A 67,714-nucleotide genomic window follows, 5' to 3' on the forward strand; every position below is an offset into this window, starting at 1 on the left:
AAAAAGACAATAAAAACTTAAAAGTCCGATACATATAATTCCTATTTGCATGAAAACTATTATTCATTTCATCATCAGCCACATTTTTACTTTGACACAAAAATGAAAACATCAAAGCCTTCAAAGGAAAAATAAGAGTAAAGTTCAATAAACAGTTAGAGCTAAACTTCCAGTCTATAGCTCAGAAGATTATAATCAAGAAAAAATAATTAAGGATAACTTTCCGACATCTTAAAAACTGTTTATGCATTTTGAATTCAATTTTGATATTTGGCCCAATTAAAAAAATATTACAAAATACGATGAAAAACCTATATACAAAAATCAAATAACAACAAGTCAGAGCATGTCTCTTTTCTTATACTATATCCTTCACACTAAATAGTTTATAAAAACAGAAAATTCTACTAATACAACAAATTCAGTTAGATTATATAATAAGAACTATCCGCGTGTAGCGCAGAAAATAACCTAGTAATCAATTAGAAGAAGAAGATATTATATTTGAAAGATACCAAGAAAAATTAAATTTAGTTTTTGTTTTTCTTCGAAGACGTATATAGAGAGGAGACAATAAGAGTTAGCGAGTTTGATTAATTAAAATTTGATTATCTTCAAAATCGCAAATTTCATGAATTATAAAACTAGCAAGGTCAGCTTGAGGCAATTGAATATTTATCATAGAAAAAAATAATTGTAAAGCTTGGATTATATAGTGTCGAATACTCTTTGTTCTTTTTTTTTCTTTTGTGCACTTCGAATATCTTTGTTTTAAATTCGGAAATTAAATAATAAACCAATCGGTGTTCGAATGAATTAAAGTCGATCAAGTTCAGATGGATAATAACCGAATTGGTTTGGTTCAGAAATCCAATTTTTAAATTTTTTTCAGATTTTATAGACAAACTGACCTAACCCGAACCGACCTATAACGATAATAACCGAATTGGTTATAGTATAATCTGTCGCAGCCTAAAGTCCCTATCAGAGGCGAGAACGAAGAAAAACCCTAACCTACACGAAGCGTTCTTCCTTCTACAAGATTCACTCACTGCTGAGAAGAATCGAGCTCTAGAAGAGATTCCGTAGCTCTTCACCATAAGTTTCCTCCTCTCTCTCTCTCTCTCTCTCTCTCTCTCTCTCTCTCTCTCTCTCTCTCTCTCTCTCTCTCTCTCTCTCTCTCTCTCTCTCTCTCTCTCTCTCTCTCTCTCTCTCTGCTTCGTTTCGCGGCGTTTCAAAGTTTGATTTCGGTTAATTCGACAGTTAGGTAAAGGATTTGCAGCCGTCGTTCCTCAAGTCTGTGATCGAGAACAAAGAAAAACCCTAATCATCTACACAATGCTTCACTCTTCTGCAAAGAAGATTCGAGTTGTTTCCGTAAGTTACATTCTCTCTCTCTCTCTCTCTCTCTCTCTCTCTCTCTCTCTCTCTCTCTCCTCTCTCTCTCTCTCTCTCTCTCTCTCTCTCTCTCTCTCTCTCTCTCTCTCTCTCTCTCTCTATGCTCCATTTCGTCGCGGTTATCTATTCTATTAATTCTCCGGCATGACCAGTTGATAAAAGTTGTGTCCACTTTTTAAATTTCATAACTGTCCATTAAATATCAATAATAAATGATAATTATGCATTTTATAAAAATATTGTAAACCACTAATTCAGTTCCATATTATGCGGGACTCACTTCCTCTCAAACTGTCGACTAATTTTAATTTCAGAGAGTACAATTTTTTTTTTGACAGTACAATTTCATATAACTAATAATTTGTGCAAGTATAATACAACACACAAACTTGCATAGGTTTAATCACAAAACAGACATATTTGTAGGTTCAGAAACGTAGGCATAGTGATCAATTGCTCGGCCATGGAGCCGAGAGTTACCGTGGTGATTTGTCAAATTCGATGAATAAATTGGTTTTCTAAAAATAATCCATTTTTCTAGGTTTTGAATGGAATTTATATACCAGATCTACAAAATTGAATGAAAGATCTGAAAGAAAAACACAATATTGCAGCTTATAATGATACTTTTATATGACGACTATGGAAATGTTTTTGCAGAAACCTACAAGTTATCATAAAGAAGACGACGATGTATTTACAATAAACCATTCATTAAAGAAATTATTTAGAAAAAAAAATAAAAGTGTTGTAGTTGTTTCGAACACGTGACGTGCTCTAAAAGTGGAAGCACCTCTATGCACAAAGCTGGTAAATGATCAGTATTTACACTGTCAACATCTTTATATATGACATCTGCCCTCCAAAAAACAAGTTTGTTTTTTTTATTTTATTTTTTTTTTGAAAAATTTAAGTTTTATATTTAAGTTTTTTTCTAATTATATCTATGTTTAATATTAATTTAAATTGATAAAATAGTCTCTTAAATAAATGAAATACATAGTTAAATATAATATTTATCAATAGGTTATATTCTTATTTTAATAAAATAAACTATATTTTGATTTGTCCTTTCAAAGAGCGGGTATATATTTTGTTTTATTTTTTGGAAAAATTTAACTTTTATATTTGTGTTTAATAATAATTTAATTAATATAATTTTGAAAAAAAATCGATTTGCGAATGTGGGTTATGAGTATTTTATTCGGGGTGGGAGCAGGTTGGTAAATTTTGGATTGTGGGTATCCGCTAACCCGAAAAGTAGTTAAAAATGAAAATAAAAATAAAAGTAAACACTTTTTTTAAAATATGGTAATTTAACAAGAACAATATAAAAATTTTAAAATATATAAATTTTATTATAAATATATTTTTATATTTTTTATAATAATTAAATTTTTTTAAAAAAATTAAAAATTATAACCCGCGGATAACCGCAAAATTAAATGGGGCGGGTGTCGGTACAAATTATTTGTATGTGGGTTGTGCGGGTTATATTTTCGACCAAATAAAATTGAAACCCGCGGGTTTGCGGGTTCGACCGGCAACCAAGCCATAACCGAACGTATACCGGATCAATTTTTAAATTATTATTATTTAATAAAATATATTTTAATTAACATTTTCATACAAATATGATTAGAAAAAATATAAATATAATCAAAAAGAAACACAAATATGAGAATTAAATTAAAACAAAAAGTATACCCACCCTTTAAAGAGCGGATCAAAATCTAGTTAGGTTTAAATCTCGTATAAATAATCCCAAGGTAGTGCAATAGAATGTTGTATGATCTGCTTTTGGTGACCAAACCGAGTACGGAGACTGATAATTTACACATGTCATTATTTTAAAGTTTATAACAAAGGCCCATTTGAAGTCAGATCTTGTGATCGATCATAACAAAGATTCTTGTAATCCCGGGCGGGCCATTTAATAAACAAAGCTAATTATAATAATAGAGGCCTGTGGCCCATCTTAAGCGCGACCCGAGCGCTCGATATAAAAAGCGTGACGAGTCTGCAATTCTCTCTCAGCTTTTTTTTTTTTTTTTTTTTTTGGTGCCGTGCCGTGAGTGTTTCGTTTCTTTTGATACACGATTGAAGCCTAATAAAAACCCCCCTCTCGACTGCGACTGCGATGGTGTGGTGTAACCATTGTGGGAAGGAAGTTGCCGGATTACGCCCAGAAGGCGGTGCTTTGTAAGTGTTTTTCGATTTGAAGGTTTTCTTCTAGTTCCGAGTTAGTTATGATTGATTGGTGATGAGCTTCTCGTGTTTATGGTTGTTGATGATTGATTGTAGGGCATGTAATAAATGTGGGAGGATATTGGAAAACTTCTATTTTTCTGATGAAGTTACTTTCATTAAGAATGCCGCTGGACAGGTACCCCCCTTAAACCCTAAACCCTCCCCGCTGCTTCTTCTGAAGAAAGAGTGGTTGTCAGATCTCTTCTTGTTATGGCGACATATATCTTTTTATTCGACCATTTGGTTTCTAATTACTACACATTAATTTTTATATATCTGGTGGCTGCTGCTGCTGCAGAGCCAAGCGTCAGGTAACATAGTGAGTAGTGTTTCGAGTGGGATTACAAGCTCACGTGAAAGGAGAAATAGAATTGGTATTTTGTCTTTTCTTTTTCTTTCTGATCTTACCATTTGCATTGTGCTCATAAATTTTGAAAAAGTCATTGCATAATTGTTAGATTCTTTTACCTTTGTGCCACAATTTGATCCTTTTTTTTTGGGGGGTTGTGGGCAGCTAGAGATGAGTTAATGAATTTGAGAGATGCCTTGCAAATTGGTGATGACAGTGATGTTGTGGTTAACATGGCTTTCCGATTATTTGGGGTCGGTTTTTTTTTTTTTTTTTTTACATATCTTCTTCTTATGTCTCTTCTTGTCACCGTCTAACTTTATTTAAATCTATTTTCTCAAGGTCGCAGCTGACCAAAACTTCACCAAAGGGCGCAGAAGTGAACTAGTACTCTCTTCCTGTCTCTACTTGGCTTGCAGGTTGCTTTTGGGAATCTTTGTAATCCTCTTTTCTCTCTCCTAATAATCACTTATGTTTCGATTATTCACCAAAACTTTTACGTTTCTTCTGTAGGCAACAAAAGAAGTTAGCATTTCTTCTTATTGATTTTTCGAGCTACCTTCGAGTTTCCGTGTAAGTTGAGAGGAACTGTTTTCATTCCCCTACTTACCTGTTTAGTCTACTACAGAGTCGACTAAGGTTTCATTTGTCTATAGTTACGAGTTAGGTTCTGTCTACTTGCAACTCTGTGAACTGCTCTTCTTGGTGGAAAACAACAACTATGAGGAGCTTGTTGATCCTTCAATCTTCATTCCTCGATTCACAAAAAGTAATTATGTCTTCTTTTATTTATTTATTTACTAGTTTGGTGTGAACATCAGTCAAATACAAACAACAGTTTGTATCAAACACTTGTTTCATCATTGCACACACTTTTGTAGGCTTATTAAAAGGTGAACATGACAACGATAAAACAAGAAAAAAAGTCATAAAAACGGCTACCAACATTATAGCTAGTATGAAGAGAGATTGGATGCAGGTGTGTGACTCGACTCCTCCTCTTTTTTTTTTTTTAATTTTACAGTTACCTTACTACGTACATGTTCTTTGTCTTGTGTTAATTGTTGACCATCTAATCTATTGGGGCTGGCTTGCAGACCGGCCGCAAACCAAGTGGAATATGTGGAGCAGCAATTTACATAGCTGCCCTTTCTCGTGGTATCAAGTGCTCGACCACCGATATTGTAAGAATATCTGATTCAGCGATGATATTTGTTATAAAGATTAAAGCAGAGCAATGATGTTTCGATTTTGATATGTGTGTTTCTCAGGCACACATTGTGCATATGTGTGGAGCAACAATAACTAAAAGATTGAATGAGTTTGCTAACACCGAAGCTGCAAGTTTAACTGTGAGTTTTTTTCATTTATTTCGCTAATTAGATGTTGTCATTATGCATTTTTTTTTCCGCTCATATTGTACTTGTTGATTTTTTTTTTTTTTCAATTGTTGTACATGCTTGGCATAGGTTAAGGAGCTCAAAAAAAGCGAAAAACCTTTTACGCCAAGACCAAATTCCGACAAGGAAGTAGTGAACTGTAAACATAAGGATTCAAAAAGTTTTGGTTATGGATTATGCAAGGACTGTCACGAAAAGGTAAAGTCTCCAGACTTGTCTCCTTCCATTTTCTTTTAAGCATAAGCAACTGGTGACACATGGCTCCTGAGAGTTGACAATCAGATGCTTTTCTTTTCCAAATTTTTTTCCGGCAGTTCATGAAAGTTTCTGGTGGAGTTGTTGGTGGGTCGGATCCTCCTGCTTTCCAGCGAGCAGAGAAAGAGAGAATGGCAAAAGCAGCTAGAGAGGAAAACGAGGGAGGAGGCATTGGTATATATAGCTTAACCAACTATCGAAAATAGATTTTTTTTTTTTTTCTTTGTTGGCTAATTGTTTGAGAGCTCTTGAGAATTTTGTGTTGCCGTGTCTGTCTCTCTCAGAGAAAATTGAAGAAGAACCATATTGGAATGCTGAAGCTTCGGATGAGTCAGACAATCTTTCTGACCTCGATGGTGATCCTGTGGTGGGTGGGCAATAATTTTATTTCCTTTGTGTTGTATTAGATTCTAAGTAGAATGTTTTAAGCTCTGAAGATGGAACATGAAATTGAAAACTTCTCTTCAGTCTATTTTCCTTGCAACAGTTTTCACTTCACATTTGATGGTTGGTCACAGGTGGATGGCTGTATTCTTGACGAGGACGAAAAGGTAGCCATTAAAAAATCATGGGAGTTTCTTAACAGAGACTGGCTTAAGGTGATAGAGGATATACTCATTTATCTTCTCTTTGTATTTCCTTACTAAATTATTTAGAATCTTACCAAATTTTAATTGTTTTGTAGGAGCAAGCGGATAAGGAAGCAGCTCTGAAGACTGCTAGTGAAGCTTTCAACGCGAGCAATGCTAATTGCCCTGAATACGCAAGAAATCTTGTTGAAGCTTCTAAAGCATCTGTGACTAATTCTAGAAAGGTGACTAACTTTGCAGTAGTAGTGTGTTTATGCATGCAAATGCTTATAGTATCAAAGTACGAATAATAATATGCACAATGACCACTAATGACCCCGAATATGGTTTATCGGTTAAACTCTTGTTCTCTATTCTTTTAGGAAAAGCGGCAAAAACGTGCAGAGGAAGCAAAGAACGCGCCTCCCGCATCACACCTTTGGAAGCTGTTACCAGAGCGCTTGGTAGAAAGGTAACAAAATATATAGCTTTTGAAGAAAAAGAACGTTTGGAATTTTCTCGTGTTTCTGATTTTGAGTCTCGATCTCTTAATTACAGAATATCAGTTTCAACTACGATCTTTTGGAAGAGCTCTTAGATACTTCCGTAAGTTTTATTATTATCTTCTCTTCTTGTTTCTTTAGTTCCCATCACTTTCAGGTTTATACAATTTTTTCTTGTTTCAGTCAGGTGAGAAGTCCCACAAGAAATCAAGAACCGAAACACTTATAGAGAAGAAGAAGAAGGAAGTTGAAATTGAAGAGGAGGAAGAAGAAGAAGCTGAAGAAGATGAAGAACAACCATACGAAATGAACACAGATGAGAAATTCTATGAAGACCAAGTGGAAGAGGAAGAGGATGAGGATGGTTATGATTTTGGATTGTATTAATATATTGAGAATTTGCACTCTCTACCCACCACTTTTTTCGTAATTAGGTAAATACACAAAGGTACTGTGTTGCACTATTTAACAATATTTTAATATATTACTGCCCCTCTCTTTCTTTCTCTCTCTTCTTCTCCTTGCGCTTCAACCTCTCTTTCTCCTAACCACGTCTCCCTTTAACCACCTCCTCTGCATAGATTCAAAGCCTATAAAAAATGGATTTCAGGAAAAAAATGATAAGGAGAGAAAGAGTCCAAACGTAAAATGAGATGTTTATCTAATCTCTCTCTATCTCCCAATCCCAAAATCCCTTCCTCCCTCTCACGATGCCGCCACACCCGTCCATGAGCACCACCGACACCCACCCCTAGATCCCCCAACAACCCAGCTCCAACTACTGTCCATGGCTCCCGCAGCGCGTCCTTTCCCACCCCCGCGCCGTCATCTCAGCTCCCCTCTCCTCCTCTGCCGCCGTCTCAGTCGCCGCCTCCGCTCCCACCACCCAGCTCTCAAAGTTCCCTCCTCTCCAGACCTCCAAGTCCGACTCCTCCGACTTCTCCGGCCCGCTTCATTTCCAAGATCCGTCAACGTCTCTGTCGTGTTACCTATATAATTTAAATCTTTGTCCATGGATTTATTAATCCATAGGGGGGTTAGGGTTTAATTTTGATGAAAATAGAAGATTTGAGAAGAGAAGAAGAAATATGGGTAAACTCATGATCGCAGAAGAGAAGAAGAGGGAGAGATGAAAGAGAGATATATTGTTGGAGAAAGAAGAGAAGGGCTTTTAGGTAATTATATATATAAAAACTAGTGGTTGGCCGGTGCTACGCGTCGGGATTCGGATAAAAATTCAAATTGGTTGTTTAGATATTTTAATCCATTTTGTTGAATGTTTCGAATTTAATTTTAATTTTACAAATTTACTGTTCTTGTTTTTAGAGTTTATCCAATTGGATTGTAATTTTAAAATTTCAGGAATGAGACTTTGTAGAGATTGAAAACGTGAATGTTGAAGCTACAATTATAAAGTTTAAAGTAATTATTTGTAGAGTTTAACCAAACAATGTTTTTCTATATCAATTGATTTATAGGATTGATTTTCCTATTTTATTAGAATTTTTGCTATAGCGTATTTTCTTAGATTTATAGGATATATTTTCTTACACTATCAGGAGAAGCTTAAATTCTATTAATGAAAATCTGAAAGTAAAACATTTAAACTTCAGCTTAAATATAAAATGAAAACAAAATAACAATACCACGAACCTTATTTTTACACATTACCAAACCACAACACATAATCATCATCATGCAGTTCCATGACGGTAAAGTTTCCTACACTATCAGGAGAAGCTTAAATTCCATTAATGAAAATCTGAAAGTAAAACATTTAAACTTCAGCTTAAATATAAAATGAAAACAAAATAACAATACCACGAACCTTATTTCTACACATTACAAAACCGCAACACATAATCATCATCATGCAGTTCCATGATGGTAAAGCTTTAGAAAGTAACGGCGGTCACATACATATGTTCTATATATTACAGACTTTATTTGACTTTTCATTTATTTTACTTTTAACTTTATTTATGCATACGATGAGATAACATCATCAATAATCCATGTATCTAGACTCGTCCAGCTGACTCGGCTGCTCCGTCGTGGTACCGTCCAGCTCAAGGAAAAACTCCAAGCTTGATATCTGCTGCAAAAGATCGTAACCAGATTCAACCCCGTAACTCGGATTCTGAAACTCGTAACCACTCCCGAACCCAAAGCAACTCAACCGACGAACTCGGGTGAGACAACTCGCTCTGAGAGTGTACACAGAGCTTCTTCGCCGGAGGCAGATCGTCTGATGTCAGCGGAGAAGGATGAAGGAGATCTGGGAAGTTGAGCTTGGCTTTGTCGCGGCGGATACGCTTAGCCGCCACGTCATAAGCCATGGCGGCTTCCTCCGCCGTGTTGAACGTCCCGAGCCAGACTCTGGTGCCTTTACTGGATATCGTATCTCTGACGACTATTTCCTCTATGGACGCTTGCGTATCCCTCCGTAAACTTTCTTCCTCTTTCTTTTCTCCGTAGGTGGCTCCCTCTTCTATTTCTCCACCGCCTCCGCTTTCAACGCCATTTCTATAGTTTAAAGGTGCAAAATTACATACAGCCATTGTAACTAAATAATTATTTTAAAGAATTTCTAATCATCGTTACTCATGCAAACAGCAAAATAATCTCTAATTTAATTTGCTTGACGTTTTGAGATCGGAAATTACTTGTTTAATTGTTTTCAAATATGGGTAGAAGGTCTGATATTTATAGTTGGAGATTCAGGCGGTTATAGTGAAAACGAAGAGGCAAATAGCAATCTTAAAGAAAGGGGTTGATTACTCAAGGGAAAAACTCAGAATTAATGCCAGATTAAAGTAGTTGTGAGGAAAGAAAGAAGTTGTGTTCTCTGCTCGACACGTGTCGCGATTTGGGCATAGGAAGGGTAACGTGGCTGATTGTGGAGAGTTTCATGTCAACTTTATTAGTATAGATATCTATTCTGACACACTGAGTTATACTGTATATGGTATATTGCTAATATCACGTTTTTTATGGGTTTCTAGCATATTAACTCTAATATATTATCTAACTATATTATATTTTTATTCATTTTTGTTTTGCCGGACTGGTTAAACAAATTTATGTGCATCAGTGTATTAGAACAGAGTTATTGAAGTTAGTAACTCTTACAACAAAATCAATAACTAGAAACCACATTACAAAGTGGATTTATTATTTTTCTTATTAAAATCAATTCTTGCCTTACTCCACCCGTAAAACCTTTAAAACAGAGTTGCATGTTCCGAGTAAAAACCTTAAAGACCAAAAAGTTAGAGAGTGCTTTGAGCTAAAATTTCAGGATGCCTTCGGCGGGCTATCCGGCTTGCTCCGATGTACAGTTATTAGGCGCTAGTATATTTAAATAGTAACAAATGGTTTACGGCTAATCAATTAAATAATCACACAAAGGCCTTGTAAAAAGGTCAAATTGCATAGCATTAAACCATATTAAATATGAAACTGTGTCGTTTTTCAATTTGTTAGTGAGCAGCATGCTTACTTGGCAATTGGCATTACCTCAACTGAATTAGAGGTACAATCAAAATGGGCTCTCTGGAATATTTGTCGGGTATTAGTATGAAGAAAAACGTGACTAACGAAATCAAATATAACCGACAAAAAAAGAAGAAAGCAAACATAATCAAAGCTTTTGATTAATTAAATTATGCATAGTCAATAGTCAGAAGTATAAGTTAACTTGTCTTTTGTTGTATTTTTAAGTTTATAACTCCTTCCAATTTTAAAAATAAGATTTTTTTCAAGTTTGCACATATATTAAGAATATAATAAATATTTATAATTAAATTTATATTTGCATTTGTTATAAAAAATTTAGTAACTATAGACTAATAACCTTTATTCGATTAAAAAATTGTAATTAATATTAAAAATAAAATAAAATATATATATAAATAAAATATATATATATATATATATATATATATATATATATATAAGTAACTTTAAAATATAAAAAAATAAATTTCTAAAACAAGGATTTCTTAAATTTAAACTTTTAAAAATGGGATTTTTTTATTAAACTATGTTTGTATTGATTCAAACGTTGCATCCGAATCCAAATATTAGCAGAATGGAATAGAAACTTAACCAAACTAAAATATGATTAACCAAAACGTTCTTGAGAACGAGGATTCCAAATGAACTATCAAAAGATTGGGCCTCGAAAGGGCATATTAAGAGCAAAGTGGAAAGCCCAACTCAAAAGTGGCTAGCAGTAAATTCTTGGCGCAAGCTTAGGCAATCATAAATCATGCATGCATCAACTACAAACGCAGAATTTCTTCTCATATTTCAACGAAACAACTCCTAAAAGTGAAAAGAGCCTTAAAATCAGCATTAACGAAAGAAAACAAGAGCAGCTCCTAAAAGTTAGCATAACTTTCGCAGTTATTTTCTGAGTCTAGTTATAAATGCTTTGACTTTCAGTGAGCAGAAACTGGTTCATTTAAGTTTCTTGTCTACACACTATCTAACTGATGAGTAGAGAAGTTTCATGAAACCAGTGTCTGTTTAAGGATCTGCAATAGTACATTGATTGTTTCAAGGTTTAACATTCAAATCCTCAAAACTTGACAGATTCTCAAGAATCAGATGCTTTGGTGGATATAAGACGGCCTGCAAAACTTTTCTTTTCCGGTTAAGTAATTTTTATTTACAAAAATAAATAATAACATAAGCACCAACATACATATAGAAATTGATAATAACTGAATTTGAAGATGATTATTTTAAATTTTTATTTACTAATAAATTATTTATTTATTACTGTTATTTTAATAATCAAGAAAATGTGATAACTAGCTAATTTTTTAATTCGCAAATTGCATTGGAGAACACATTGATTTCTTCAACAGTTTGATGATACCAATTAGTCTTTTATCAAAATATCGTACGAAATAAGAACGAAATAATCTTCAGATCTTAAATAAACATTAGTCCATAATTTATATTGATATTGACAACTTACAAAACTTTATTTTATTATTTGGTCAACAATAAAAAAAATTAAATGCTGTCTGGTAAGAAAGAGTTAATATTGATATTGACAACTTACAAAACTTTATTTTATTATTTGGTCAACAATAAAAAAAATTAAATGCTGTCTGGTAAGAAAGAGTTAAAGAATCTAGTCAAAGGGGAAGGGAGGAAAATTACAGTTAACACTAAAAAAGGGTATGAAATTGAAAGATCTCGAAACTAGGGAGTCAAATTAAGAAGAAGAAAATAGTTGAGGAGGGGGGGGGGGGGGGGGGGGTGAGAATTGAGAGAAGATTACAAAATCGTTTACTAATTAAAACGTCTGTCTGGTCTTCGCCACCAAAAAGTCTTCTCTTCTCGTTTCTTTTCTCAGTAGAGGAAAATGGATTCTCGAAATCTTCTTCTCGCGTTATCGCTGTCTCTTATCCTGATTTTCCCTCCAATTTCGTCTGCTTCCATCAGATTCCTCCCTCGATGGAGTAGTAATAACAGGTATGGTCGTCTCTCTCTCAGATGATGATGTTCTTTCGCATTGGTTTGACTGATGAAGATTTGTTTTTTTTTTTTATTATTGGTTGGGATGGGGCAGAGAAGGGTCAGTGATTAAGCAGAAGACAAGTGGTTCGTCTCTAGTTATTGATCCAAGTCGTGTCACTCAGCTCTCTTGGACTCCTAGGTTGGTTCCTTTGTTTGTTTGTTGCCTTTTGCTAATTAAAAAAAAAGAACTTTGATGATTTATAAGTATGTGATTGGCTTCTGCAGGGTGTTTTTGTACAAGGGACTTCTTACTGATGAGGAATGTGATCATTTCATCAATTTGGTACTATCATTTTCTTGTTTGTTTTTGTTTGTTTGTTTGAACTTAGTGATGATAATTGAATGTTATAGGACTGAATTCAGATAATATGTTTTTTTTTTTTAAAAGGCGAAAGGGAAGCTTGAGAAGTCAATGGTTGCTGATAATGATTCAGGTGAGAGCGTGGAAAGTGAAGTGCGCACTAGTTCTGGAATGTTTCTTTCCAAAAGACAGGTGAAGCTTCTCTTCTGTATAGGTTGTTATATAAATCTGGTTTTGTTTCGTCCAATCAGTTGAATTTGCCATGTTTTTCTTCTTGAGGTTTAATCTTTACTTTTGTATGCAATTGTATTTGGCTAAGCTTACTTCACCTACTAGACAGAGACTAGTTCTCTGTTATTAATACCACCAAGTAACCCTATCTAGGATGGCCTTCTTCTATGGTTGTTCTATAGGTTTTCTGTGATTCTTTGACCCTTGAGCTTGAAAGCATGATTGAGTAATGTTTTGTGTCGGTGCAGGATGATGTAGTTGCTAATGTCGAGGCAAAACTTGCCGCGTGGACCTTTCTTCCCGAGGGTATTTATTGTCTGAGGCATATGAATACTTTTCTTACTTTTATCTTTACTTGTGCAAAACACTCATCTCTTCTTTTTTTACCTATCAGAAAATGGAGAATCTATGCAAATATTGCACTACGAGAATGGTCAGAAATATGAACCGCATTTTGACTACTTTCACGACCAAGTAAACCTACAGCTTGGTGGTCATCGGATCGCCACTGTACTGATGTACTTGTCCAACGTCGAAAAGGGTGGAGAAACTGTGTTTCCCATGTGGAAGGTAAATAATTCACATATATATCCCACTTCCCATTCCCTAAACCTAAGGATTTGGATTTCATTTCTTGAGTGGCCTCTCTCTGTTCATTCATTTCTTAAAGGGCGCAACAGCTCAACCCAAAGACGATAGCTGGACCCAATGTGCCAAACAAGGTTATGCAGGTAGTAGAAACACACATACATATGTATTCTTCAACATGCAATTTTGCTTTAAGTATGATTCTATCTTTCCAAGTGGTATATATTGCACAATCTGAGTGTGTGTATCTTTGCAGTGAAACCGAGGAAAGGGGACGCATTGCTATTCTTCAATCTCCATCCAAATGCAACCACAGATCCGAGCAGCTTACATGGAAGCTGTCCAGTGGTTGAGGGAGAGAAATGGTCAGCAACCAGATGGATTCATGTCAAGTCATTCGAAAGACCTGTTTCCAGGACAACTGGGTGTGTGGACGAGAACGAGAGCTGCGAGAAATGGGCAAAGGCAGGGGAATGTCAGAAGAATCCAACGTACATGATGGGTTCAGAAACAGACCAAGGTTACTGCAGAAAGAGCTGCAAAGCCTGCTCATCTTAACAACAACCAAGTAAAAAAATCAAAGGTCTTATTAAAGGATTGAAAAATTTTAGTGTGTAGAGAAACCTTTTGGTCTATATAAGGAAAAATGTTTGAACAAATACTAAAAAATGAATAATTCTGATGCTATGTTCTTAATAAGCAGCTTCTTGTTTCATGTTTATTTTGTTTTCTATCTTCAACCTCAAGCAAGGAATACATGATAACTGATTGTGTATTAATAATATACATGATGTTAGTGTACATGGGATGATAGTTGTGTAAACTACGTCATGCACTTAGAAACTCTTATATTTCTAATGAAGTGTAACAATCATGCAATTACCGTTAACTAGGAGCCTCCAAGCATGAGATCCTCACCTTCTATTTCTCTCTCTCTCTCTCTAAAACCCATGTCTCAGAGCTTTTGCATTGCATCATTCTATTTCCATAAAGCCTTTCTTGTGGTACTTTTAGTCACTTCTCACCATCTTCTTCTTCTCCTCTCTTGTGTCTGAGAATAACCCACAAGAATGGGAAGGCCTCCATGTTGTGACAAATCCAATGTGAAGAAAGGTCTCTGGACTGCAGAAGAAGATGCTAAGATCCTCGCTTATGTTGCAATCCATGGTGTAGGAAACTGGAGTTTGATCCCCAAAAAAGCAGGTCTTGTTCATAAGTCTCTTTTACCAATTTTCATTGTACAAGTCTGAGTTTATTTTTTTTGTCTTTGGTGCAGGTCTGAATCGATGTGGAAAAAGCTGTAGATTGAGATGGACTAATTACTTAAGACCTGACCTTAAACATGACAGCTTCTCTCCACAAGAAGAAGAGCTCATCATTCAGTGTCACAGAATCATTGGCAGCAGGTAAAGAAAGATACCTAATTGCTAACTACCTTCTTTTAAAAATGACAAAAAAAAAAAATTTGTGATGCTCTCAGGTGGTCTTCGATTGCGAGAAAGCTTCCAGGAAGAACAGACAATGACGTGAAGAACCACTGGAACACGAAGCTGAAGAAGAGGCTGGTGAAGATGGGGATAGATCCTGTGACTCATAAACCTGTTTCTCAGGTCCTGACAGAATTCAGAAACATTAGCGGCCATGGAAACTCATCCGAACCTTTTCTCAGAAACTTCAAAACAGAACCGTCTAACAACAACTCTATACTCACACAATCCAACTCAGCCTGGGAAATCATCAGGAACAACACAACAAGCCATGAGAGCTATCACAACTCTCCTATGATCTTTACTAATCCCACTTCTTCATCTGAATTCCAAACAACAACCGCGTTCCATTTCTCTAACCATCCACTCAATGGAACCACATCTTCATGCTCTTCCTCGTCGTCATCTGCTAGTATCACGCAGCCAAACCAAGGGGCACAAGTATTCTGCTGGAGCGATTACCTTCTCTCTGATCCTGTTTTGCCTCTGAGTTCTCAGACACAAGTAGTGGGATCCTCAGCTACTAGCAACCTCACTTTTGAATGCAGCTCCCAGAAGACTGCTTCCAAGGCCTCTGGAACATGCCATTCCGCGAGCTCGTTTGTGGATGAGATATTGGATAAGGACCAAGAAATGCTGTCACAGTTTCCTCAACTCTTGAATGACTTCGATTACTAGATCCTTCCTTTTGTTGCTGTTACTTCTCTTGTAGCCTAAAGTGTTATGATGTTTCATGTTCAAGAACTGTATCACCGTTTTTTTTTTTTTTTAATAAGCTGTCTCTTCTCTTTATCAAGCTTCTTGGGATCCAATTATGTTTCGGTCTCTAAAACAAAAACATACTTGATCAAAAAAAAAAAACAAACCTTCTGGCTGGTAAAGAGTGTTTGATTTATGCCTATCCTCCCCTCTCTTTGCTAAGCGAGCTCTTGACATAACTTGCAAGCTCTCCAAAGTCGAAACCTTTTAGAGCTATGGCGGTCGTGTTATCTTCTCCCATAGTCTCTCCACTAAGAATCAACATCGACATGAGTAAGAATCTGGGTGTCTCGTACTCTTCTTTCCCCACCAGTGTTTCTACTCCACTGCGCACTCGGAAACCCGTCGTCGTCACCGTCGTGGTCTCTAGCCGTAAAAGTGTGAAAGTTTGCATCTTTCGATAACATATAGATTTCTTTGTTCAACACCTTTTTTCTCAGTTCATGTCTTGTGGGGTTTGTCTTGAATACTAGATATAGGAACTGGTTTGGCAAGCGAGGATAAGAAACTGTTGCTGGAACGATATGGTTATGATGCTAATGAGTTTGCCTCCTCTCAATCTAAGGTTCATTGCTCTCATCTCTCATGTGTTGTTCTTTAGTTGTGGAAAGTTGCTGACTTTCTGTTGGGTACACGTTTGTAGAAGACGAGAAGGAAAGAGGAGGAAAGGAACAGTCAAAAAGAGGAAGAAGTTGCTGTGCAGCCAAGAACAACTCATAGGTTACTTCAGGTGTGCATTTTACTTGTTTCTTGGTGCTTTTAAAGCATCTTTTTGTGTTGTTTGATTGCCTCAAATGTGTGGAGTTGTTTTTTTTAGGTGCTTGCAGGAACGGCCAAACGAAAGAAGTTGCTTTCTCTTAAGGGGATGGATGTTAGACCTATGATGGAAGTTGTCAAAGGGGCAGCTTTTGGGATTCTCCAGGTAAAGTAATGGGAGCTTCTTATCATATCACCTGAGACTAGAGAACATTCCAAGACTGATTCTTTACTCTTTGCTGTATAGGCAGCTGGTGGTTGTCCGACGTCTCTCCGTCCTGGGAGGTGGTTGGATTTGTACAGTGGTACAGGATCCGTTGGAATCGAAGCAATCAGCCGAGGATGTTCTGAGGTAAAAGCAAAAGAAAAAATAAATAATAATGGCAGAAGTTGTTTTGCGTAACAACTTGGTTTGGTTTTTCTACAGGCACACTTTGTTGAGATGGATCCTTGGGTTGTTTCAAATGTTCTACAACCGAACTTGGAACACACTGGGTTTGTTGAAGCTTCGGTTATACACACTGCTCGTGTCGAAAACTTCTTGGAACGTGCAGATAAATTACTAGGCATGTCTTGTCTTGTCTAGCCTTGAATTACATTTTGCAAAACTTCAGCCTTTTTCTTTTTAATAGTGTTGTTTGTTGCTATCAGGTAAGGATGGAGCATTTGATTATATCAGCGTTACACCACCGTACATGGAGGTTGATTATGAGGTTCTGATGGATCAGATTTCTAAGTCGGCAGCAATTGGCGAGAATACATTTATTGTGAGTAGTACCCTTTCCTTCTTAAACCATCTTATAAGCATTTCTGATGTTCACATGATGGGCGTATTCTGATCCTAGGTGGTTGAGTATCCTTCACGAACCACAATGCTTGATTCATGCGGATGCCTTGAAAAGGTTAACCATTTCCCTTGCTGGTTTTGTAATGAAATGGGGTTGAATGAGTGTTGATTAGAGTAATGTCATACAGATGACTGATCGGAGGTTTGGCCGGACACATCTAGCTATATATGGACCAAAATGGGCTCAAAAGCCAAGAAAATCTTGAATCCAAAGTGAATCTCAGCAGTCACATTTTGCCATTTTGTCGTTTAAAGGCGTTGAACAGAGGCTGGGATTGAAGAGCTATAGCTTGTTCCAACCTTCGATTACTAGAGTAAGTTGTTTTAGATCCATAATAAATAAATATATGCATCTCAAGCTCTTTGATTTGTACCATTTGCTTCTGCCATATGATATAAGATAATTTCATTTCATTTTCTTCCTGTCACAGTTTTTTTACCGTCTCAGGTTATATTCTTTGCAGGTGTTTTTTTTTGTACATTGATCGCCATTTTGTTTGTCCTAAGATGGAAACAAGTTGCAGTGTTATGATAGTTATGAAACCGGTAATGGTGTGTATGTCGCCCTATGTGTTTGTGAAGCAGAAATTATAGTTGAACACACTTTGATAAATGATGTCAGTTAGAATTTTCTCATTTTCCCATTACATATGGCTTCTTTTGATACCCAGTCTGAGAGAGCAGTTTACTTTGCTATACACATGATTTCTTAAGTATGTATGATTTATATCAATAACCATCCTAAGCATTTCTTCTAACTTAAATAAAACTTTTATGAAAGTGACGCAACTGAGGTATGTTCCGAATCCTTCTTTCTAATTTATTCTACTTCGGTTAAAAAAAAAAACTCTACCATTGAGCATGTTACTTGAAATCTCGAGAGTGAAATATTGAGATGTCTTTGGTCACAAAATCCCTGTAAGAATCAACAATAGAAGGACACCGTTCTGATCCCTAACAGATATATAGTAAGAAAATTGTGGGGCCAGGTCTGTTTAAACTTTGGCTTTACTATGTAACAAGGCAAGCTACTCTATCCCACCAAGGCGCCAAAAGGAAGTTAGCTTGTGACATGAAAACAAACTGACTCAATCTTCCCTAGCTGTCAATCAGATATGGATTCTCTTCTTTTCAGTCTGGATATGTTTCTCTATCTCTTTTTTTTTTTGTAATTTCATTTGCTTTGAGGTATTGTATTTTTTTTTGTGCACCTTTGAGGTATTGTATATAGTAAGTACCTTTATAAGATGAAGAAGATCACCACTAATTGGCTTCTTGGTAAGGAGATAATACTTAACAAGGAAGAAAGTTTTAGCTTTAGCTTCTTTTTTCACAAGTTTTTTTTTTAACTTCTGCTTTGTTACATTCTTAATTGATTATCTTATTTCTTAAATAAAGGAAACATCCAAAGGATTTAAGATAGTGGTAAGGAAAAAAAAAAGCTAGTGGTAAGGAAAGGAAACTAGTAGGCTTGCTAATACTCAGTCGCAAAAGGTAACACAATCCTATGCTTTTGTAATTGCTTAAAATATATGTTTAGAGAGAAGGTTGTGAGGTCCCCAATGTTTGCTGCATGAAAACTCACAAATCAAAGCAAAGAAAAAAAAAGTTACTTAACAGGGCCCATATGTTACGTAAAGATATGTTTTTTCATAGCTTTCTCTTCCTCGTGCTTGCTTTCTTTTTTTTTCTCTCTACGTGGACACCTACGTATGTATTATGTATGCTGCTGCTTTGTGTGTTTCATCTTTAAATAAGACCAATCACGGATTTGTCTTCCAAAGGTATATAGAAACAACTTATAAGCTTTGTTTGTTAGCTTCCCATTTCGCTTTCCCCCCTTCTTTTAGCCTCTTCTGTCCAAAGATCTCTTCCTCTATTTATGTGACAGTCACTTCACCAACTTCATGGATGTTCTGCTCAGTTTATTCTTTGGTATGGTTGGTCAGTTTTTCATGTTGAACAGGAAGCTGTAGGGACATTATTAGGTTGGTTGGAGTATGGGTGGAAATGGGTTTAGAGCTGTTGTGTCTCTTAGTATTATTGTGTTTCTTCTTGTCGGTATCTTAGCAAGCTCTGCAACAAGTGTTCCATCAACAGATAAGGTCAAGAATTTGCGGTTTAGAAGCAAGGATACGAATCTGTTTCCCGAGAGCAAGCGCAAAGTTCCAAATGGACCTGATCCTATCCACAACAGGTTCTCACTCATCTTCTCTCCAACTTCAATCTTTTGTTTGCTTCTTTGAGTTTGCTATTAGAGATCAAGTCTTTTGACAATCTTCTAGTATTAGTTTTTGCTCAATTCAAGATTGTTTGGAATGTAACTTTACACAGATACCAATGATCACTCGTTTCTAGAAAGATTATTAGTAGCCTGCAGAATTATTGTTCTTTCCTTCTTTTCAGTGTCTAATGTTATCATGTTTTAGTAAAAGCATTCTTCTTTCTCTAATTTCTATTGCATTATGAGAACTAAAGGCACTTCTAAAGAACTTGACCACTTTAGTTAAAGTACTGCTGCAGCAAAACTCAACTTTACTGAGCTTTTGTTTCAAAACTATATCTTCAGGAAAGCAAGAACTTCAAGACTGCCACCAAGAGTTTGATTTAGCTCTCCAATACATACGACGTATATGCTGTAAACTCATAGCTTGTGAACCCTTGCTCTGCTTTTGCTAAAGATGAATCCTCTTCTTGCTGAGGAAGCATTATGGAATGTGAAGTATTGCTCTCTTTTTCTTTTTGGGAACATTATGTCTGAAGATTGAATACTTTTAGAAGTGAAGATTGAGGCTGATATTTTTTTTTTTTTTCAGAGCTTTGTAGGTTTTTGTAATAACACTTTGTATTAATTATAGGCTCATGTCTTTATCCAACTCTCTTGTTTTCCTCTTTACCTGTTCTTTTTAAATTTATGAAGGTTAAAGTTTGCTTCTGTGTTTCATCTGCTAAAGCAAACATTAACTAAAGTTGCTCTGTTTTCAAGAACTTATTTTCCCTCCTTAAATTACTGATTTATATTTAATATTATATGCCTTGTAAATATTATCTTTCGCCACTATAACAACAGAAATATTCCATGATGTTTGCTTCTTAATAAAAAAAAGCATGTCCTTGTACAACTTTAGAATCACATCTATTTTCATTTTTTGGGTTCTTCTGAACTTTGGGAATCTGACAAAGGGGAATACAAAAGGAGTGAGCACAGTTGCAAAACCTCTTTCTCTTTCTTGCATTCTTTACCTTCTTTTCTTTCTCTGAGATTGATTTTGACTGTATCGAGAAGCAGACCCTAAAGTAAGATTCTGCTGATAAAAACACTCTTTATCCTGATCTGCATGGGACACAGATTCCTCCTCTCTTTGTTCTTAAAAGAAAACACAAGTGAAAATTTGTTTTTGTCACTCTTAAACCTCTGTTTTTAAATTCTTTTATCAGTTACTCTTCAGAATCTAGTTCTTGATCAGTTAAACACCAAAGCAACATAACATTTCTTAAGACTTTGACAGAAGAACATAGCATATACACAAGTTTTTTTTTGTTTTTTTACAATAAACATAGTCTACACATACATTTTTCATCTAAATTAGCAGTGGAAAGTAGTACAACAAATAATAATAATAATAATACCTCAAAGATAATGAGATCCACTAAACCCTGGCCATCACAGGTTACTTCACACAGTCTAGTTCTCTTGTGTGTCAAAAATCAAAGGGAAGTCATCATCATGTTCTGTGAACGAGTAGCCTTGTTTCTCAGCCAAAGCTTTCAGCGACCGATACGCCTGAAACATAGACCATCTCTCTTTAGGCCTTGGAGCCACACAGTGACAAGCAACCTCAACAAACTTCAAGATCTCTTCATCATTCCCTTTCCCTCTAATGTCCTCATCGAACGCATCACCCATTCTTCCAGAGCTTTCAAGCAGTTTCACCCAATCAACCAAACTCCCTTTGAAGCCTTCACCACCTCCAAGAGCTTTCACCCCTGTAGCCAACTCCAAGAGGACAACACCGAGTCCATACACATCACCTTTTAACGAACCTACCATCGTGGTGGAATACTCAGGAGCCACATAACCAAACTCTCCTAACTCACCAGTCATGAATCTGCTCTCGTTGTTGTTGTTGTTCATAAGCCTTGCAAGCCCTGAATCTACTATCCTCGCGTCGAAATCTTCATCGACGAGAATCACACTCGAGCAAACGTTGTGGTGAAGTATAGGAGGGCGACATCCATGGTGAAGCCAAGCTAAACCCCTCGCAGCACCTAAACCGATCCTAAACCGAGTAGACCAATCTAACTCAAACGCACCAGACTCCAACAGCCTCTTCAGCGTCCCGTTGGACATGTACTTGTAAACAAGAAACTTCTCATCTTCCACAACGCAGAAACCAAGAAGCGGCGCTACGTTAGGGTGACGCAGCAGCTCCCACAGCCGATTCATCTCGTGCCTAAACTCCCTCTCCTCGAGCTTACACCCCCTCAGATGCTTCACCGCGAGCGCCGAGCCGTCGGGGAGAAGCGCCTTGTACGTCGTCCCCGTTCTAGTTTTAACGATCACGTTCTCAGAGCTGAAGTGATTAGTCGCAGACATCAAGTCACCGAGTTTAACCTTAACCAAAGGCTTCTGAAACAGAGAGACCTGAACGAGCTTATGGATTCTAAGCCTCTGCGCCAAACTACTAACTCTTTCTTCTTCCGTTAAACTGCTTGTATGATAATAGTAATAATACCACCAAACAACAATCGATACAGCAGCGCCGAACACACCAGCTGCGATTATAATAGCGAGATTCTTCTTGCTTAACCCTCCATCACAGGTGGTGGAAGAAGACAAAGGACGACCGCAGAGACCTTTGTTCCCGTTGAAATCATCAGAGGAGTAACTCGGCGAGGTGAAGAAAGAAGGAATGCGACCTGTGAGCTTATTGTTGGAAACAGAGAAGGTGACTAGTCTACCTAGAGAGGATAACTGAACCGGGATTTGACCGGATAACCGGTTATCAGAGAGAACCAAAGAGTTCACGAACCTACACTCAGCTAACTCGGGAGGAATCTCGCCGTTTAGTTGATTGTTGGACAAATCGAGAGAGACCAAGAACGGTAGCCAAGAACAGAGGCGGCGAGGGATGGAACCGGTTAACCGGTTGCCGGAGAGGTCTAGCTTCTGTAAGCTCCTGCAGAATTGAAGAGAGTCGGGGATTTGACCGGAGAGAGACATGTCTCTGAGCTCGAGGTTGAGGACTCTGTTTTCTTGGTTGTTCCAGCAGGAGACGCCGGCGAAGCTGCAGAGGAATCCGACGGTGGTGTTCGCGAAGTTCCATGATTTGAGAAAGCCGTGAGGGTCGGTGAGAGAGGTGTGGATTCCTCGTAGGCATCTTATGTCGTCTTCGTCGGATGTCAGAGCAGGGGAGTAGCAGAGGAAGATGATGAGCAGAGGAAGGAGGTTTCTTGGTTTTGAGCTGATCGACTCCATGGACGAATGGTTTCAGAGGTTTTTTTTTCTTCTGGGGGGTTTGGATTAAAAGTAAAGTTTTTTTTTTGTTTGTTTAAGAGAGAGACAAAGGCTGCAAGTCAGACGTGTTGAACGGTCGTCGCGACTGATGCAGAGTAGTCGTCTACATTGATGTCTTTTTTATTTATTTTTCTTTGTTCATCTTAATTACATGACTTGAAAATTTAATTGGAATTGTTTTTCCTCTTTCTTTTTTTTTTCTGAAGTTGAATTGTCCCGTGGATTGTACATTAGACATGTTTATAGCATCAAAGTATAGTATAACACATGATCTCTAATTACCAATTCTAACATTTCAGTGATTGCAAAACTTTCTTGTCTCACTTGCTTTGATTAGAATTTCAGGTGATGTATTTTTTGGTCTTAGGGCATGATTAAAATCTAGTGTTATCAAATGAATGATTTAAATCAAGGTTTTTAAATGTGTTATTCTAACTTTTAAGGATTCTAAAATTCGTTGTATTTTAAATTAATTTCAAATCATTTATTGGTGGAGTCTAATAAAAACCCAAAGTCCACTGAGTCTATTTTAGAATGCACCAACTTAAACTATTTTTAAATTTCAAATTTAATGAATTGTAATTTTTTATAATTCATTTTAGATCATCGATTGAATAACACCACCTTAAATTCTAAACGATTTCACTGATAAAACAAAACTTCAGAAATCTTGTATATATCTTCTAGATTCTTAAAATCATTAAACTACAATATTATGATACTTTTTAAGTATAAAGAACTTTTACAAAGTTAATAATATCTTGACTTTACGCTATTCCATAAGGTTATCAATCAAAACCTAAATTGTGAAATGATTAAAAAACACAAAAACACAGGTTTACATTTTTGCTGATATAAATATAAAGAGAACTTTTACTAAGTGGAAAAATGAGTTTTAGTAGATTATGGTGGAAAAAAATTATAAATCAACACTTTCATATTACTAAACTATATGTTAATATCATTTTAATTTTTAAAATAAATAGCAATAATCTTTTATGATATATAGTTATGTTAAAAATTTATATTATAATTTGTTTTATAATATTATGAAATATCAATCTACTATTAAATATCATATTAAAAGATAAGCTAAATATTTATAATAAGAGCTAAAGTAGTTTTAATAAATATTAGTTATTTTTCTTATAAAAGGTGAATACCGTAGAAAATATTTTGATCAATTAAATATTTATCCATCGTTCCGTAAATTTTGAATTTTTTTACAGTTTTATTAATTTTTTCTCTAGCTTAATTATTTTTTTCTGCGATTCCGTTCCGTGATTAAACGATGGTTAGCTTTAATACTACATGTTACCATAGTCTTTCTCGTTGCAACTCTTCTCAAAATCTCAAAAGGGGTTATACTCAAGGGGGTGTATTGAACCAAGAATTTTAGGAGATTGTAAGATTTGATTAAAATCCCCGGTTATTCAAGTAGTGATTTTGATTTTTCTTTTTAAATCCTCTGTTATTCAACATGGAGTTTGTGTAAAGTTATTAAATATCATTTGAAATCTCCTGTTATTCAATTAACAACTTATAAAAACTATCCCAGATCTAGTGTTATTAAAAGCTAAACAGTATTTAGAGAAAACAAATTGTAAAGAGGATTTGAGAATACTTTACGTCATTTTCTAGTCAGAAACAACACCCATAGAATAACATATCTACAGATGTTATTTGAGAGAACTGAAAGAAAAAAAAAGCATTGCCTTGCCGTAAAAAAAACTCCTTCATCTCTTGCATCACGCATATTGTCGAGTAAGCCACCGTGGAGAATGGGATGAAGAGAGTGATGGTGAGTTCGTGGATCTCATCTGTTTTATCACTTATGTGAAGCTTTCACCATGGTTTTGCTGTAGAATTGTTGATCGGTTCGAGCTGCCACACAATGAATCGCTTTGAGCTACTTTCTTCTCAACTCAGAAGCTCATTGATAAGAACCAGGTCTTGCGAGTTTGGTCTTTATCTTTCTCTCGTAACTCTCTCGTTTTTGCCTCTCAATGTAATATAGATGGATTTGACAAGTTGAATTAGTGATAAATTGATGAACTTTATGGTTCTCCAATTTCATTGCCTCTCACATCTATTTTTTAATCGCTTGTATCCTAATGTGGTAGTGAGGGTTAGTATAGAAACCTTGTAGTTGATTAGGATTCATTCGAAGGTTGAACTAAGGTGTAAATTGTGTATGTTTTATGCATAAGCTAAGTTGTTTTATTTTTTTTGTTGTTGTTCAGAAATCTGAATCGGAAGAAAACGATAGAATTCTTGGTGTACTTTTCGAGCCATCGATAGCTCACTTGACACAGAAAGTTCTTAAGCTTTTGGCTGTTTCTACTCCACTCATATTACTCGGAACTGACCCTGCTTTTGCGTTTTTTTCAAATTCCATAGTCATTGGTTACTTCTCTTGGAGACTTCGGAGACAACATAACTTAGGTTTTGCTTCGGTTAGATCCTTTCGCATTGAACCGAGAACTATGTGTTCTTCAGTACCAGTCCTTTTAATATATTTACGTTTTGCTCTGTTTATGTTTCTCGCTGCAGGCCTTCTTGCTTATCTTTTCTCTGAACCTGGAGACAAGACTTTCTTAAGTGCGGTAAGACCTTGAGCTTGAGATTTTATTTTATGCATTACAAACTCCATGTTATTAGACAGGTTATTGACTGTTAAAAGGTTTCATGAGTTTGTTTAGACTCTTTTAGCAGCAAGGAATAACGCTGCTACTGTTTTCGCTGAGACTTTGGTACTCTTGGGTATGCTTTCTCTCTCAAACAGAGGCGTTACGTCATGTCTGAAACAAATAATTGTGGTGATTTTGCATGTTAATGACGATAACATGGCGGTGGATGTATCCACAGTAATGCCAGGATAGAAGCCATCATTGCACATAAATTTGCTGGTTCCTTTGCCTTGTCGAAGAGAAGGCATTCACTGGCCTCTCCATCTCCAAAATATTGCGGCTAGTAACTATTGTTTTCTTTTGACTCCTTTAGTAGATTAAAATTTGACATGTTTTTAATATATTCAACTATACATTAGTGTCCATGTTCGTAATATATTTCAATATATGTTAATGGCCAAGTTTGATTCTTTATGCATATATTCATAGTGATTAGGTAGATAAACACGTAAGAAAAAAAGTATTGATCAGACCAAAACTAGTATTTGTTGTTTCAAATCACCTAAATAACTTTAAAATCTATACAAGATATCTTATCAAATCACCTAAAGATTTTTATTTATATTTTTAAATTTCATCAAAATCATCCAAATAACTTCAAAACTCACCTAAATCCCACTAAAATTAAAACACCCTAAAACTCTAAACCTTTGGTTCCCCCCCCCCCCCCCCCCTCAATTTTCTTTCTCAAGTTTTTGAAGGCCCATTCTCATATAAATAACCCAGCCCAATAAACCAGCCCGAATTGATTTTCCGTTTTGGCACGGTTCGTAGATCGCAAAGGGTGAAACTGTAATTTAACCAGAAAGCATGTCAGTTCCTAACCGACCGGTGAAAGAAGAAACATTTATTTTTGATTTCCCTTTTGTGGGTTGCTGTGTCTGTCTACCGAGTTTCTTTCTCTTCGGCGGGAGAAAATTGAGACCGATATATAATACTACGACCATGGAAGAGTTACATGTAAACAAAACTCTTTGTATGCTTCCTTTCTCGATTTATATGATGTAACGATCTGGGCTTCGCTTCATTTTTTGTGTGTGTGTGTGTGTGGCAGAAAACGACAACAGGCTTGAAGAAAGCTTACGCGGAGATAATCCTAAACACGGCGAAGGAATCGGCGGCTAGGGTTATGCTTTCCGACAGAAAATCAGCTCGGTTTCACCACGATCTCTCCGAGACTAAAGAGGAAGCTCTTCGTTTGCTTGTCCGATTGAAACATATGATTGATGCTAAGGTTATCTATCTTTCTGCTCCAACAAGAAACAATCTTTAACATTGTTTAGAGAGATGAAGAAGATGTTAGCTTAGGTTGCCTTTGCTGTTGCTATTCACTGACTTAAAAAGCTCTTTTATCAACAGACGATTGAAGCAGATGTTATATCATCAAACCAGCAACGGAAAATTGATGTGCTTGAAGCTCAGCTTCACGAGGCTGAAGATATTATTACTGACCTTAGGTCTGAGGTTAGATGGGTGAGAGATAGATTGGAGAAAGCTAAGGCTTTTGAGTCTCAGGAACTGGACCTTGTGAACATGGAAGAAGAAGAAGAAGAAGAAGAAGAAGAAGAAGAAGACACGGTTTCTGTTCACAAGGCTGTTGTTGAAAGTTTGAATCCTGATCAAGAGCATGATGTTGACTGTGAAAATGATGAAAAGCAGTTTGACGGGTTAAGTGTGGTTAATACTTTACACGCTTGTGAGCCGCAGGAGCTGAATGTTGTGAGCGAGGAAGAAGTAGAAACGGTTTCTGTTCATGAGATTGATCCAGAGGTTGTGCTTGAAAGTGTGAAACCTGATCAGGTGGATCGTGGCTCATATGAAAATGATGAGAGTTCGGAGAAAGCAAAGGCTTCTGAGTCGCAGGAAAGGAACCTTGTGAACATGGAAGAAGAAAGGGTTTCTGCTCACAAGGTTGAACCAGAGGTTGTTGTTGAAAGTGTGAATACTGATCATAGCTCAGCACATGATGTTGAATGTGAAAATGATATAAATTTGGAGAAAGCAAAGGCTTCTGAGTCTCAGGAGCAGAACATTGTGAACAAGGAAGAAGAATCGGTTTCTGCTCACAAGGTTGTTGTTGAAAGCTTGAAACCTAATCAAGAGGTTGCAGATACGTGCTTCTCTCATGAAAATGATTTTGACGGGTTAAGTGTTGTTGTTGATACTATGATGGGAAACGATGTATGTGAGTCAGAGTTGGATGGTGATATCAGAATCAAAAAGCTTGAGCTGTCTAGGAATGGTTGTACACAGAGGATCCATGCTTTGGAAAGGGTAGTTCTCGAGAGGCAGTCATCTTCTTCCGCAGATGAAGAAGGCACAACTGAGAAGGACAGTGAAGAGAACTTGAGCTCTTCTGGAAAAGCTGGCACTTTGGAAAACAAAAGATGTCTTGTTCTTGCTCTTAGAGCTAGTAGTGCAGAGGTGGTAACAATGCCATCATTAGGATTCAAGAAAACCAGCAAGGCGCGCAAATTAAGAGGAAGGAGAAAGAGAAGGTTTGGCAAACCAAAAGCCAAATCGGTTAGGTCTCAAAGTCAGCTTATAAAACCTTGTCAGTCTCAGTCTAATGTTACCTCTTCCAAGACATCAACTTCAGATGGCGAAGATTCCATTGAGAGTGAGGAGGTGGATGACCTTAAAACCTGTAAAGAGTTGAAAGAACAGTTGCAGCTAAAACGTACTCTAGAGAGTGGTGATATCAGTATAGACCGTAAAGGAAAAAAGAGCAAGAATATGCATGTGACTGGTAATTTTGTGGAGGCATGTCAAGAATCTAATTTAGTCTCCATTAATGTTGAGGATGCTGATTTAACGGAAAGCGAGACTAAGATAAAGCCACTTCCTCGTTGGAGATCAAGAAAAGAAGATGCGTTAGTAGATGTTTTGATAAGTTGTGAAGGTGAAGAAGATAGTGTGATTCTATCTACCAAGACGGCTTCTAGTTTGGTCAATCTGCGTTCTGACTCGAAAGTTAGTTCAGTAGTATCAGATCAAATCAGTGAGTCTCCTCCAAGAGCAAATGTAAATCGGCTTCTGAAGTACACATTCCAAAGGAAACGAAAGAGAGGATCTGCAAATATAAACGACGATAGTAATAACCTTCCATGGAAACAACATCAAGAAAACAAAGCTCAAGACCAAATTGAATCTACTTTGAGTAAATGAACCATCTATAGGAAACCCACAACTAGCTGAGGTTGCCACACATGTGAGTAGTTTCATAGTTTCATGCTTATGTATTGGTGTAGCATTCAATTTTGTTTTTACATTCTTATTAGTTGAGAGTCTTGAGACACAATATGCATCTTTTTTATGATATAACGACATTCCTTTCAACTGTGAAACTGCATCTGCCACGAGTCTAGCATCTGGCTTTGTGTTCAGTTAGTGATGCTTACTTTTGTCATGTGCAGCTTAACTCCTTGTCTGAGAGGTGATGATGGTAGACTGGCTAAATTCTTTGTGCAAGTGGAAACACCTGAGAACATATAGATAAATATCAACTAAAATGCTTAAGCTGAGAAGTATGTACTTAATCTCTCTTGACACCTTATGGATTATATTTTTGACTTTTCAGCTTATTGTGACAACAACCCAATGTTCTCGAGTCACTGGAACTTGGAGAGTGTTCTTTTTTTTACTCAGGGAACCAAAGTTAATATTACTCTTTAACCATAGTAAACTCATTATGAGGGGGTTTTGAGATCTAGTGAGACGAGGGAGAAGGAACAAACATGTGAATTTTGAAAGTAGATCAAACTTAAAATATTTAAAATGTCAAATATGGCAAGGATGAAAGTTGACTGAAACTACATAAGCGTGGCCCTCTTCATGATCTCATTCATCTTAACCTTTTTAACCCCGTTTGTATAAACAATGGTTTTCAATGTAGATTCATTGTTTTTTTTTAATAGAAATTGAATCTTCATTGGAATATTAAACTTTTTTGTTGATTGATAAGTTGATTTTCTTGAGTTTAACACACTAACATTCTAGCTTTTAGAATGGATCTAGTTTTAAACAATCTCTATAAATAACTTGAACTAAAAGCTATCCTGTGCACTTGTACTTATATACGAATATTTTGTTTTGGGGATTAGAACATTTTGCAAAACAGAGAGCGCATGTGTTTGGGAAAGACGAGCAACCTTGGGGCCACACAAGTGTGAAAGAATTAACAAGACAGAGCAGCAGCAGGCGTGTAATGTGTTTTAATTATTGTTTTTGTTACTCATATTGCTATTCAATTTTTTTCTGGTATATTATTCTTAATTCAATATCACTAAAATACATGTATATTGTTTACATAATCCCCATTTTTCTGTGAAAACTGTTCCACTCTCTCCACCTATCTGCTTAGCATGCGGTTCCCCATTGAACATAACTTTGCGTAGCTAACACTTCTCTGGATTTTTTTCTGTTCACTAGAAAATTATATTGTTTGTTTTTTTACATATACATGTTCATTTAAAGCTATATTGCATGTATTACAAATGTGGTTAAACTAATTATTTAAATGTTAACAACTATCATAATTGTAAGAAAAAAAATCCATAATCTGAAACATCTTCTTTTGATGTATGGAATAAATCTGCAAAAAAAAGTTGCAAATAGTGGAAGTTGAAAATGATTGTTTTAAGGAAAAATGGTCCCCAAGGAGAAAAAGAAAAAGGGAAACAAGAAAATCAGAAAAGCCTGAGAAGAATGTAATAATAAGATGTCTGGAATAAAAAGAGTAGATATGAAGGAAGAGGGGGGGCATGCCTGTTCTTGTCTCCTCCTTCATCCCCTTCTCCTGTCTTTTCATTTTGTTCTTTCTGTTCGCCATTTGGTCTTCCACAACCGGACCCACCAACTTCTTGTTCAGGAATCTTGAAAATTTCTTATAAAGAATCTCAACTTCACCGAGCCAAAGGAAGAAAGAAACAGAGCAGAGCAAGAAAGAGAGAGAGATAACAATGGAGATGAAGAGAGACCTTAGAGTGGAGGAAGAAAACATGTGTACATCGTTGTTGACCGCTTTTGTTGTTCTTTCAATGGCTTGTCTAAAACATTTCTACTCAGTATCTTATTTGATCGAGCAATGGCGTTCTTTAGTCTTTCTTATACTCAACGTCGTTCTCTTAGCCGTTTACTTCACATCAACTCGTCCTATTCCCGGTGAGACTCAAGATTTCAAGACTCGTTGTGGAAGTAGAATGAGGATGGTGCGACGTAAGAAGAGTAGGAAGACAAGGATGGTGGAGGAACAAGCTTGTTCCGGACAAGATTTCGTTGTCGTGGAACCACAGGAAGTGATCAAGAACTGTGTAGTGGAGGAGAAGAAAAGGGATTATCCTGAATTCGAGGAAACTGTGAAAGGTTGCTTGCTTCACAAGAAGGAGGTGGAGTCTAATGGAGAAGAAGATGATTTTGAGCCAGGGAGGTTATCTAATGAGGAGCTTAACGAGAGAGTGGAGGCGTTCATCACAACGTTCAGACAACATTTGGTACTTGATGCGCGACGAGGTAGATACAGAGAAACTGACCAGAAGATGAGATCAAAAGACTCTGACATTAGCTTTTTAGGTCGAGAGGTCACTTGTTCAGTTTAAGAGTTTCTTTGCGATCTTTTTTTTTCTTTCTTAAGATTCGTTTGGTTTTGTTCGTTTTTTTTTTTGTGGGTTGGAGCTAAATAGCTCATAAGATCGCATCTTTTTATACTGATGTAATGTCATTAGAACACAAGACTATATAAATCAAAATCTCTTTTTTTCTTTTTGTAACACTAATCAAAATCTCTATAAGATGAACATGCGAAGAACAATTGAACCTCTACAAGACTAACACAAAAGTGATCAAAAATAAAATCTCCTTTTGTCATTGAGATAGACCAGTGAAGATCAAGTTAAACCATAGTTTTATAAAAATGGATGAAGATATTCAAAAATATATCTTCGAAGTTAAAGTTGCTGGTCCAAATTCGAGACACATGTGCATTTACACTGAGAAAACATGCCACTGTTATGTAGGGATGGCTCAGTAAGTAAAAGCACTGATAACAGCTGTGGTCTATGTATTCATATACAGGATATAACGAGGTTACTAAAAACTTATACCTCGTTAAAGGATGTGATTCTTGCCTGTGTATTAACAGACAAGCAACTCCCTAGATTTATGTTCACTTTGTCTTTGGGATTAGCTAGTGAAGGTATTATTGATAACACACACCAAAAACCTTGAATCATCTTCAATCCTTGAATTCTTCTCTCTTCTTCATATATCTGTTGCATGCAGGAAACCCTGGTTTAGCAAAGGAAGCTATAGAAATCGCAATCTGGTGTATGAAAAACGTTGATTGCTGGGAGGACGTGTACGATTTGTGTAAAGAGAATTTAGAAGCTAGTGTTGGTCTTCTTAAAACGCTTAAAGAGAAGGTACATAGTAACAAACGAACAAGACCTCTGCTTCCTCTCTTTTGTTAACCGGTTAGTTACTGTTTGTTTCAGGGTATCATCCTTCTGTTTTAGCCAAGGAAGCTGGAAAAAATCTCTATCTGGTGTCTGACCAAACACGTTAATTGCTGGAGCCACTTGATATATCTGTATCCGAAGAACCTAGAAGCTAGTGTTCCTCTTCTTAAAGCACTAGTGGACAAATGGCCTGCTCTTTCCCTCAAACTTCCATCATCATCAGGAGGGAAACCGTTCATTCAACAGATATTCACTGTTTCTTTGGGATTATTAGCTGTAGAAGGTAATTAATAAAAAAGAGTTTTTTTCTGCTTTCCTCTTCTCCTCCATATAAAAAAAAGACTTTTTGTTACTATTGTTGCAGAAATTAATCCTGTGTTAGCCAAGGAAGCTACAGAAATCGCTATCTGGTGTCTGACTTTTTGACAGTGTTTGGTTTGTACAAGTTGTGGGTTTCGTAATTACAGTCTCAAAGTTGCTAGCATGTATTAATGTCGCACAAGACCAAATCAATTCCATGCATGTGCCGTTCAAGAATTTTTAGGCCATGTTTATTGCAGGGTTCTTAGGCTGAGATTCTTAGCTTAATATAATAGCCGATGTGAGTTAAGTTGATCAGGTAACCCACTAAAATCTTGGACCACGTGTACACCGAAGTGAACATTAGAAAACTCTTTTATTATGGAGTAGTGCTAATTACATTAGCCTCAAACATCCTACGTAAACCTTACATATTATGAAACACGCGATGAGGTGTGGTGTTGACATATATCGACAACCACATTCATACACTCTAGGGTTTTGTTTTGGAATCTAGTAGTAGGTCTTCTGGAAGGGGCAAACGCTAACTTGGGGGATGCTGCATACTCTAGGTAAATGAGTAGCGGTCTGGTAGATACGGCTAATTACATGTTGCATCTGCTGTCCCTGCATTTGTCCCTGTTGTCGAACCTGTTGTTTAACGGCTTTGGATGCTCCTTTCAAGGTTGGGCAAACACAAATTGGCTCTTCCTGGTGGAGCTCATTGCAGCACTGCTGGAGTAGTGGCGGTCTCTGGGGGTTCTCCATGTCGTCTTCGTCTTCGAAATCAAACTCACCGTCGAGAGTCCAGCTAGGACCACTACCGGACTGCATTGCTTGCCTGTGGAGCCATTGTTGGCAAGCTCTTAGGCGTTGTGCTTGCTGAAACTCCTTCCTACATCTTGGAAGCCTGAATGGGCCGGCTGGATTTGTGGCATCATCTTCATCGACTTCCACGACTGTTCGGTAGATCGAGGCATTGGTGAGAAGGAAAAAGAAGGCGAGAGTTGCCGAGACGAGGAAGAGCTTGTTCGCCATTTTGCTATTTGTGTGTATGTTTCTTTGCTTGTTTTGGTTTGAGTGAAGAGGGAAGTGGAGTGTTGGTTGGTATATAGGCGTGAAGATGTTCTGCATGGAGATCACGTGTAACATTGCATGCATGAATGTATTTGTTTTGTTTGTGAGCAAGGTAGAAGCTATGAAGTTTTTGTAGCGATTAGGTGTTGGAAACTCAAATGTGGAGGAGTGACAAGTCTCCGCGTCTACATGTAGTGCAACCATGCATGTATATGATGTGTAGTTCATATTCTGATATTTTTTCCAAACTTCAAAATCAGTGATTAGTAAAAATATTTCCCTCAACAAAATACCTTCAAATTATTGGATGTATTTACTATTAATAGAACCAACAATTATATCATTCTGCAAAAAAACGAAAAACTATAATATATATTAACTACGTCTGAAACTTTTGTATAGGAATCGAACATGAACATGTGTTCATGTAAAGACAAATCAGAAATACAGGATTTGTAATTATGTTAAACAAACCTTCTCATCTGGTAAAAGAAAATTAAGACTAATTATCTCCAACCGACTCTATTTTCTACTTTAAATATCATTTTGGAGCAAAATATTCTCCAACCTTACTATATTTTTAATTTTATATTGGAGTAATTTTTAACTTCAAAATAGGGTAATGGCTAGGGTTACTCCAATACTCATTACTACATTTTGGTGTTGATTTTTTTTCCATTTGTAAAATGGTTCTTTTGAATCTTTAATGTTTTTATTTCTTAATTAAATGATATAATAACATAAATAAACTAGATATTCCATTATTCAATAATTTTACATAAAAATAAATTATATAATTAAAAATAATATTAGTATAAAATAAAGATAACATAAAAGGATCTACGGTTGTGTTTCACTATTGTGAAAGGATCCGTTCGGTTTTAGAAAAATGTATACATGACATCATGACTACAAGTATAATTTTACATAACATAATAATTGAGGATGAACGTGAACTCGATGTAAATCGAAATTGCAAAGGATGAAAATGTCTGATTTCAAAATTTTCTTGTTAGATTTAGGAATATCAAAAATAAAGAAGTTTATTTTTCATTACGAAATGCATTAGTTGATCATTTGTGAAAAAATATTATAATATCTTATTTTATTTTTATAATTTCTTGTACTTTTTAATAATAAATAATTAATTTAAACAATTTATATTTTAAGGAATTTTGTAAACATAAAATAGCTGGGGTTAATTGGTAAACCCTTATAAGTGTAAGATATTATTAACAATTATTAATAAAATATATTATTTTGGAGTAAAAAAATAGAGTAATACATTGGAGTAAAAATTTACTCCATTTTAGTATTGCACCATTTTAGAATAAAATATAAAGTAATACATTAAAGATTCTCTCATGCATTAGTAAAAAATCAATATTATTAATTCAAGATCACTCTTATTTTTTTAATCCCTACCGCTACTTGGAATATCTAATTTCAAAACGTGTTGGACTGGACTTATTATGGTTGTAATGAATTATTCCAAAACCATTTTGCAAAGCCCAAAAGCTACGAATCAAAAGTTGACAAAAACCGATGAATCAATATTAACATAAACAATATTAACCAAAAGCTATAGATATTCTGCTAATAACTCTAGAACATCAAAGTTTGAATATATAAATAAGATTGCCACCAAAATATTACAATACAAACAATTCTTAAATTGAAAACAACATACCATTAAAATAATATTTTTTCTTTAAATATAAATAAATCAATATATTTATTGGTTCTCTATATCATCATTCTTTTTGAGTTGTACACTAAAAGATTTATCAAATTTTTAAAAATCACAAATCAAGTTTATTCATTGTTATATACAATTAAATATATATTGGAAATTCAATTTAATGTTTTCTATTGATATACGTTTGATCCAATTATTCTAATACAACTATTAAATATTTTACTAATCAATTAAAAATATTTTATACAAATATGACTAAAAAAAATAAAAATAAAAATTAAAATTTTAAAATAATGTAAAATAAAAATATATCCGCCATTTAAAAGGCGGGTCAAAATCTAATATTAATTAACGTCAAAAACGATGATGCAAAAAGTCCAAACCCCACAAGGCCACAAACTACTTATTTGTATAGTTTATGTTTAAGATCAGAGAAGATATTTGCCAAAAAATATCATAGTACAAAGATAATAAAAATATGTGCAATAGTGTTATTAATGAAACTATATCGAAGTTCTATAAATATTTCCTAATGATGTTAAGACAGCTAAAGTCAATGATAAATCGATCACATGTCTAATTAACATACATTATTTGTCTTCGAATGTTCAAATTGCTCTTTAATTAATAGCATGATTGATGGCTATACTAAACGTTTTCGAAGAATATAACTTTGTTCACTAAAAAACAAAATCAATATGATTTGATTCTTTTCGCATTTCTATTTGAGAGTAATGTGTTCCCATAACCTGGCCAGAATCCACAAGTCCGAGGTGGGAGACACGATTCACGAAACTCGAGAGATATGTTAACAGAGATCATTGAGTGAGTGATGTTTTAAAAATCATTTTCTTGATTTTACGAGTTCTGAATATAGATAAATTTACTATTGGGCATTAGTTCAACTGAAAAACATTCTGACCATTATGTTAGAAGATCCCAGTTTGAATAACCTCTGGGACGAAACTAATACTTACCGTGGTTTTGATTTAAAGTAATTAGGGTCGCTTAACCTCCTGATAATTAGAAAAAAATAGATACAATAAGTATTTCGAAGGTTTAAATATAAATAACGCGTAGAAACGAATTATAATAAACACATTTTATAAGAATCAAGTTTTTGTGTATGTGTTAACGGTATCTTTCTGTATCTCAAATGCTAATATAAAACGACAAGGGACGGAAACCACAACACTACACAAAAAGGAACCTTTTTCCTAAAAAAGGCTGTGAGCTATCGTTTCCTTAAGGTTCAGGTGTCGTTTAGGTCTTTTATCTCGAACAGTTTAGAAGAGACGGAACAGGAGAAGGTCAAAATGAAGATTTGGGGAAGCATAAGATTGATGTTTATGAACGCGGACGGTGTGGACTGGATGTTGATGGGATTAGGATTAATAGGAGCCATTGGTGATGGCTTCATCACTCCTATTATGTTTTTCATCACCGGCTTACTACTGAATGACATAGGTGGTTCTTTCAATGATGTAACCTTCATGAAAGCCGTCACCAAGGTTATTTCTTTTCTCTCTTCTTTTTGCTCTTTGTTTGCTGGTTTTGGTCTCTATTCTGTGCAACAACATGACGAAGTAGACCATATATGGCGTGATACCTAACCTCTTAAAATTACCATATATATGTTAGGAACGGCAATAAGTGCAAAAACGTTATATAAATGTGAATCTTGACGTGAAATTTACGTCGAGAATGTTATAATTAATATTTTCATTAGGAAAAGACTAATGGATATTTTGTTCTGTACACATTGGGTGATTAACAGAATGCTGTAGCTATGCTTTCTGTGGCTGGTGCATCTTGGGTGGTCTGTTTCCTCGGTAAGTCTTTTAGACCATGTTTCTTTCCATTTTTCTTTTAAATCTACAAATTAAAATTTATTTTGGTGCATTTGTATATAGCTAATATTTATGTACAATTTGTTGATGGCTTATAATATTTATATATAAAACAGAAGGATATTGCTGGACAAGAACAGGGGAGAGACAAGCAGCAAGAATGAGAGAAAGATACTTGAAAGCAGTGTTGAGACAAGATGTGGTTTACTTTGATCTTCATGTGACAAGCACTTCTGATATTACGAAAAGTGTTTTCAGTGACAGCCTCGTCATCCAAGACGTCCTCAGTGAAAAGGTCTCACCATTTCTATCTTTATATTTTCATTTTAATTAAAGGTTTTCAGTAATTAAACCCCTCAAATAAAGATTAATCATAAAATTTTTTTTTAATTAAAATCATGTGAAACAAACTCTTAACTTTAATTTTGTTAACGTATGTTATCCTCCGTCTAGAAAAAGACGGAGAATATCACACATTAATGATTTATAAGTTAAATTTTATAATGTTGAAAATTTAGTTGAATGAGTTTTTATGATTCAAAAATAGTTGAGTGGTTTTATCATTAAAAGTTATTAAATGTTTTAAAACCTGTATTATCATTTATACATTGTTTCAGATTGATTTATAAGTCTGAAATAATTATAAAGTTTAATACGTTATTTTATTATAAAATTAATTTGTACATTCTAAATTAATAATTTTCAAGACTACCTAGTACTTACAACTTAATATAACTTCGAAATATTAAACTATTTGATATTTGGCAATAGTGTTATACGAAAATTTATGTGTTTATATCGTCACTATCAAATATCAAATGTTTTAAAGTTATATTAAATCTTAAGTAGTGTCGAGAATAATTCATCCACGAAGTCAATCTTCCTAGTTAGAGTAAGATGCATTTGTTTTCCTATTTTCATGATTTTCATCCTTTGGCTCATACTTTCCTCATATCCCCTAAAATAATGCATGCTTATTTTTATTCTCCTTGATTTTTTTGACCAATACATTATATTTAATATTTTATTGATCAATAAAATAGTATCTCTGATATATTATTCTTGATTTATTGTATTATCTTATGTTTCACCAGTATCACGGATAATGTTATATTATTTTATCCTAACAAGTAACATGAATTATAAAAATTTATAAAATTATTGTGAAATAGTATTAGTTATTTGTAAAAGTATTAAAATATTTATGAAGTTTTATAAATCAGTTATAAAGTAATGTATTAAAATTTATAAATTAGTGTTAAAAGCTTATATATCAATCTAAAATAATGTATAAGTTATAATAAATATCTTAAAACATTTAATAACTTTTAATGATAAAACCCTTCAACTATTTTTGAATCGTGAAAAAACTTTCAACTAAGTTTTTAATATTATAAATCCTCAACTAAGTTTTTAATATTATAAACCCTTAATTTATAAACCAGTTTATGTATGTTAGTTAACTTCTTAGACAGAGGGTTTTGTTTCACAGAAATTTTTGTTGAGAATTTTTTTTTAGGATTCTTCTTTTGAGGAGTTTAATTAATAAAAACCCGTTAATTAAAGATGTTTCTTTGTTTTTGAACAATTTTTGTGATTCTAATTTTAAGCAGTTACCGAACTTTTTGATGAGTGCATCTGCGTTTGTCGCAAGCTACATAGTGGGTTTCATCACGCTGTGGAGACTCACAATCATAGGCTTCCCGTTCATCGTTCTCCTCTTGATCCCTGGACTGATGTACGGACGAGCCGTCATCAGCATCACAAGAAAAATACGGGAAGAGTACAACGAAGCTGGATCTATTGCAAAGCAAGCCATCTCTTCGGTGCGAACCGTCTACGCATTTGGCAGTGAGACTAAGTTGATTGCTAAATTCTCAGCTGCCCTTCAGGGCTCAGTGAAACTAGGGCTGAGACAAGGGCTAGTTAAGGGAATCACCCTCGGAAGCAATGGTATCATCTACGCCATTTGGGGGTTCATGACTTGGTACGGAAGTCGGATGGTTATGTACCAAGGCGCCAAAGGCGGTAACATCTTTGCAGTCATTATGTGCGTTACCTCTGGCGGCATGTAAGTATACTATGTTTAATGATCATCTTAAGGTTTTCTTGACATACAAGAAACAATATACTGTAGATTTGATTTTTGATATCTTACATCTTGCAGATCACTTGGTCGAGGTTTGTCGAATCTCAAATATTTTTCAGAGGTGGTCGTGACAGGGGAAAGGATTACCAAAGTGATAAAAAGAGTTCCGGATATTGATTCGGACAACTTGGAAGGTCAAATACTAGAGAACTTCAAAGGAGAAGTCCACTTTAACCATGTGAAATTCATGTACCCCTCTAGACCTGAAACCCCAATCTTTGAGGATTTATGTTTGAGAATTCCATCTGGAAAAACTGTGGCTCTGGTTGGTGGAAGCGGGTCGGGAAAATCAACTGTGATATCACTTTTGCAGAGGTTCTATGACCCAGTCGCAGGAGAGGTTCTCATTGATGATGTGCCCATTAATAAGCTGCAGGTGAAGTGGTTGAGGTCGCAAATGGGTCTAGTCAGCCAAGAGCCAGTGCTCTTCGGCACATCTATAAGGCAAAACATTTTATTTGGTAAAGAAGATGCGTCTATGGATGAAGTAATGGAAGCTGCAAAGGCCTCAAATGCTCATGCTTTTATCTCTCAGTTCCCTCATGGTTGCAATACCCAGGTATTTTTTTTGGATCAAATTTAGATTCTGTTTTTAAGACCAAGCCAATTATGTTTGTTTTAGTTGGATTAAGCCGTAAATTTTTTTTTTCTTAACGCAAAAAGGTTGGAGAGAGAGGAGTGGTAATGTCAGGAGGTCAGAAGCAGAGGATCGCAATTGCACGTGCGATAGTCAAATCACCAAAAATTCTCCTTTTAGACGAGGCAACAAGTGCACTGGACTCAGAATCAGAGAGGGTAGTCCAAGAAGCCTTGTACAATGCCTCTGCTGGCCGTACAACTATTGTTATAGCACACCGCCTCTCTACTATACGTAATGCTGATGTTATTTGTGTAGTCCATAATGGTCGCATTGTAGAAACTGGATCACATGAAGAGCTCATGGAGAATTTGGATGGTCACTATACTTCTCTAGTTCGCTTGCAACAGATGGAGAATGAAGAATCCGATGGCCGCATTGTAGAAACTGGATCACATGAAGAGCTCATGGAGAATTTGGACGGTCACTATACTTCTCTAGTTCGCTTGCAACAGATGGAGAATGAAGAATCTGATGTTAACATCAGCGTAAGGGTGCAAGGGGGTCAATTATCGATTTTGAGAAAATATTTGAAGTATAGTCCAAAACTTTCTTTTATCGATAGCAGGTCTAACTGGTTAACTAATTCAAGCGATGATTCGATTCTTTCTGGTTCGATGCATAAGGATAAGAAGACGCATGTACCATCGTTTAAGAGATTGATGAAAATGAATAGACCAGAATGGAAACATGCACTGTCTGGTTGCTTAAGTGCAGCTTTATATGGGGCCGTACAACCACTAAACGCATATGTAGTGGGATCGATGGTGTCAATGTATTTCCTAACGAGTCATGACGAGATCAGGGAGAGAACAAGAATCTACGTGTTGGTTTTTGTTGGTCTAGCTCTGTTTGTTTTCTTGACTAATATCGTTCAACATTATAGTTTTGCTTACATGAGCGAAAACCTAACAAAACGTATCCAAGAAAAGATGCTCACAAAGATGTTGACCTTTGAACTCAATTGGTTCGATGAAGGCGAGAACTCCGGTGGTGCAGCTTGCTCAAGACTTGCAAAAGAAGCTAACTTGGTATGTCTTGCGCCTTACTAATTTAAACTTTAGTGAACAACTCTTTGAACAGTTCTTGACTTTCCAATGTTTTGTTATCACAGGTGAGGACACTGATTGGTGAACGGGTGTCATTTTTGGTACAAACCATATCGGGAGTGGCTATAGCTTGCGCACTTGGTTTGGTCATCGCTTGGCGATTAGCCATTGTGATGATTGCGGTGCAACCACTTGTTGTTGTGTGTTTCTACACTCAACGCTTTCTGCTCAAAAGCATGTCCAAGAAAGCAACTAAAGCCCAAGACGAGAGTTGCAAACTGGCCACAGAAGCTGTCTCCAATATTCGAACCATCATAGCTTTCTCGTCACAGGAACGGATTCTGAAATTACTCGATATGGTCCAAGACGGTCCGCGGAGAGAAAGTGTTCGCCAATCGTGGCTAGCAGGAATTGTGTTGGGGACTTCGCGAAGCCTTTTAGCGTGCACTACGGTTTTGAATTACTGGTATGGTGGAAGGCTAATAGCATATGGAAAAATCGTGGCAAAAGCATTCTTTGAGATGTTTATGATCTTCGTGAGTACGGGCAAGGCTATTGCAGACGCTGGGACCATGACTACCGATCTAGCCAAGGGCTCGGATGCAGTTGAATCTGTGTTTGCAGTGTTGGATCGATGTACAACCATTGAGCCGGAGGATCCAAATGGGTATCTTCCGGAAAAGATAAAGGGACTAATCAGCTTTGTCAATGTGGACTTTGCTTACCCCACTCGACCAAATGTGGTAATATTCAAGGACTTTTCCATTGAGATAGAGGAAGGAAAGTCGACAGCTATTGTAGGTCCGAGTGGTTCAGGTAAGTCGACAATAATTAGTTTGATCGAGCGGTTCTACGACCCTTTAAAGGGTTCTGTGAGAATCGATGGCCGTGATCTGAAGTCGTATAATTTGAGGTCTCTTCGTCAACACATAGCTTTGGTTAGCCAAGAGCCAGCTTTATTCGCCGGGACTATCCGAGAAAATATCATGTACGGAGGAGGAGCATCTGAAAACATCGACGAGTCGGAGATCATCGAGGCGGCAAAGGCAGCAAATGCTCACGAATTCATCACATCACTATCGAACGGCTACGACACAAACTGCGGAGACAGAGGAGTACAGCTATCGGGTGGGCAGAAACAGAGGATCGCGATAGCTCGTGCGGTTTTGAAGAACCCGTCCGTGCTGCTCCTCGATGAAGCAACGAGTGCTTTGGACAGCCAGTCTGAGCGCGTGGTCCAGGACGCACTCGTGCGAGTGATGGTGGGGAGGACGAGCGTAGTGATCGCGCATAGGCTTAGCACGATCCAGAACTACAACGTGATCGCGGTTTTGGACAAAGGGAAAGTAGTTGAACGTGGAAACCACTCGTCCTTGTTGGCAAAGGGTCCCACGGGAGCTTACTTCTCATTGGTCAATCTCCAAAGAAATCTCTTTTGACTGTCAAGATGCCGTTTTGCTTTTTCTCAAAAACAGAAAGAAGATAAAGTAAAGAAAGAAGATAAAGAGCAGGGAACCCATAAAGATGTATACTCAGTTTTTTTTTCTTGTAAGAGCAGGGAAAGCATGGCTCGGTATCAACTATTTTAAGAGATTAAAATAGAAAAAACGTAATAAGTGTTGAAGACACTAGAGGACTAGTGTTTGCTTCATCATTACGCATTTAGTAAAATTTCTATAGTAATTGGTTACTTATATCCTCAGATGTGAAAGTAGACGTCTTACTATTTTGGAACCGGAGTAAATCAATCATCCCTCAAGCAACTCATAGGTAAGCTTCTTTTTAACTAAGACACCACCATATCCTGCCAAGAAAACAATACTGTAAACATGAAAGATTGCAGAAAAAATGTAAGATAATATATAAGAAACTACAAGCTTAGTCTAAATACTTTACTCACTCTCACAAGTCATGTTAACAGATACTAGACAGCTAAGTAAGAGATGGTTTTTGCTCATCACTACTCTCTTCCCCATTCAATAAAATTTAGTAAGTCGTAGATAGCCAAAAAGCTAAACACAAGTCTACATGCTTTCAGGATGAGAATTCCAACTAAAAAGAGGCAGACCTTATATATGATTAATAGACTACAAATGTCGTAACTAGAGAATGGCTGCTTCAACTTGTCTAAAAGGAATCAGGTAGGTCTATATGTGATTGATGGCTTCTATTTTTCTTAACTTTGAGATTCTTGAAAACGTTTGCTGATGTCTGTTATATGGTTAGACTAACAGATACCAACCAAGCTGTAGGATAACTAGAGTAATAAAGAAATATTTGAATTCAGATGTCACAGACAGTATGTGAAAGTTGTATAAGCAAATAGTTTGCAAGGGTCAACATACTTGGTCTCCTTGGAGAAGTAAGCTCAAGACTTCCAAATTTTCTGCCTGGCAATGTTGGCATCGACACCTCTTCTGCAGCTCCTCACCCAGTGAAGCCAATGTCTGTTCCAGCTCAGAACTCTGCGTATTGTACGTCAAGGAAACTATTCTTCTGAAAGAATGGCAAATGAGAATAAAAGTACAAGCACTCGCTTGCTCTTAAATTCTAGCAAAACAAAGGTTGCTGCATAGTAGTAAGCTATCTCAATAGGAACAGAACTAGTTGGTCCAGGTTATAAACCATGCTTCACTAGCTACTGAAAATAAGGATATCTAGCGAGATTTTGCACTGAATTTGTTTTCTCTGTTATAGCCTCCATGAGTGACATCTTCTTCTCATATTCATCAAGCTCTTTCTGCAGCTACAGACAGACGAACAGAGTAATCAACCCGAGTTTGTTCACGTCATAGAATAATTAAAAGAAGTTAAAACAGGGAATGAATAAGCTAGCAAACGGTACTTGGAGCAGCGATGTAACGTTCAAATAAAAGATTGATACAAAGACTAAAATCCCACCTTTTCTTTTATGTTCAGCTCTTCTAGGTATCCTTCCTCCTCTTGTGCTAATTGAGAATTTACATCAGATAGCATATCCTTGATAGCTTGTGGATCAGCTCCATGACCATCCTCAAAAACTTTGACATCTTCTGTCACCAAACATATACAAAGCCCTTGTCTCATAATAAACAATGAGAATTTTAACAAGAAGAGTAAACAGCAAAGGCTACTCACTTGCAGTTATGCTAGTACTATCATCATTGCCCACACTGGAGGCTACAGTTCTCTGGAACACCCTATAACAAAGCAAGCAACTTTAGATGTGTATCAACAGCATAAGGTGAAAACGTAATAAAATAGAAAAAAAACCTTATTTCCTTGTTCAGCTCAACCATTTGGCTTATAAATTGATCTCTGCATAACGAAAAAAGTAATAAGCAATTACGAAACACACAAACTTAAGATCACCTTTAATTAAGATGTTAGAAAGATGAATTCACCTAAGTAATCCTTCCTTGTTCTTTGTTTCGCCATCCACAAAAAAAACTCCAGAATGTCAAACAGAGATAATAATCAAAACCATAAGCTCTAAATCTTCTACAAAAGATCATATAAGCAAAACCTTGAGAGCATCCACTTCATTGCCAACAGTTGAAACTTCATCCTGAAGAAGAGCAATCCTTGCCTGCAAAAGAAAGTACACTAACCATAAGCAACACAACTAGATCACACACCAAAGGTTCTAAGAATCAGAAAAACCAAGTGAATCAAGCAGAAAATAGAAACCTCAAGAGATTGAATCGTAGCATCGTTCAAAGACAATTCAACTTCATAGCCGTTGAGTTCTTCTTCCGCCACTTCTTTGATACGTTTCGCATGTTCAACTTCTTCGTTCGCTGCTTCAACTTCCGATTGTAGAGACTCGATCCGCTTCTTCAATCCAGCCACTCTTTGCTCTTTACGAGAAAATCACCAACAATCAGAACCGCAATTTCTCTAATTACAGAAACTATCAACCTACAATCGCATACAACTAACCCTAGATTTCACCAAAAACTTCAATCAAAACGCAGATCGGATCATAAATTTTTCGAAATTTCTTCCGATTCTTCGCCGTTGTCTACCTTAGCGAAATCTCGAGACCGAAAACAAAAGCTAGAGAAAGTAAGAGGATGATCTTACCTCCACGAGATCTTTCAGAGGTGAAGTCGCGGATCAGAGAGAGAAGCTGCTTCTGCGTATCGATTCCCGCCATGGTTTTTTCTTCTTCGTCACTGGAAAATATCTCACTTCCTTTCTGTTTTGAAAAACGTTTGCGACAGTGAGAGGCGGAATAATCAGATAATGTTCGGCCCATCTTATATGGAGCCCAAAATACTAGGCCCAAATATCTTGGCGAAATTTTTGGTTAGTGGTCTAGAATTATAGTCAAGTGTTACATGCACGTGCAAAAGTGTTATATATTCTTTTGAATAATTGCGGACAAGTTAAACTCAAAGTTATAATTTGTTAAAGTGAAAATTTAGATAATTATACAAAAATCACAATATAATATAAATATTAAAGATCATTTTTATTTTTATTAATCTAAGGATTTCTTAAGTCTATGAAAAAGATTCATATTAATCTTGTAAGGGAAATATATATATAGTCTACGGATAGATCAGATAAATCTTTGAATACTCAAATGAAACTCAAAATATGATTCATATCCCTTGTGAGATTACTTTGAATTCGAATCGGTTTCTTCACTAGAATTTATATACCACTAAACCACCACACGTATACGTAGTTATACTATTAAAAATTCAAAAAAATAAAAAAATATATATACATATATATATATATATATTATTAAAAATCATGACAAATAAAATAATGCTGTTTCAGTAAATATCATATAAAATGAATGTGGGACTATGATAACTGTTCGATTTACTGTCTGTGCCACACTATCTATCATTCAATATATTCCATTACCAAACATCTATATAGAGCTATGCCAAAAGGGTCTAACAACAGAATACACCATGGCACTGCTCTTGGAGGAGAATATGTGAACAGATAAATCTTCGTAGGATCCACATGAGAGCCACATTGAATCCACAATATTTGAGTGTTATTTTTCCGAGGTAAGATTTAATTACGAAATTGACTATATTGTGAACTATAATGGAATACACCTTGAAGTAATTATAGTATGTTTCATTAGTTGGACAAAGTTATTAATATTGTTTTAATCTTGTTTCCAAAGTGTTCGATCAATTGTCTCATCATGGATGAGTATTTTGATAGTGGTTAGTGCGAGTACTTCGGCTGAAGATTGATGCAAAAAGCACAACATATACAAACAAAAAATCACGACAAATACATATATCTAAAACTAAAACAATTCCTTTGAGGTTCGTACTACCTGTAAAACAAAACCACAGCTATGTGAAAAAATCTAAGTTGGGACTTCGGCCCAAAGAATTTATTTGGTAATTTGGTTAATATTTGACCCGATTATCTGACATTAGTTGAAAAATACTTTAAACTTGACTAAGGGATTGACTGGTTTTTCCGCTACCATCCGCAAACGCAGCTTTTGCGGTTGATAGCGGTTGACAGCGTTTCAAAACAATCATACAAACCGCTACAAATCGCTTCAAACCGCTCCGAACTTCTTAAAATCAAAAACTGGTTCCAGCTAGCGTTTGCGGTTGCGGGCGGTTGCGGTTGGATAAAAAAATATTAAACATTTTTCTTCTAAATATTTTAAACTTAAAATCTAAAATTTAAAATATTATAAAAAAAAATATATACATATTTTATATATTAATTTAAATTCACAAACAATATAGTATTTTTTTATAAAAACTTTAAAATAGCTATTCATCATAATTTTTAAAAGTTAATATACATACATATATAAAAATATACACATATATAAAAAAGAAACAGAATATTCTTTAAAAGTTTTAATATAAATCTTCACAAAAATATATTAAAACTATAACTTTCAACTACTTAAAAAATTTAAAAAAAAAACTTAATATTATTATTAATCATATTATATTAACAGTTATTATATTTTATCACAATAGTATGTTTTTTATATTTTATAATATTATAATATGTTTATATTGATAATTTATTATTAAACCGTTGTAATGTCTCATAATCAACCAGTCACAAACATTCCGCAAACGCAACAATTTTTAAACGTTACGCCAGTCATACAAAACGCCATGTAACACTTGAAACCGCAACTACTCGCACCCGCAAACTCCCGCATCCGTAACCGCAACCGCTGTATTTGAACCAGTCAGGATAGTGTGGTGATCATTCGTAGAGAAGTTCATCATGTTATAGAACTAAGTTTTTTTTTTCACGGGGCTGATAAGATCTAAGACATTATCAGGAAAACATATACATAGAAAGATATGTGTATCTTGATCATCCAATATGATATTCTCTATGTTTTATAGTAGATGATGTTTTATAAGATTTTTATTGCTTTAAATTAAATGATGTGTTTTAATATTTTTATGTTATATTTAACTTTATTGAAAACATAACCTAATAGATGTTACATTCATTTAATTAATTGGTTGAATGATTTTTAAATTATATTTTTAATACTACTTTAGGAAAAGAATAACTTTTTGTCTTTATATTAAGGCAAAACACATCTATTGTAAAATGGAGGGAGTTTTAAAGAAAGTCGAAATCAACGAGGAGTTGGATTAATGGCTAAATTAATTCCCACTAGAAATCTACATAGTATAAATCTACAGAATCATAGGTTTAATTCCTGTTGGGAGGATCTGATCTTCTAAATAGAGTTTTTATAATGACACGAACCTCAATTAGGGGATATACAGAAACCCAGTACTAGACATTAAAAAAAATTTAATAGTTACTCGTTATTAGTTAAGAAACAGTACTTCAAAATATATGAAAAGCATCCATTAATACCGCAATGGTATGTATGAATTCCCTTACTCAAAAAACTACTAAAAGATTGAGGTTTTATATATGGAAAAGATTAATCACTTAACAAAAAACCAGTATATCGTGATAATCTATTGTCGGTGTACACTTTGAAGGATGATGTGAGGTTCAGACGTTCAGTGGTAGTGAAAGAGTAATATATAATCACTACTGGGAGGCCAAGTTGGAAACCAATTGGTGATGACTGATGGCTGATGAGCCTTTTGCCACTTATGGAAACCTGCAACTCATATGATTTGTTGGATATGTTGTGCTCAGCTTGTTTAGTGAATGTATAGTTCCAGTAAAGTGGAATTTGGTTTTGGTACCACTTAAGACATGATTTGACATGACATATATTATAATTTATAAGCACCCACTCACGCTCATATTCACATTCACTCACAGTTTCAAGTTCCACTTTCTTTTTTCTTCCTTTTCTCTTCAACAGTACTATAGCATGTAATTGAAAGGTCTCGTTTGATGTTGTAATTTTTTTTGCGAAAAGATGTATACTTGTATTTACAAGTATATATAAGTTTAAATGTATTTATATAATAGCGTTCCAAAAAATTGCATTTACATAATTATGAGATGTTATATAGCTTTTGATTATTCAAAGGCGGAAAATTAAATTAGCATTTAGTTTAAATTAAATGCGTTTTATTGGCTATGTGGCTGCTATATATGGTGAATACGGAGAAAATACATGCAATCAATGGAATCAAGAAGTTATGCAATTTGCAGTTGATGAAACTCTTGCGAGTGGTTGAATTCTCAAAGTCCCCACAAAGTTGTACCGATCAAGCAAGTCAATGACAAAATAATTAACACTTGTATTAATGCTTCAGTAGTCTGGGGCGGACTTAGAACATAAATTAGTATGGGGCACATAGTCTAATTTATATATAAATTAGGACTATATAAATAATTTTAGAATAATTATTAAAGAAAAAACGAAAATGGGTGTGGGGCCTGTGCCACACCCCCTCCTCACCTAGATCCGCGGTCTCCAAAGAAATCATTTTGTTAGTGTCGTAACGGCTCTGGAATTACACTCCAAGCTTTATTAACAATACAAAGACCTTTGGAGTCGAAAGTTTTACAAGAGCGAAACTGGAACTGGAAAGGCATGCAAATTGTAAAGTTGCTGAATGCTTCGATGGTACACAAGTGGACATTGGGATTCATAAGAAAAGTGAGACATTGGCTTTGAAAGCTTGAAGAAGTGGAATAATTTAAGTTCATCGACAAGGAAATAAAGTTGTAGTTGTCTTTTGATTAATTATTAAACTCGAACCATAAATATCTAGTTGAAGTCACACTTGGCAGTGGAAAGCATGGTTTATAAACATGGCGGTAGACATGAAGCACTGATTATACATATATGTCACTATCATAATGCATCTTTCTTGGTTAATTAGTTCACTACTAACGTTGGAAAAATGTCGCTTTTAACCATCTTGGGAGGCCATGGAATCTTTAAAGGAAAAGCAGTTTTCTAAAATGTGGTATATTGAAAGCCTTAAGTTAAAATAAAAAATAAAAAAAATGTGGTATATGCCACAATGTTCATAAACTTTAGTTTATCATTCAAAAGTTGGAAATATGTGCGTGTATATATCATCTTATCTATAAATTTTATAGGTTTATAGCAGAACAAATTATCGGAGTCATCTAGACATACAAACGTCGGGCAGTCTTGGATCACTTGAGAGCGATTAGCGTTTTTTAATACTACAATCGACAAAAAGTGAAAATTTCTTTTATTGCTTCAGATTGCGTAAAATTTGAAATAAGAAGTGAAACATAAAGAAGGTGAACAATGTGTCCCCCACTAGTTTCATTCTTTGTGTGCCACTAAATTTTGTACGCAATATTCTAATAAAAGACTTTGGCGAAATTAAGGATTTTTTTTTCCCAATAACTACATTAGCTATCTTATGATCGAGTCCTACGAGGGAGATACGGATCTCTAAACATGTTAACAGTAGAATTTGGTGAGTATAACCTCTTTTTTATGTCAATAGTTAGTGTATATTTTTTCTGTGGACCCAATAGTTAGTATATATATATATATATATATGTAATAATACTAATGCTTAAATGTTGGGTCTACTATCAAACTAAATAAATATTTTGTATGTTTAGAGCATCTCTTCACTACCAAATAGAGTTGCAATAAGAAATGCTATAATTCTACTATATTTCATTTTGTACTCTATTATGGTTTGTTCAGTATTTCATTTTCCACTTCAAAATAGAATATGGTAGAAGTAAACTTATGGATGGAGTAAAATCAACTCAATTATGAAGTTACTCTATTTTAAAACAAAAATAAGAGTGATACACTAAAATGTTTTTGATACCGACTCGAACTATATTGAAAACATTGGGCATTTGACTTAGTTTAAACAATTTTTTACAATTAAATTTTATCTATACCCGCATTGCTGTATATACGCTAATACTTAAACTATATATCATTTAGTGTAACTGGAAAATTTGGAGTAATAAAAAAAATAGTAATTCGTTTCTGAAAGTAGGATGTTATGGGTTTTTTTGTTCCACAAAGAAAGATTTTGTGTAATATCAATAATGTTTTTTAAATACAAATTAACTCGATTAATTTTCATTTGATATTCACGATGACTTACATAAATATTTTTTGGGTAAAGACAAATGCTTTTGGTAAAGTTCAATTCTAAATCAACTTCTTTTTTATTTTTAAGTTTCTTCTTTTCAAAAGCAAAAAGAGAAAACAGAAGAAAAAAAAGAAAAAAACGAAACAGAAAAAAAAAGAAAAAAGAGGTGAAATTTTTTTTTAAAAAATTCTCTATCATTGCTTTGAAAAGGTATATTTAAGTTAAAATCATGAAAATCCATGATTGAAGGTTTACTAAAATAACTGAAAATGATGTCCTAATATATAATATTTTCGGAACATATTCCGATAGATTTAGCTCCATTTTAAAACTTTTGCTTTGCAAAGAAAATTAGTTTTGGCTCTACTCTAAAATATTACTTTGCAAATAAATTAGTTTTGGCTCCATGTTTGAATCATTTTACGTAATTGTATTGGTGTATATTAAGTTACATTCACTTTTAAAGGAATAGGAACAATTTAATGAAGAAGTGTGCAAAATGATTTAAATGCAGACACCAAAATTCTAAAAAAAATAATTATTCCGACAACTTTAGATGTAGAAATAAGCAAAACAATAATCACAAATTTTTATAAAGAAAATGCATTTATTGTTTCTTAATCTATGTGAAATATTCAAAACATTATATTTTGTGGAACAGATGTATTATAAAAGACGAGAAGAAATTAAAATTTGGAGAGAGAGTAAAATAGAGTAAATGTATTTAATCTTGCGTAGAGTGGAGTAAAAAAATGTAGAGAAATTGGCGTAAATACACTCAATTCAACATCATATTTGCCATATACCCTTAAGTACTGAGTCCATTTTTTATGACAATTTTATCCCTATGAGCTACCTTCCCTATACTGCACAGACTCTGTATTCTGGCAGGAGACACTGGTCGACTCATTGGATAATGCAATGTCTAGACAATTTTCCAAAAGCAATCTAATATCTCACAATGTATCAGCATCTCTTTCCTCTCTTTTTTATTTTTTTGTCACAACATCTCTTTCTTCTCCTCTCACTTTAAACTTTATGAATTTTTTTTCATTCATCTTCAAATTCACAAGAGTTCGACAAGGATGGATCTGAAGGAAAACTTGTGACAATTTAAAATGATTTTTGTCACTGTCCTCGATTTTGAATTTTTCCTCACACTGTTTTTTTTTCTGCATTTGACAATTTAAAATAATTTTTTCAATATTTTCTTCGAATTAATTTTAAAATGTTCTTGCGGATCTTCAGTTTTATCGGATCTTTTGCTGTTCTTGTGAGTTTATATGTTTTATTCTAAATTTTATATTAACTGTTAACATCTACTTTTTCATGTATGGAATAAATAAGAAACTTAGGGTCCGATTGATAACGCCTGTAGCTTCGAAATTATTGATGTAGAAAAAAATCTGTAGACTTTTTCCTGTAGCTTTAAATTTCATTGATGTATAATTTTATGGAAAGCACTAAAAATTGCTTTGGATATTTGGCTCTGCATAGTACTTCTACAGCTGTAGCTTATTTCAAGAGCTGTGGTTTTAAAAAATAAATTAAAGGTTGATTGCTCTGATTTTTGTGCTTTAGAAATAAATTGGGCTGTGGAGAGCACCCACATGCACTACCAATCACACCCTTAGAGTCTTCTAGTTAACCGCTAACAAATATTGCTAATGTTATCAGTTAATAAATTATTTATCATCTCATATACCATACAAAATATGAATGCATCACATAACTGTTAACTCAAATTGTTAGGCGGTAACAATATTGTCTTACCAGAACACAACTCCAAATTTTATCATATCTTAGTAATATTAAATCATTAACACCCATCTATGAAATCAGATCTAAATTGATTAATACACTTAACCGTTATTCGAGAGACTTTACGATTAAAATTAGTTGTTTGTTAACCGATATGCTTGTATCCACATTTCCATTCACAAGTAACACGACTTGGATAAACTTCTAGCAGTTTGCTATATGCTATTTTGATAGTATTAAACTTTTCAATGTTTTCCCACAAACGATTTGTTTTAAAACATATTCCAATTGCAGTTATGGTTAATCACATTTTCATACATTTTCATTCACAAGTATCACGATTTAGGTAACACACTAGCAATCTGTTAATCATGTGACGGATAACAAGCAATATATCAGTTAAGAATTATTGTACCGATTAACAAATCATGTGACCGATAATGTTATTGTTAACATGTACACTTCTTTTCTAACATGCTAATTTATTTTATTTGCATCGTTAACTTTAAAAGTAGTATTTTACAAAAAAAAAAATAGTTAGTTAACTTTTTATGGTAACCGTTAAATAGTGTGTTATATTGGTAATTAATATTTGATTATATAGTGTATTACTAAGTTATTGATTTATTTAGTGGATTATAATTGATTAACACTTGATAATAAAATTTGTAACATGTTAAAAAAGTTGCACTTAATGTTAACAAAATGTGTAACATCTAACAAAATTTGTTTACTCGCTAAAATGTGTAACTTTTTAATATTTTTTTGTTAAATTATTGTCAAAATATATTCACAACAGAATATATTTGGATTCTCACATAGATGGATCTGAAGTCTATTATGGGGAGGTCTCTAAAGTGATGGAGCGGCAATTGAAGAAGTCAGTCGACTACTACTGTTATTTTTGTTTGTAGCATATAACTAATCACGTTGATCGTTAAACAAAGTGTCTAACCTATCTGACTGTTGTGACACTCATGTTAGCGTTATATTTATTTGTAGCATCTAACAAATTATGTTAACCGTCAAAACATCAGTTCTTATTGTTTGTCGAGGAATGACTTCAAACTTATATTTTTTGATAGTATAAAGCATTGATTTCAGTTTATGTTAACAATTACTTTTAAGGTGTTATTTTATATGTTAACAGTTAATTAATAAATTAACGTTTCTTTTATCTGTAGCATATAACTATGAATATTAACCGCTAAACAAATTTACGAACCAATATGAATGCTGTTACACACTAAAGATTAGTGTGTATTCTAAGTTTAATTTACATTAAAACCATATTACCAGTGGATAAAAATTAGCATAATATGTTATGTAAACATGTTGATTAAAATTATGATTATGTTAAAAGTGGTTTAAGAAAAATGATCTATATCAAATAAAAAGAAAAAAAACTGTCAAAAGATGTCGCAATTAAAGAAAAGACATTGTGTATGTTGCTTGTTTGAAGTGTTGTGTTAGTCTAGAACTGTTGTGTAAGTCTCAAACTGTTGTGTCAGTCCTGCAGCAAATTAGATATCAGACACAAAAGGGTATTTTCGGTAATCCAAAACCAAAAAAACATCACACATCTCAGTATATCACGTTATGGGTAATCTGCCAATTTGGACTCCTATGTGAGATATTCACCTCATTGTCCTAATATGTATATGTGTTTTACTTCTTTTTAACAGTGTTGGTCTGAATGATTAAGCCTTAATGCATTGTACTTGGTAAAATTCAATTAAATGAACAAGAAATCACTTCAATGAATATAATTTAAACTATTCTTTCGTATGGTATTTTTGTGAATGGATGTTCAAACCTATTGATTAATTTAAAACAAAGAAAAACATAATTTCATGATATCTTCGCTAGTCTATTCTGTGATTAAGTGATAAGACTTTACCAACGATGTATTATTGTGCATATGCAATAGCATATACGTTACATAATATGCTGGTCAGATAGTTTTATTTAGTTTTGATAGTGATTCAGTTCGTGAGTTTTATTTTCATATGACCAGTTCATGTCACAAGCTCTTTTCTATAAATTTTTAAGACCGTCTCTAATGTAAAACTTTATTTTTTTCTTCTGAAATGGAATAAAAATGAATATGGAATAAAAATGTTTTAATCTTACTTTATTTTTCACTCTATAATAGAATTATGAACAAACAAAAAATAGATTACTCTGTTTATGATATAAACATAGTAATTTTTAAAATAGAATAGGATATATAATTAGTTGGGAGCATTTATTACTTTATATTCATTTTTACTTCATTTAAAAAAATAAAAATAAAAATAGGTTGAAAATGCCCTAAGCTCTTTCCCGCGATCCTCCTTCTTTTTGGACTTTTTTTTATCTAGCCTCAATACAGCTAATTAATACCTATTATTTCAGTTATTTTTATTCTATATTGTACCAATTTTTAACATACTATTAATTCATACATACGAATTTAAAGTGATATATAAAAACCTTGAGTAAAAAGTGAATTAAAGTAAAAAGCTATTCAGTGATCTACTCCTGTGCAAAAAATATAAAAACCTTTGACCAACATACAAATGAAAGTGAATAAAAGTAAAAAGCTATTCAGTGATCTACTCCTGTGTAAAAAAATCTTACACCGATCCTAAATTTATATATTCTATATTCTCTGTTTTTGAAGTTAACAAAAAGTTAGTTTTTTTTTTGATCAAAACAAAAAGTTAGTCTAATCATTGAATATAGAGTAACAAAGAGTAATGTTGTATGAATTCCAATATAAAATTAAACAGAAGTCAATGTTTAGATAATTTAAGCGAAAAAGAAAACGTCACCACATACGTATGAACCCTGGAGATCATCCACGGGGACGGTATCATTTGCCAGCATAATGAGTGTTTAATATATTAAACTATACGTGTTAATTCAGAATTAAGCATGTCATTTTTTTTAGGATAGATTGGTGATCTGGATCTATACGTACCAATTAGTTTGATGGATACTTTTGGGGGCTAATGTTAATATTTATGGGCGTATTTATATGTAAAAAGCTCTAAAACTAATATTTCATTCGTCTGTGTTCAGATCCAACCATGATTAAAGAACATGATTCAAAGCCGATATAGACACAGTGATCCATGCATAACTCGGTTGTTAACAGAGAACGAATCTGGGGATCCTTTCGATCTTAAACCCTGGGATAATAAGTTGTCAACTCCCACACTACCAAACGCGAACGAGATATCAATTATTTGATGATAAATATAATTGGTGATGTATGCTTCAAGTTTTGATGGAGGTACTTTACAAAAAATGGTTTTGATGGAGGTATAATAAATAAAGTGTTTGGAGGCGCAGTCCAAATATTCCAATAGCATCTTTAAAATTTAATACTCCAAGTAAATTATATATGCACGCGATCATCAATTCTATACAAATCCATATTATTGAAATAATATTATTAACTATTTAAAAAAAAAAATATTGAAAGAATAAAATCTATTTTATTAAAATAGAAATACATTTTAAAATTAACCCTTAGACTTACAAAAATATTTACAACATAATGTCACTGAAGTAATTAAATGAACATATTTTTAAGTAATCATTATCTTTTCCAAAATTAATGAAGTAATAACTATTCTTGAATCTATGCTTTCCATGTGTTTTTCAAAATTAATAAAACATTTCCTAAATAAATTCACAATAAGTTTAATATAATTTTTTTTAGTTTACTTATTTCATATTAATATTATAAACATTAATGAACATAAATAATATACACAAAATATTTATGTACAATATAATTTACATTTTTTTTCATTCTCCGTCACAACTCACGTTACTTTTTTTATAAAATTATTTTTCTTTACCAATATAAATATATTACATGCACCATTATAATTATTTACCAATTTACCATGTATATCATAAAATTTTGATCTACAAAAAACAAAAAAAAACATTTGTATGGATGCACGGATCATATTCTAAAATTAGGTGGTAAAATATTTGTATGGATGCACCGGTCATATTCTTAAAATATTTGAAATAAAAAATGCTATAGTCAAAACTAAATATCTAAAGTAGATAAATAATAATCAAAACACTAAAAATACTTAAAATATATATTTATTCTTCATCCAAATATTCAAGTTAAACATGTTTTAATTTTTAATTTAGGTACTTTGGCTTACATTACTCAAATTTATATGTTATATATTTTTTCAGATTTTGAGAAATTTAAATAATTCTAATTTACAATTTAACAAATCAGAACGAAAAATATTACCAAATTTGAACCGGAACTGGATAAATATCCAAACGGATTTACCATTTTGGTATCTTGAGAACCAAAACCAAACCTGATCCGAATGAAATATTTCGGATATTCGAATGTATTTGAATCATATTTATATATTTGAATATGTTACCTATTTCTAGAGTTAATATCCAAGATATAAGCTATTTTAAAGTTGTCTAAAATATTTGAAATATAAAATATAGTCAAAAATAAACATCTAAAATAGATAAACAATAATCATAACACCAAAACACTTAAAATATATATTTATTCTGCATCCAAATATTTAAATTAAACAAGTTTTAATTTTTAGTTTAGGTACTTTAGTTTACATTACTCAAATTTATATGTTATATTATTTTTATTTTTAGATTTAGGGAAATTTAAAGTATATATAACTTTTTAATTTAAAATTGATTATCCGAATTCGAACTGAATCCTCAAAGTTCTCAATCAAACCGGAACCAAAATATATAGTTACCCGAATGAAGCTAAAATCTTTAAACTCAAAAATTTCAAACTCGAATAGATTTTAACGAATTTGGGTGGATACCCAAATACACACTACTAGCTTAGTCAATGTAAAACAATCAAGTATTACAAATAAATCATTTAGTATAAATAAATAAAAACTAAAATAGAAAATTAAAACGCACGGATCAAGATCTAGTCTTATTTAAAAAATAGAGTTTTGTAATCTTTTGTAGTTAAACTTTTTACTACTTATTACTATATATATATATATATATATATATATATATATATATATATAAGTTGGTGAAAAATATTGTTAAAGTTGTTTTTGGGATTCTCCCACTTATATATATATATATATATATATATATATATATATATATATATATATATTTGATTAAAAAAAGATTATATATAAGTGGGAGAATTCCAAGACCAACTTTAACAGTATTTTCACCCTAGTTTGGATCATGTCTAATGGTATATCATTCTGAGAAGATATAAAAAAATGAAAAAAGTGTGTTTGATACTATATCATTCTGAGCAAGTAATGATAAAAATTAGTGCATCAAATTTGAAACAATGTCACAATGTTATTCTAATGTTAAAAAATTTTTATTTATAAATTAATTTTTGAAATTTTACATAATTTTATATATATCTAAAACTATTATATACATGTATTTTATACTTTAACAAAATAATTAAAATGTTATTAATTTAACTATAAATTCATATAAAGCATTGTACATTCTCTTAAATATATATATATAATTTAATTTAAATATAATTATAATTGGATAAAATTTGTAAAGCATTATTAAATTTTATTAATAAAACTAATAATAGATATTTGAGATATTTTAAAATGAAAAATAAAAAAACCCATTGAAATAAAACTCTTTTTTTTGTCAACCTATTTATTATATTGACGCCAATTTGTTACATAGTTTTGATTAGTACATCTAGTCTTTTTGGCTGATTCATCTACCATCATCAGGTTACATCTAGGTACCTAAGAAAAGGTAAAGCGATTTGGTTTTGAAGCATTCACAAAGATGTTCTCCGTAACGATGGTTGCTGCATCGGCGTGCTGAGCCAACGCATCCAACTCAATTTTGTTTTAAATTTACATCACTTTAAAGGAAAAATGAAAAATAATTACAGAAATCCATCCAAATATTCCATTCAAAGAGCAGCACGTATTAGGTCTGTACGTCCCTGTGAATCATAAAACCCTAATACACAAACCTTTTTGTATAATAAAAGATCATGCGATTATGAATTGTGATATTGGGTAACTATTTAACCGGTGGTGGTGGTCTAGTGGCGTTTGAGGGAATTGAGAAACCCAATAAGGCGAACCCGGGTTCAAACTCCACCGGCCACACGGATATGAGTTATTGCTTTCGACTCATTTGAATGCCCAGAAGAGGGTCTATCCGTGGGCTGTACCTCCACCCGGGGGTTAGGCTTATGTCATTATTGATCCGGGTTTAACCCTTTCCTTTGTCAAAAAAAAAACTATTTATGGTTGTTGGAAATCAGAATTCATTCGTTATTGGAAATATTTGGTTGGACTGAAAAGGATAGAAAAACTCTCAAAATTTAAAGGAATTTCTAGGGTGGGACGTTTGGACATACGGATTCGGTTCAGATTTATTTGGGTTTCAAGTTTTCGGGACTAAAGATTTTAATCCTAATTGAATATTTAGAAATTTCGATCCGCGTTCGATTCAGATTTTTGCGGGTTTGGTCAGATAACTTGTTTAAATTATTTTTACAATTTTAAAATTCATAAATAATTTAAATTTCTTAAAATCTAAAAATAATATATAACATAAAATTTTGAGAAATATATGCAAAATATATAAACTTAACATACAAATTTGTTTGATTTGAATATTTAGATGAAAAATCAATAGATATTTTAGGTCTTTTGGTATTTCGATTGTCTGGTTATTTTAGATATTTATTTCAAATATTTATATATATTTTCAAATATTTTAGAAAATTTCAGAATATCTTATAATAATATTTTTTTGGATATTACATCTAAACTAGCTAACATATTAAAATAGATAAATCTGATTCGGATCTATTCGAGTATCCGAAATATTTCGGTTCAGATCGGATTCGGTTTTGTATTGTAGATACCAAAATTTTGAATCCGTTAGAATATTTAACCAATTTCAATTCAGATATAATACTACTTTTTTAACCAGATTCAATTCGGTTCTTCCACATTTTTTGCTTAATCCTAGAGTTGATAATTGATACCCAACGATATATAGGTCATCAATTAATTCATCATCATTCAAGAAAATGATCGTCGTAGTATCTAAGAACGATTACTTGGGCCGTCCAGTGTTAAAAAATTCGTGATATAATTGATAAATTTTATTTTAATGAGGATCACGAAGAAAAACAAAGTTAGATTTATTATGCAGGAAACTGATATATAATAAGAAACAAATAGTGGTATATTAGCTGCATATGTAGTAAATAGTAGGTGCATATGTAGTAAATAGTAATGCGCTTTAGTCTTGACCGAACTAGAAAACTATGTAAAACTATACCATGTCCAGATTGTGTAAAAAGTTAATGCCATGATATCTGACTATACCAAAATTTTCCATTTAGTGATTGCAACTATATTCGAACTATAACATTTGCAACAAAAAAAACTATACTCGAACTAGAAAAAACAAATAACTAGGGCGGGACAAATTACTCATAAGTTCATAACCCATAAAACAAACAACTAAACCAAGATTATTTGGTACCAAGCTTAACACCAGAATCATAAAATATGTCCTAATGCTACTGCATGGAAACCTAACCTATCTTTTTGTATATCCTATCGACTAATGCGGTCGGTTTTAGAGGAACACTTTTAATATTAAGTTACTACACTATCCGACTCGAGTTTGGAATGTTTTTTTAACTAATGCCAAATGATAATCGATAGTCTATTACAGTCTATTGTTAACCATTTTGGCCTAAACCAAGTTAAAACTGACCAAACAGTAATAGTTTAATTTCCAATAGAAATAAAATTTGTGAGTACACATGAAACTCCGAAACATTACGACTACCGCTTGGTTAACCCAACCGAATTTTAAAAATACTAAATTTTAAAAGTATATCTAAACCCCTAAAAACCAACCTGAAGTCGTGTGGATATCCGATCGCATAAGCCTACAAACAACGTACGTTTAGTTTTGTTGTATTCCAATCGTAACAAACGCAGTAACTACTTCATGCTCTGTATATGGACACTAAATACTAGTATTGTACAATTACACCGTGACTCGAAATATGGAGAATAACCTTATACTCAAGGGCGGACGTACGTGGTAGACTATGGGGTCACGTGCCCCCTACTACTTTTCTAATTTTTTTTTATATATTCAATTAAGTATAGTTATGTATGTATAAAGCACGCAAGAACTATAATAAAATCTAGAAGACAGTTATTATTACATGACCATAAATCTATTGTAACCCAATATAAAAAGAAAGGTAAGTTCAGTTTTGTAAATTTCAATTAAAAGTAAAGAAAATTAATAATGAAAGTTGAAATTTTGATCTAGTTATACCACATTTAAGTTTTTATCTCTGTGTCTTTTTTTTTTTAGTTTTTACCAATTAATTTTTTTTCTAATCACAAAAATCTAAAGATAAAAAGATTCCGCCTAATAAATTCAATAGAGAAGCCAAAAAGTTAAATTGAATGATAATTTTTATTTATGTGATTTAAGTAATAAAAATTGTAAACCTAGAAACTATAGTATTGTGATATCTTTATATTTTTTCACGTGCAAAATTTCAATGGAAAAATTATTGTAAAAACTAGTTTGTAAAAGCGAATAAATGTCGGTTTTTAATTGACTGTGTTGTTTTATGTTGAAAGAATTATTTGAAAAAATAACAAATGAAGTAATAGTGAAAAGATTCCAAATAATGAAATCTCATAGTAAATTTGTAAAATATTTTTAGTTATGAAATTTCAAGTTAGCTATTAAGGGATTTTGTGCCCCCGATTAATAATAGTTCTAGATCCGCCACTGCTTATACTTATTGTTATTATACGATAAATAAATGTATAAATTAGTAGCAATAAATAAACATACAGAGTTATTTTGTGCAATAGGCTGCATGCAAGGCAAGACTGCTAGGCGCGCACATGACTCACATAGGGAATTGCTCGCAGGTTTTAATGTCCCAAGAAGACGAATTCAATTACATGCATTTACTATATATCATTGATTACTAGAAATATACCGCCTTCAGTTCAAGCGATTATATAAAATATCCATAAGTACAGTTCAAAGAAAAAATATCCATGAGTATTTTATGTTGGTTATTTATTAGCTCTAGAATTTATCTCATAAAGATTTAAAATAATGAAAATTATCCATTAGATTCTTTGATGTTCACGTCCAGTCACAATTACAAATTTAGGGAACAATAATTCAGCCTATATTATATACACAGAGGTATCAAATTATTGGTAAAGTATATTCAACTTTTTATGTGAACATATTGTTTAAAAATAATACTCCCATTTTTATATAGTACATATTTTTATTTTTTATTTGTATTTGAGTCTGGATCTTATTTGACTGTTTCATTCACACTGATAAAAGGTCAGGTCTCTAAAACAATGTTCTGGCAGAAAATGTCGTAAAATTGGCGAGGACAGAACAGTGATATTAGTGCAAATCACGAAAATACATGTTATATAATATTTTGAGATAAACTTAAAAACATGATTTAATACTGTATTTTAAATTCACACAGCCGAAGTTGGCTTTTCTCTCTCTCTCTCTCTCTCGGCTTCTATAAATAGCCTTCGACTGCCTCATCGGATCAATGAAATGTGAAAGAAACTTAGCAAAAAAGGAATCACCAAAAAAAACAAGAAAGTAAAGGTATCCGCTTTTAATATTACTGCACGAATATAGAACCTCTTGTCGTTTTGGTCTCTCTTTCTCCCGCTCTCTCTTTGGAACAAAAGAAAAAATGGGTGAATTAGAGGGGAAAGAGACTGGGAAGAAGACGATGAAGAGTTTTAGAAGCATAAGATCGATATTCATGCACGCTGACGGTGTAGATTGGGTGCTGATGGGATTGGGATTTATTGGAGCTGTCGGTGATGGCTTCACAACTCCTCTTGTTCTTCTCATCACCAGCAAGCTCATGAACAACCTTGGTGGTTCCTCTTTCAACAATGAAACTTTCATGCCAAGCATCTCCAAGGTCCTCTCTCTATCGCTCTTTGTTGTACAATCACTTGGTTTTCTAATTAGACCTTATGATTACAAGCTTTTTTGTGGATTTGTTTTGGATGTTGATTGTCCAGAACCCGTTGACATTTTATTAAGTCATTTTTAACAGTTCACGCTTTTGACTTTAGTTTATGACACATGCACTTCCAGATTCATGTATGTCTGTATAAGGAAAGAAGACTAATGTTTATTATATTTTTAAAAAAATCAACAGAATGCTGTCGCTTTGCTCTATGTGGCTTGTGGATCTTGGGTTGTTTGTTTCCTTGGTAAGTTTTTAATAATGTGTACCTTCCTTTACAGTAATTAATTTTACAATCAGATTAACTAACTGATATTTAAATTATATATAAAAACAGAAGGATATTGTTGGACACGAACAGGGGAGAGACAAACAGCAAGAATGAGAGAAAAATATCTAAGAGCAGTGCTAAGACAAGATGTGGGGTACTTTGATCTTCATGTCACAAGCACTTCTGATGTTATCACAAGTGTCTCTAGTGACAGCTTCGTTATTCAAGACGTGCTTAGTGAAAAGGTCGCACCATTTCTATCATTCATTTCTAATCATTTTTCTTCTTTTTCAAAGCCGGTTCCTTAGGGCATGCGCAAAAGTAGTCTCTAACTGAGTTCCTTAAGATTAAAATAGAAAAATAATGAAAAGCAAAAAACACGGTAAGTACCGTCTCTTGTACAAGAGAGTACGAAGTTTGTGAGAGACTAGTTTTACATATGATATTATACAGAATGGTTAATATCATACTTTTTTTTTTAATAAAAACTTTTCTAAAAGGTTAATATCATACTTGTTAGGAATTTTTACACAACTGTCTTTTTATATATTAAAGTATAGTTTAGAAGACTCGTATGGATTTCTGAGTGCTGATGATGCTCTTATGTTTTCGGTTTGGTGCAGTTACCAAATTTTTTGATGAGTGCATCAATGTTCGTTGGAAGCTACATAGTTGGCTTTATTTTGCTATGGAAACTCGCCATAGTTGGCTTACCCTTCGTTGTCCTCTTAGTGATCCCGGGACTTATGTACGGTCGAGCCCTTATAAGCATTTCTAGCAAGATACGCGAAGAGTACAATGAGGCTGGTTTTGTAGCTGAGCAGGCCATCTCTTCTGTGCGAACCGTCTATGCGTTTTCAGGGGAGAGGAAGACTATTTCTAAGTTTTCAACAGCGCTTCAGGGCTCGGTGAAGCTAGGGATTAGACAAGGGCTTGCTAAAGGAATCACAATCGGAAGCAATGGAATCACTTTCGCCATGTGGGGGTTCATGTCTTGGTATGGAAGCCGGATGGTCATGTACCATGGTGCTCAAGGTGGTACCGTATTTGCAGTAGCCGCTGCTGTTGCTATCGGTGGCGTGTAAGTATATATTAACGTATAATAAAGTATACGCATCATGCATGATATATACAATGAGATATGCAAAACGGTTTCAACATTTATACTATCAAAATCACACACAGATTTGATTTTTTTATCTATTATGGAATCCATTGCGTACGTATTAATATAAATCGCATCAGCCAGTTGCGTAACCAATTGGCTCTTTCAAATATTTTAATCTATATTTTAGAAAATATTCAATCTATATTGTAATATTTGGAACTACGTGTGCTAAAACTTTTTGTTACATAGTTATATAGTCATATATACTATACGTTTTTATGTCTGAGACATATTTTTAATAGTTTTTTTTTGCCAAAATGTGAATTTCATATATGATATGAGAAGAGTTTGTAGTGATACAAAAGGTTTTAAGCAGTGTTTTGAAAACCGGATCGGACCGGTCGGTCGAACCGGTCCGACCGTGACTCGTTGAAGAAGCCGAGTCCGGTTCGGTTTGAAATCCGGATTTAATAAAAACCAGTAAAACCAGCTGAAACCCGGTAAAACCGGTGATCCGGTTTAATTCTAAAACCCGGTTCTTAAAATTAACATATAATTAAGTGTTTTTAATTATTACTAGCTAAAATTTAATATTTTATAATTAGTGTTCAACTATTACTATTTAATTGATTTTTTATTTTTCTAAGAAAAAATGTGAAAATTTTATTTTTGACTCTCATATACTATTTTTATTTTACCATATTCTTAAAATTTGAAATATTAGTTGTATAAATAAATAAATATGATTGTTGTAGCTGTAAATCATTTGTTTTTTTTATAAACTTTTAGTTTACATAGTAATCAGATTTATGTTTGTTGTTTATTTTGAGTTAATAAAAAAAATAGAGAAAATATTATATGTAGAAGTAAAGTTTATATAGTATAAATATATAATTATATACATTTTTATATAAATAAAAAACCCGGTTAGACCGGTTGAACCGGTCTAACCAGTCAACCAGTAGCTTCACCGAGTCGGTGTCCGGTCCGGTTTTCAAAACATTGGTTTTAAGACATAGTTAAGTCAGCTTTGGCAAAAAATAAACAAAGCTGAGCTAACATCCAATGAGGCCGAGAGGTTACTCATTTTTAATAGTTCTGTACTATAGTTTCTCTAAAACATTTTTTTCTTTAAAGCCTGTTTATATAATAACTTTAGGATATGTATATATAAATTCATACTTTCCTTATGCTTTTTTGGCTGTATGGGAATTTAGTTTAATTCAACGTGTTCACATATAAATCAATGTTTTGGTGATTCTTTCCGTAGATAGTAGTAAGATTAATATCTAGAAGCGGTTTTCTTTTAACAAAATATTAAAAGAGAATATGTGTTGATCTTCGTGAAACCGTATCATGATCTTGTTCTTTGTTATTGTTTCAGATCACTTGGTGGTGGTTTGTCTAACCTCAAGTACTTCTTCGAGGCGGCTTCAGTTGGCGAGCGAATCATGGAAGTAATAAACAGAGTTCCCAAAATTGATTCAAACAATCCGGAAGGGCAAAAACTAGAGAAAGTCAGAGGAGAGGTTGAGTTTAAGCATGTGAAGTTTGTATATCCATCAAGACCTGAAACATCCATCTTTGAAGATTTTTGTCTGAGAGTTCCGTCCGGGAAAACCGTAGCTCTGGTGGGAGGAAGCGGGTCAGGAAAATCAACTGTGATATCGCTTTTGCAGAGGTTTTATGACCCGGTTGCAGGAGAGATTCTCATAGATGGTGTATCCATTGATAAGCTGCAAGTGAAGTGGCTAAGGTCGCAAATGGGTTTAGTTAGCCAAGAGCCTGCCCTTTTCGCCACATCCATAAAGGAGAACATATTGTTTGGTAAAGAAGATGCAACAATGGATGATGTTGTGGAAGCTGCCAAGGCCTCTAATGCTCATAATTTCATTTCTCAGTTACCTAATGGCTATGAAACTCAGGTTAGATTCTTGTTTTATACTCTGTTACATAATATAAATTGGTTTAGTTAAGAGTACGAAGATTAAAAGTTTATTATTTTTCCAATGATATACTTAACATACAAAATAAATGAAATTCAATCAATTATAGAAAAATCTACAAAATTTATTTTGTAATGTTCAATAAAAATGTGTTATAGAAATGTGAAAATGGTCTATATATTGAAACGAAAAATACAGATAAAATAATTTGTATTATGAAATATAGGAAGTATAATTATTGCATTTTTGTAGTGTTATCTAGAGACTGATTTAGATTTTGTGGAAACAAATAGGTTGGAGAGAGGGGAGTGCAAATGTCAGGAGGACAGAAGCAGAGGATCGCAATTGCACGTGCAATAATCAAGTCACCAACAATTCTCCTTCTAGATGAGGCAACAAGTGCATTAGACTCTGAATCTGAAAGAGTAGTCCAAGAAGCCTTAGAGAATGCATCAATCGGTCGTACAACTATCCTAATTGCCCACCGTCTCTCCACCATTCGTAACGCTGATGTTATCTCCGTGGTCCAACATGGCCATGTTGTTGAGACTGGCTCACACGATGAGCTAATGGAGAATGTAGATGGTCAATACGCTTCATTAGTCCGCTTACAACAGATTGAAAAAGACGACTCAAGTGTGAACATGAAAGTCAATGTACAAACGGGTCCAATCTTGGATCCTACAAAAGACTTGAGAAGTTGTTCAAGAGTCTCGACACTTAGCCGGTCAAGCTCTAGTAACTCGGTTACAGGTTCGAGTAATGTCAAGAATCTTGCTAAAGATGATAAGCCACCTTTACCATCTTTTAAGAGACTCTTGGCAATGAATCTACCGGAATGGAAACAAGCGTTATATGGTTGCATAAGCGCAACATTATTTGGTGCCATACAGCCGGTGTATGCATATTCTTTAGGGTCGATGGTATCAGTTTATTTCCTGACGAGTCACGACGAGATTAAGGAGAAAACGAGGATCTATGCATTATCTTTTGTCGGCTTAGCCGTGGTTTCTTTCTTGATCAACATCAGCCAACACTACAATTTCGCATACATGGGCGAATACTTGACTAAGCGCATCAGAGAACGGATGCTCTCTAAGGTGTTAACCTTTGAAGTCGGTTGGTTCGATAGAGATGAGAACTCGAGCGGTTCCATTTGCTCTAGACTTGCAAAAGATGCTAATGTGGTACGTACATAAATCTTACGATTTGTACTTGTTAATGAATAAACTTTCACATAATTAGTTGAAAAAATAATTAATTAATATATATATATATATAAAGCAAGGATTAATCCATTTTAAACTAATATCTTGTTTAAATTATAACATTTCTTGATCATGATAGGTGAGATCGTTGGTTGGTGATCGCATGGCGTTATTGGTACAGACCATATCAGCTGTGACCATAGCATGCACGATGGGTTTGGTCATTGCGTGGAGGTTAGCCCTCGTGATGATCGCGGTGCAACCGCTGATTATTGTTTGCTTCTACACCCGCCGTGTTCTACTCAAGAGCATGTCGAAAAAGGCAATCAAGGCTCAGGACGAGAGTAGCAAACTAGCAGCGGAGGCTGTTTCCAACGTCCGAACCATCACGGCCTTTTCGTCACAAGAACGTATCATGAAAATGTTAGAAAAGGCTCAAGAAAACCCACGGCGAGAAAGCATACGTCAGTCATGGTTCGCAGGGATAGGACTCGCCATGTCGCAGAGCCTCACGTCATGCACGTGGGCTTTGGACTTCTGGTACGGTGGTAGATTGATCCAAGATGGGTACATCACGGCTAAAGCTTTGTTCGAAACGTTTATGATCTTGGTTAGTACCGGTCGGGTTATTGCCGATGCTGGTAGCATGACAACGGATCTTGCCAAAGGCTCAGACGCGGTCGGGTCGGTTTTCGCTGTGTTGGACCGGTACACTTCGATTGACCCGGAGGATCCAGATGGATATGAACCGGAAAGACTAACCGGCCGGGTCGAGTTTGTCAATGTGGATTTCTCATACCCAACTAGACCGGCTGTGATGATATTTAGTGACTTCTCGATAGATATCGACGCAGCGAAGTCTACTGCTATAGTTGGTCCAAGCGGGTCAGGTAAATCCACGGTAATCGGTTTAATCGAACGGTTTTACGACCCGATTAAAGGCATTGTGAAAATCGACGGTCGAGATTTAAGATCGTACAATCTGAGATCACTCCGACAACACATAGCTTTGGTTAGCCAAGAGCCAACGTTGTTCGCGGGAACGATCCGAGAGAACATCGTATACGGAAGAGCGTCGGATAAAATCGACGAATCAGAGATCATCGAGGCGGCTAGAGCAGCGAACGCTCACGATTTCATCACGTCGTTAACGGACGGCTACGACACGTATTGCGGAGACAGAGGTG

General features: G+C 34.3%; 12 protein-coding genes, 1 long non-coding RNA gene and 1 pseudogene across 24 annotated transcripts in view; 10 read left to right on the forward strand and 4 right to left on the reverse strand.

Moving 5' to 3' along the window:
- Positions 1-3,441: 3,441 nt before the first annotated feature.
- Positions 3,442-8,042, forward strand: LOC108852225 (transcription factor IIIB 60 kDa subunit). Its single transcript, XM_018625729.2, is given in 19 exon segments — positions 3,442-3,600; positions 3,703-3,784; positions 3,947-4,022; positions 4,163-4,251; positions 4,340-4,416; positions 4,511-4,570; positions 4,654-4,766; positions 4,879-4,976; positions 5,095-5,181; positions 5,269-5,349; positions 5,467-5,595; positions 5,712-5,826; positions 5,937-6,019; positions 6,171-6,251; positions 6,338-6,466; positions 6,605-6,652; positions 6,655-6,693; positions 6,780-6,827; positions 6,908-8,042. Coding segments are annotated over 19 exon segments (1,701 nt in total). The 5' UTR covers positions 3,442-3,538; the 3' UTR covers positions 7,112-8,042.
- Positions 8,043-8,704: 662 nt separating this feature from the next.
- LOC108848525 (ethylene-responsive transcription factor RAP2-3-like) lies at positions 8,705-9,248 on the reverse strand (annotated as a pseudogene).
- Positions 9,249-12,024: 2,776 nt separating this feature from the next.
- LOC108848523 (probable prolyl 4-hydroxylase 7) lies at positions 12,025-14,103 on the forward strand. The gene is made up of 8 exons (XM_018621912.2): positions 12,025-12,217; positions 12,315-12,401; positions 12,488-12,545; positions 12,651-12,755; positions 13,043-13,100; positions 13,189-13,364; positions 13,465-13,525; positions 13,639-14,103. The coding sequence occupies exons 1-8, from the start codon at positions 12,108-12,110 to the stop codon at positions 13,938-13,940; spliced, it is 957 nt and encodes a 318-aa protein (XP_018477414.1). The 5' UTR covers positions 12,025-12,107; the 3' UTR covers positions 13,941-14,103.
- Positions 14,104-14,247: 144 nt separating this feature from the next.
- Positions 14,248-15,661, forward strand: LOC108848524 (transcription factor MYB35). The gene is made up of 3 exons (XM_018621914.2): positions 14,248-14,585; positions 14,659-14,788; positions 14,863-15,661. The coding sequence occupies exons 1-3, from the start codon at positions 14,453-14,455 to the stop codon at positions 15,545-15,547; spliced, it is 948 nt and encodes a 315-aa protein (XP_018477416.1). The 5' UTR covers positions 14,248-14,452; the 3' UTR covers positions 15,548-15,661.
- A 130-nt stretch (positions 15,662-15,791) lies between these two features.
- Positions 15,792-17,867, forward strand: LOC108849534 (uncharacterized). Of its 2 annotated transcripts, none has more exons than XM_057008590.1 (10): positions 15,792-16,006; positions 16,102-16,193; positions 16,272-16,358; positions 16,446-16,550; positions 16,632-16,736; positions 16,812-16,950; positions 17,036-17,151; positions 17,230-17,286; positions 17,360-17,545; positions 17,680-17,867. In XM_057008590.1, the coding sequence occupies exons 1-9, from the start codon at positions 15,844-15,846 to the stop codon at positions 17,435-17,437; spliced, it is 942 nt and encodes a 313-aa protein (XP_056864570.1). In that variant the 5' UTR covers positions 15,792-15,843; the 3' UTR covers positions 17,438-17,545; positions 17,680-17,867. The 2 variants fall into 2 exon arrangements, with proteins under 2 accessions (XP_056864570.1, XP_018478594.1); XM_018623092.2 differs by having other exon boundaries at positions 17,696-17,867.
- Positions 17,868-18,006: 139 nt separating this feature from the next.
- On the forward strand, positions 18,007-20,173 carry LOC108851777 (CLAVATA3/ESR (CLE)-related protein 25). Its single transcript, XM_018625245.2, has 2 exons — positions 18,007-19,428; positions 19,801-20,173. Exons 1-2 carry the CDS (start codon positions 19,232-19,234, stop codon positions 19,835-19,837), a joined length of 234 nt encoding a protein of 77 aa, XP_018480747.1. The 5' UTR covers positions 18,007-19,231; the 3' UTR covers positions 19,838-20,173.
- A 525-nt stretch (positions 20,174-20,698) lies between these two features.
- On the reverse strand, positions 20,699-22,824 carry LOC108848278 (inactive LRR receptor-like serine/threonine-protein kinase BIR2). Its single transcript, XM_018621598.2, has one exon. The coding sequence runs from the start codon at positions 22,708-22,710 to the stop codon at positions 20,917-20,919; it is 1,794 nt and encodes a 597-aa protein (XP_018477100.1). The 5' UTR covers positions 22,711-22,824; the 3' UTR covers positions 20,699-20,916.
- A 1,098-nt stretch (positions 22,825-23,922) lies between these two features.
- Positions 23,923-25,849, forward strand: LOC108851671 (uncharacterized). Of its 6 annotated transcripts, XR_008944935.1 has the most exons (5): positions 23,928-24,699; positions 24,993-25,205; positions 25,303-25,355; positions 25,452-25,512; positions 25,618-25,849. It is a non-coding gene; the product is annotated as an uncharacterized LOC108851671 (long non-coding RNA). The 6 variants fall into 6 exon arrangements; XR_001949353.2 differs by having other exon boundaries at positions 23,923-24,699; positions 25,303-25,512; XR_008944934.1 differs by having other exon boundaries at positions 23,932-24,699; positions 24,993-25,194; positions 25,452-25,849.
- Positions 25,850-26,245: 396 nt separating this feature from the next.
- LOC108849263 (uncharacterized) lies at positions 26,246-29,749 on the forward strand. 3 transcript variants are annotated; one of them, XR_001949153.2, is made up of 5 exons: positions 26,246-26,399; positions 26,494-26,673; positions 26,799-28,650; positions 28,856-28,966; positions 29,543-29,749. XR_001949153.2 is itself a non-coding variant. In XM_018622810.2 (4 exons), exons 1-3 carry the CDS (start codon positions 26,250-26,252, stop codon positions 28,605-28,607), a joined length of 2,139 nt encoding a protein of 712 aa, XP_018478312.2. In that variant the 5' UTR covers positions 26,246-26,249; the 3' UTR covers positions 28,608-28,650; positions 28,856-29,106. The 3 variants fall into 3 exon arrangements, 2 of the variants coding, with proteins under 2 accessions (XP_018478312.2, XP_018478313.1); XM_018622810.2 differs by lacking the exon at positions 29,543-29,749 and having other exon boundaries at positions 28,856-29,106; XM_018622811.2 differs by lacking the exon at positions 29,543-29,749 and having other exon boundaries at positions 26,286-26,415; positions 28,856-29,106.
- Positions 29,750-30,203: 454 nt separating this feature from the next.
- On the forward strand, positions 30,204-31,200 carry LOC108852026 (uncharacterized). Its single transcript, XM_018625513.2, has one exon. It carries the CDS (start codon positions 30,401-30,403, stop codon positions 31,034-31,036), a length of 636 nt encoding a protein of 211 aa, XP_018481015.1. The 5' UTR covers positions 30,204-30,400; the 3' UTR covers positions 31,037-31,200.
- Positions 31,201-32,707: 1,507 nt separating this feature from the next.
- LOC108852918 (napin-like) lies at positions 32,708-33,232 on the reverse strand. Its single transcript, XM_018626393.2, has one exon. The coding sequence runs from the start codon at positions 33,230-33,232 to the stop codon at positions 32,708-32,710; it is 525 nt and encodes a 174-aa protein (XP_018481895.1).
- A 2,923-nt stretch (positions 33,233-36,155) lies between these two features.
- On the forward strand, positions 36,156-42,151 carry LOC108848800 (ABC transporter B family member 22-like). Its single transcript, XM_018622244.2, has 7 exons — positions 36,156-36,481; positions 36,748-36,802; positions 36,937-37,115; positions 38,434-38,891; positions 38,988-39,528; positions 39,633-40,637; positions 40,721-42,151. Exons 1-7 carry the CDS (start codon positions 36,287-36,289, stop codon positions 42,092-42,094), a joined length of 3,807 nt encoding a protein of 1,268 aa, XP_018477746.1. The 5' UTR covers positions 36,156-36,286; the 3' UTR covers positions 42,095-42,151.
- Positions 42,152-44,879, reverse strand: LOC108848799 (uncharacterized). Of its 4 annotated transcripts, none has more exons than XM_057010042.1 (10): positions 44,721-44,879; positions 44,325-44,494; positions 44,161-44,223; positions 44,039-44,058; positions 43,908-43,952; positions 43,773-43,834; positions 43,557-43,684; positions 43,313-43,395; positions 43,001-43,124; positions 42,152-42,459 (listed from the first exon to the last, which is right to left on the reverse strand). In XM_057010042.1, exons 1-10 carry the CDS (start codon positions 44,791-44,793, stop codon positions 42,442-42,444), a joined length of 786 nt encoding a protein of 261 aa, XP_056866022.1. In that variant the 5' UTR covers positions 44,794-44,879; the 3' UTR covers positions 42,152-42,441. The 4 variants fall into 4 exon arrangements, with proteins under 4 accessions (XP_056866022.1, XP_018477744.1, XP_018477745.1 ...); XM_018622242.2 differs by having other exon boundaries at positions 43,313-43,401; XM_018622243.2 differs by having other exon boundaries at positions 43,557-43,687.
- A 16,667-nt stretch (positions 44,880-61,546) lies between these two features.
- LOC108848554 (ABC transporter B family member 15) overlaps positions 61,547-67,714 on the forward strand; it is a 6,631-nt gene continuing 463 nt past the window's right edge. The window contains exons 1-7 of the mRNA XM_018621945.2: positions 61,547-61,943; positions 62,187-62,241; positions 62,332-62,510; positions 62,889-63,346; positions 64,758-65,298; positions 65,613-66,506; positions 66,667-67,714. The exon at positions 66,667-67,714 is cut by the window's right edge and continues 463 nt beyond it. Of these exons, the coding sequence (XP_018477447.2) occupies positions 61,707-61,943; positions 62,187-62,241; positions 62,332-62,510; positions 62,889-63,346; positions 64,758-65,298; positions 65,613-66,506; positions 66,667-67,714 (3,412 nt within the window). The 5' untranslated portion in view covers positions 61,547-61,706. The remainder of the gene's footprint in view (positions 61,944-62,186; positions 62,242-62,331; positions 62,511-62,888; positions 63,347-64,757; positions 65,299-65,612; positions 66,507-66,666) is intronic.

This window comes from Raphanus sativus, chromosome 4 (genome assembly GCF_000801105.2).
Source record: "Raphanus sativus cultivar WK10039 chromosome 4, ASM80110v3, whole genome shotgun sequence".
Taxonomy (NCBI): domain Eukaryota; kingdom Viridiplantae; phylum Streptophyta; class Magnoliopsida; order Brassicales; family Brassicaceae; genus Raphanus; species Raphanus sativus.

Coding starts and splice junctions, on each gene's coding strand:
- LOC108848523 (XM_018621912.2), top strand. CDS start 12,108: ATGGATTCTCGAAATCTTCTTCTCGCGTTATCGCTGTCTCTTATCCTG. Junction 12,218..12,314: donor CGATGGAGTAGTAATAACAG/GTATGGTCGTCT, acceptor GGGATGGGGCAG/AGAAGGGTCAGTGATTAAGC. Junction 13,526..13,638: donor TGCCAAACAAGGTTATGCAG/GTAGTAGAAACA, acceptor GTATCTTTGCAG/TGAAACCGAGGAAAGGGGAC.
- LOC108848524 (XM_018621914.2), top strand. CDS start 14,453: ATGGGAAGGCCTCCATGTTGTGACAAATCCAATGTGAAGAAAGGTCTC. Junction 14,586..14,658: donor TTTGATCCCCAAAAAAGCAG/GTCTTGTTCATA, acceptor TCTTTGGTGCAG/GTCTGAATCGATGTGGAAAA. Junction 14,789..14,862: donor CACAGAATCATTGGCAGCAG/GTAAAGAAAGAT, acceptor TGATGCTCTCAG/GTGGTCTTCGATTGCGAGAA.
- LOC108849534 (XM_057008590.1), top strand. CDS start 15,844: ATGGCGGTCGTGTTATCTTCTCCCATAGTCTCTCCACTAAGAATCAAC. Junction 16,007..16,101: donor CGTGGTCTCTAGCCGTAAAA/GTGTGAAAGTTT, acceptor CTTGAATACTAG/ATATAGGAACTGGTTTGGCA. Junction 16,551..16,631: donor CAGCTTTTGGGATTCTCCAG/GTAAAGTAATGG, acceptor TTTGCTGTATAG/GCAGCTGGTGGTTGTCCGAC.
- LOC108851777 (XM_018625245.2), top strand. CDS start 19,232: ATGGGTGGAAATGGGTTTAGAGCTGTTGTGTCTCTTAGTATTATTGTG. Junction 19,429..19,800: donor CCTGATCCTATCCACAACAG/GTTCTCACTCAT, acceptor CTATATCTTCAG/GAAAGCAAGAACTTCAAGAC.
- LOC108848278 (XM_018621598.2), bottom strand. CDS start 22,710: ATGGAGTCGATCAGCTCAAAACCAAGAAACCTCCTTCCTCTGCTCATC.
- LOC108849263 (XM_018622810.2), top strand. CDS start 26,250: ATGTCAGTTCCTAACCGACCGGTGAAAGAAGAAACATTTATTTTTGAT. Junction 26,400..26,493: donor CGACCATGGAAGAGTTACAT/GTAAACAAAACT, acceptor TGTGTGTGGCAG/AAAACGACAACAGGCTTGAA. Junction 26,674..26,798: donor AACATATGATTGATGCTAAG/GTTATCTATCTT, acceptor TTTTATCAACAG/ACGATTGAAGCAGATGTTAT.
- LOC108852026 (XM_018625513.2), top strand. CDS start 30,401: ATGGAGATGAAGAGAGACCTTAGAGTGGAGGAAGAAAACATGTGTACA.
- LOC108852918 (XM_018626393.2), bottom strand. CDS start 33,232: ATGGCGAACAAGCTCTTCCTCGTCTCGGCAACTCTCGCCTTCTTTTTC.
- LOC108848800 (XM_018622244.2), top strand. CDS start 36,287: ATGAAGATTTGGGGAAGCATAAGATTGATGTTTATGAACGCGGACGGT. Junction 36,482..36,747: donor TCATGAAAGCCGTCACCAAG/GTTATTTCTTTT, acceptor GGTGATTAACAG/AATGCTGTAGCTATGCTTTC. Junction 40,638..40,720: donor TTGCAAAAGAAGCTAACTTG/GTATGTCTTGCG, acceptor TTGTTATCACAG/GTGAGGACACTGATTGGTGA.
- LOC108848799 (XM_018622241.2), bottom strand. CDS start 44,793: ATGGCGGGAATCGATACGCAGAAGCAGCTTCTCTCTCTGATCCGCGAC. Junction 44,495..44,720: donor CTCTGAAAGATCTCGTGGAG/GTAAGATCATCC, acceptor TTTCTCGTAAAG/AGCAAAGAGTGGCTGGATTG. Junction 43,835..43,907: donor GAGCTGAACAAGGAAATAAG/GTTTTTTTTCTA, acceptor GCTTTGTTATAG/GGTGTTCCAGAGAACTGTAG.